Raw genomic sequence first — 72089 nt, forward strand, 5'->3', positions numbered from 1 at the left:
TGCCGTGGTTGTCCTTATTCAGCCGCGAAAATGAAAAACTGGCAGAGCCCATTCGAGAGGCGTCCGAGTGGCTCGGCCCCCTAGTGGCAGACCTAAAAAAAGTAGAAGACAACATATAACCTGACGTGGACAGGGACCGAACCTGCGACCTTCGAATAATGCGTCCGATGCTCGGCCAACTGAGTTATCATGGCGGCTATCCCCTTTACACTTTGTACGGTATATGTGTGCATTTTATTGGGGGAGAGTCAGTACGCCCCGCCTGTTACCATTATGGAGAGTGTGGGACACCTGTATTTTTTTGGCCTTCTGGTGTCACGCAGCACGGAATATTTCTACGAGCTAACAGCTGACCAATTATCCCTTGTATAATACCTCACGACACCAAGCTTGCCAGAACAAGTTCCTCACTACGAATGAAAGAAAGAAGTGCAGGTTTAAGGGCTCGCTTTTCTTTGTTAGAAACAATAATAAAGAAAACTGACAATGCTGCCAGAAAAAGTTAAAGGGATATTATTGGAAGTAATTGTAAAGTAATTGAGAAAAAAATAACGTGGAAGAAAAGGTAACTTGCTGTGCACAACCCCGCATCTGTTACCTTTGAATAATGCTGCTGATGCTCTACCAACTGCCTTACCACGACAGTTATCTCCCCGTTCATTTTATAGGGTACATATGTGCATTAAAAGCAGGAGCGTCAGTCAGGCTGCCAGCTTGTAATAAGATCACATGCTTCGAGAAGCCAATAGAAAATAAAAAGTGTCCCACACTTGCCATGATGGCAACAAGTGGGGCTGACTCACTCCTCGAGGATTAGGTGCACATATATACCGTACAAAGCGGAAGGCGCAATAGCTGCTGCATAGCACAGTTGGAAGAGCCCCGCACGCTTTATTTGTAGGCCGTAGGTTCAGTCCCTTGCCACGGCAAGTCATCTTTTTATCCACTTTTCTTTCTTGATAATTACATTACAATTACTTCAAATAATATACCCTATACTCCCTTGGCAGCGTAATGCGTCTGTTATTTCTCAGGAAATCTGCAAGTCACATGACGTGGGAATGGTGTACCCTCCCACATAAATACATGTAAACAAACACACGCACAACTGATTTAAAGAAATCCCACACTGTTCAGAAGAATGGGACTCAGTGTTTCAGATTATTCAGTACAAGGAAGAACTCTAAATTTAAGGGCTCTTTGTCTTTGCTGAACATATTATATTGAGAACTAACAGACAATGATGCCAAACAAACTACAGGTGATGCTGTCAAAAGTAATTGTAACAAAATTGTGAAAAAAGCGAACGAAAAGATAACTTGGCAAGAAGTAACTAATATATTCATGTTTTTAGAAAATTGCCCTAAATTTACTTTTCATAACATACCTATATATTCCTGGGTAAAGTCGTCCGTTAACTCACATTATTAAAGAGGTGACTAGGCCAACAAAGGAAGGATATGGCATTGATACTTTTTTTGAACACCAAATATTGTGAGTACCTTAAAACAGCGGAATCTGCTTTGAGAATGGCCAGAATATTTAGGTCGAGTGAAAAAAAAAGTACACGCATTTTTACTAGGCTTGCAAACACATTTTGAGACATGAAAGTGTATGCAGCCAGCAATGTGAAGTACTACTATTTTTACACTATGCTCTGTAGCAGGTGTAGTTAAAATGGTGATAGTGATGCATTATTCTAGCGTGTAACCAAGTGTGTTCACATCTACAGTGGCATATTTTAAATATAAACCTGCTGTATAGAAAACAATTTTAGCATTTAATATACCGACTGGGTAAGCGCACCATTTGCATAAGACAAAAACTTATAAAGCCATCCATGCATTATATCTATGTCAAGCAGCTTTTTAGGGCAAAGTGACAAGAGTTTGATTGAAAACCCCTCTCATTACAACATGCAATAAAGCACGATAGTAGAATATTTTATAGTGCATGTAATGTCAAGACTACTAGACTGTCTATTGACCTTTTAGAAGCAGGGTATCTCTTTCACGTTCAAAGGGCAACCACTTAGCCTTTTCTTGGGCTTTTCTGTGAATCTTTCCTGAATTTATATTGCATAGATTTTGCTTACACACTAAAACCTAGTTCTGTATGTAACTGCACTAAAGGGTGCCAAACCACCACCAAATATGTGTTACTGTTTCAAGCAAATGTGTGTAACGAGTTCAGAATAGTGTCCTAATCAACAGTGACAGAGGCAGCACAACTAGCCACAGGTGAATAAAAAGTTGCTAGAAACAACCCTTTCTCCTCTTTGAGCCTTTTGGAAGTGTTCAGCCCCTCAGTGCTCACCTTACGTGAACATTGTTTAAAGTACGTGTTTGTGTGCCCACTGCTCTTTCTCCTTTTTTTAATAAAATGTATGCAAGGAGAGGTTGGTGCCAATGCATGGCGCCGGCAACTCCTCTTCTCTTGCACAAAGGCAACATCGCACATTTTGTAGGAAACACAAGGCTATACATGTGTACATAGCACAACACTTACACAATGAGTTCACATTTTTCAACAATGAGAGCACACACCACACAGAAATGGGTGCGCACTGCATAGAAATGTGTCCGCACCACACTGAGTTTGTAAAAAAACACATGTAATCACGCCAATTTAAGTGTTCAAACGAAAACGTGAAGATCCAAAAAAGTGTCTAAGGTGATCTTGTCGCTTAAATACTGAACTGTTTTCAGAGAGGTTTTCCCAAAAGTATCATAGTGAAACACGAAAATACTGTTTTGAAACATACCGCGGTTAACAGTGAAGTACATTTGGTTTTTGTTTAGTACTTTTGAGCTATTTCTGATTCCTCCAGAAAGTGAACGACTGCACGCGCTGCAGTGGCTTGTAGCTTTCCTTTTGGCCATGCACCCAAGATTTCTGCAATTGATAGAGGTCGCTTATCCGAAGAATTGAGTTTTTGAAAAAGGGTCTTTCAAGGTACGTCATGATTTTTACAATGCAGAAGAATGTGCTCCACGTCTTCTTGAGCTTCTCCACATGAGCAGGTAGGACTGCCAGCTTTCCTTATTCTATACAGGATGGCCTTTGTGTAGGCTCTACCAAGTCGAAGCCTATGGATGACTGTTTCTACCGATCGGCTAACCTTTAACGCAATACTAAATTCTATACCGGGATCAATGTTATAAAATAGAGAGTTTTGCGCACCATTTTCGAGCCAGGTTTTCTTACACAGCTGACAGCTCAGCTTATTTATTAGGCACCGTGCATCGTTCATCAATAGAGGTAGCAGTTATATATTATTTTCTTAATGTGCTGCATGTGCAATGTGATCAGCTATGTCGTTTCCTGTGATTCCACAGTGGCTTGGCACCCACTTGAACGTTAAGGTGTGGTTTAAATCTTTTGCTATAGCGTAGGTCCTCTGTATTTCATATGCGAGCTCACTAGCTTTGTTGCCCAAGCTGATTCCTTTTAATGAAACTAATGAGGACTGTGAGTCACTGATAACTACCCATCGAAGTGGACCTAGCAGTGAACATATGAAGCATAACGCACAGAGTATTCCATAGAGTTCTGCCGTTGTAATGTTGTGAAACGGCTGAGTTTAAAAGCTTTTATCGTTTGGTATGCAGGTACAAAGAATACCGACGAAGAGCTTTGATTCAGACATGATCCGTCGGTGTACACGTTAATATAGTCTTCATAATTGGTATAGAGGTGTGTTTAGGGAAATTGCTTTACTACAATTATGGGCACATCATTCTTACAAATTATTCCTGGAATCGAAGCTGTAATATCTAGGATCGAGAGTCGCCATGGTGGGTGGGATGCACATGGAGGCCAGTATTCGTGCGTAGGCAGTAAACTCTTGAATTCTACTATAGTTTTATGTATTCTTGCAGCTGATCTCTCCTGAATGGCTCGGTATAGGGGATGATTATCGTGTTGAGTTGCCAACCAAAGATATTGCAGGCAAGTTTCCGTAAATATCATAGCATTGAAAGTCGGCTGACGAGACTCCGCAATTACTAAAGCACTGGCAGACGCTAGCGGTACACCAAGGCATATACGAAAGCTTCTGGCCAACAATCTTTGAATCCTCTCTAAATTACGTGATATCCCATGTAAAACCGGGGCCGAGTAAGCTATTCTCGTGGAATTATTGCTTAATGTACACGCAATAAAGAACATGAACTGCCCCATCTCACTCTGGTCAGTCGACGTAATATATTGAGTAGGGAGTTGACTTTATCCTCTAATGATTTTATCTGTAGTGCCCAAGACAGACGTCTGTCCAATATAACCCTTAAAATTTGTGTTGTCGCACAAGTTGTAAGCGCTGAGCGTCTATCTGAAATTTGAATTTATTAAGGCATTTCCTTGTGAATGGAAGTACAGTTGTTTTCTCGTGAGAAAGAATCATGACTCTGCTCTTAAAAAAGTCATTGATTATTGTCAGCCCATCTTGAAGGTTTCGCTGAACTGCTTGAATGCTCGTGTCTGATGCCCAAATGTGCAGATCGTCTGCATATATGAAATATTTCAAACTAGTAGGTAAAATATGGGATAATTCAGCCATAACGCAATTAAATAAAAATGGGCTTAGTACACCACCCTGTGAGACTCCTTGACTGACTTCATGCTCTTTACTTTTACCGTCAGCCGAGTCAATGAAGATTTTCCTGCCTCTTAAGAATTCTGCAATCCATCTTAGTGTTCTGCCTACTATTCCCAACCGAATTAAACCGTGTAGTACAGTACATGAGCGTGGCTGGTTGTGTCAAATGCTCGCTTTATATCTAGAAATACTGCAACGAAGATTCTTCCACAGCTCCTCTAATGATGTACATAAGTTACAATGTCTGGAATGGCGTCCATGGTACAGCAGCGTTTACGAAAGCCTGCTATAATTTCTGGAAGCACGTTCGTACATTCCACCCACCACTGAAGTCTAGCGTCTATCATCTTTTTTATAAGTTTACAAAGACAGCTAGTCAGGCTGACAGGACGGAAAGAATCTATGGATAAGGGTGTTTTTCCGGGTTTGAGAATTGGGACCACTCTTGCAACTTTCCAGGAGGGTGGAAAACACTCTGTTGTACATGCATCATTAAATATCTTCAACAAAGTATATGTGGCCACAGGACCCATATTATTTAATGCTGCATATGTTATCAGGACCAGCTGCTGTCCTCTGTCGGCACGCTGAAAGAGCATTATTGCTCCTTGCACAGTGAAGAGGAGGACACGGCAAAGAGAACAGACAAGCCAATGAGTGAAGCATAGCGAAAAAAAGCAAAATAAACGATGACCTCTTTTGTATCATCCATTGTGTGTAACATTACTATTGCACCAGCATATACAAAAATTATCGCGGCTATAGATCTATTGTACACTCATACACAGCTACAACAACACCACGACTAAATTTCAACCTTATGTTGGTTTAGGATCCCTTTATAGTGGCAAGCTAGAGATGTCTGCATTTTTTGGACACATGATAAGACGCAGTGATAAGTGATATGGTAAACTCATTTAAAATGCACGTCATATCGCTTTATTGTATATGTGGCCACAACGAACTCTGGTTCCAAAGTTGCATGGCACAGCCTAAAGAGACGTCAACAATCGCTCCAATCTGAACTTGCATTTGCCACTTGCCCATTAAAACTACAGCCACAAATAAACAGTTGAATCAGCTATAGAGATGTGCCAGCTTATGCTAAGGACAAAGTATGAAGGGTGTCTTATTCATTATTGAATCGGTTATTTGTTCAAGAAAACTTGCTGCCAAACACAGATACATTGCTCTCAAAGCATCAAGACGCAAATATAAAGAAAAAGAAGTGTCACTTTAAATGTTACAGGCCACACAGTGCAAAATAATTATCTGATATACTTGGTATGTAAGGCACGCAAAAGAGGTGCTGCCAAACTATGGTCCCTGTGTGTCAACCTGCTTGCTTTACTAACCCAACACATCTGCAATGATGCCATGGAAACCCCAAGCAGCTGATGCAGCATGGACGAACACATGTTCAGGGATTCCACCATTCATATTGACTAAGCAGCACTGCAGCATCTACAGTACTGCACAAATTTTTAAGAGAAATAGAGTTTCATGCAACAATTTTGGTTTGCAGATATACATTAGGACGCGTAACCACTCTATAGCAAGCTTGCATGATATTGTGCTGGGTAGCAATACGAATGGCAATATCAAGTAAGGCTCCCAGCCTGCCACTTCTTTCTCTACGTTCATAAAAATTAATCAATCCATAAATAATGTTGCCCCTAACAAGAAGTGCTACTGACAGCACAGTGAGGAATCGTAATGTATTTCAAACACATTCCAATAAGTGGCAGGTAAGCATTCAATAGCCTTTTGTTAGCTGTTCAAGAAAACAGCATGAAGTTTTGCTAAAACCCATTTTTTATGAACACCATTCATTTCAATATTTAAAGTTGAGAGCATTATCGGAAAGAACCCGGATTCATGTTTAATCATTGATTACTTGCAATGCACTGATATGAATGCAACTAACTGAATAAGAAACGATAATTTTTTGCTTGAGCATATAGTGTTATGAACACTATTGAACTTGCCAGCTGCATCTTGTCCGAAACAGCGGCAAGCAGGGCTAGTTTCTATGGGTGAGCACTAATGAACAGTGTAAAGTAACAACTAGAGACACCAGTAAGAACAATATGGGAAACGCACAGACTGCCAACTGTATAATTCATTTCACAAAAGTTTTCCTGAATATCAGTCGGACAACTCCTGTAAATGAAGGCACAGTTGGAAATGAACGAGTTACAAAACAATGCCTGCTTTTTCAAACTGGACCCTCATTCAAATGAGGTATGCAGCAACAGGCCTCTACCGGGGTACGTCACAGCATGATGTCACTGGTGCACGTGAAACGTGTGGCTGGCAAAACACTACGCCTGGTGACTCAGCGCGGTGCAGTCGTGTGGTGTTTGGGGCAAGTTTTTCTTTTTTTCTTTTTCAAAGCTTAAACTTCACGTTACAATAGCGACATTAGCTGTAGTATGTGTCAGCAAACATCTAGCTGGGTGGTAAACTGCGTGATAGAATATTTGCCAAGCTGGCTGTTTATCTTGAAGAAGTGAACACACGTGCGGCCTGTGCGAGGAACAGCGGCATCATCTTCAAAATGTGCACTGTTGATTGTGGCATGCAGTGTGCATTGAAAGGCATCGAGAATATTGGTTCACCAACTGAGAATACTGTGAATGGTGTGTGCAGTGTGAATAACAATACGCCTCCTCTCCGAAGACCTTAGCACTCGTGGCAGCGACCGGTTGTTGAAAAAACTTGATTTGACAATTTAGTCAAAGTAAATATGTGCTTGACACGATCATCTGCCAGTGGGTACATTTAGGTGTTTGCGCTGTATGCAGAAAAAAAAATTGCATGGTCACCAGGCTGGAAGATACCATTTGCTGAAGCTGCATGTACGCATCGCCTCGACGAGAACGCAAGACCAATAAAGGTATAACTCGTTTTATTGAAGGCCTCATATGTCTTCATGTAATAAGCAGAGATTCTTGTTTCACATATACTAAGTACCTTTACCGCTCGATATTCATGAAGTGACAATGCACACTGCAAGTTTGTGTGTTAAGTCTTAAGGGAGCAATGTAAATATGCAAATAAGTTGTAGGTGTCAGATGCAGTGATGTAACTGCACAAACGATTACGCGTATAATTAGGCTACATATTTAGAATCGCATACATCTCAGTGGGATATCAGGAACGTCATTAACAACTTCCTTCCCAACCAGCCCTTGCACCGAGGGAGAGAATGGCTGGCGCGGTGCTCGAAGTGACGTCACACTGTTTTCAAACCTAGAGAGGTTTCTTACTTAGGCAACATTTTGCACAATACATTTTTACATGACAGACTACTCGTCCCACATTGATCATACTGATGTCTCTTGTTCTTACATTGTGCTCTGAATTACTAGGCATTTAGTCACCATGATCTTTAAAAGCTAATTTCAGTGTTCTCTCTCATATTGCTGACCACTGTGTTGTTGCATAAATTGGGCAAAAAAGCACAACAGAAAGGCTGTCACAATAAATACACAAACATAGGTATTCTCCTGCAAACAAAATTCAGCACTGGTCTTGTAATTACCCGTCTTCCTTCTCTCTTTGCCTTGTTTGTGCTGAAACAGGCAAACATCTGTTGAGTTCGATGAGAAATATTAATGTATCAAAACTATAAGTGCTCGCATCAGCAACTACACAATAGCGTTATAACCGCACCCCTGCCACACAGCAGCATAAAATATTTTGAACATGCTGGCAGTATATTATTTTATAAAAAGCAACTCTGGCAGATTGCAAAATCTCACATTGTGCATGCAAGTTTTCTTCAAAGTCAGGCGCACAATGTAGGTGCTGGTCGGTACATTATTAGTTACAAGCAAAGGCGTATTCAGGTACACATACAGATTGCACGAACACCTCTCTCTCTCTCTCTTACACTAGGCACACACATTATATCTTTTAACAAGCATACGCCACTGTTTAGGGACAAAAGAACGCTCCACCGTGAACGTGTGCTTATCAAACCACTTAGGCGGTTGGCTAGCTGAATCGAGCCTAGTTACAAATTGTATCGCCCGCGAACGTGAACAAAATGCTGCTTTGCATCAAATGGCACTGCAGGCTTGGTTTAATCAACAACGTAGCAAGCGCCGTGTGCGTCCTCCTCACTACATTGAACATATAAAAAATCGATCACCATAGACATGCATGTTTCCGCAATTGTCGCGAATTAGCTCCAGTAAGGCCGCGCCGATGCGCCATGGCTCCGCTGGTGTTAGCGTTGTCAAAGCGAATCGGTAACCGCACTCGCAAAGGCGCGTGAGGCTGCCGTTTCACGACACCTCGTTCGAGTGCGGCAACACACACCAGCAATTGGTTGCATACTTAGTCTACATGATAAAGTGTCCCCTTACCTTTATTTTCTTTCACACTGTCCTGAGGGAAGCGACCACAGGCGTCAGCCTTCACCTCGGAGTCCTTCGAGCGCCCGCACAACCACCCGATGCCTTGGACGACTCGCACTTGATCCACACTCGAAAAACCGCGGGAATAGCGCGCAATGTTTGCACATCGCACGAACGAGTAATGGCGCTTCCCTGCATAAATTTAATACTTCGTGCTCTCGTTTGTAGCAGCGCGAACACACGAGAGACGCACAAAAACGACATGCCAACGGAAACAAAAAAGACGAGCAACATGTGGCTTTAGCTGTGGATGTATTGAACTTGAGTATCTGTGTGAGAAAAATAAAAAAACATCTGTCGCTGCAATAAACTGAAAAATTTTATGTTATCTGGCAAAATAATTTTAAAAGTGATAAATGGTTATCAAAAAAAAACAAGTTACAAATTATGAATATTTTCGCAGGTTTTTGTTTTGTTTTGTTTTTTGTTCTAGCAGACGACAGCCTCCTACTGCTTCTGCCACAGAGGTAGTGCGGTTTTACGTTCGGTGTCTGTCGCCGACGCAAAGCTCTAAAATAGTCGAATCAGAGTTATCAATTCTGAATTAATCATAGGATGACTGCAAAGCAGTAACATTTTGACATAGTGCAGTACGCGATCTTTAAAGGCATCACATTTCTTTGCTCTGAAACAAATCGAAGCATGCCGGCCGGCGCAATCAGCTGATGTCGCTGCTAAGCAAGGCATGGTCGTGCGCATTAACGTCACGCCCCATGCTCGATTTGTCATCGAGCGAGAGAGCTAATAAGTGGAACACAGCTAGATGCAGGGATTAAGTGCGTATCACTCTAATTTCTTGTGGTGGCCGACTCAGCCGCAAGAGAGCCCCAAGAAATAACCTTCAACTTCTCAAGCTTGTGTGGGGGCGTAAACATACTTGTTTTATTCCGCGAGGGAGCGGCAATCTATATTTGGAGTACATGCGAAGAGCATGTGGCGTAGATACAATCACAAAACATATGCACACAATATTAGGTACGATCGCATATTGTACATTAATATGCCAACACAAAGTGTATAAACAGCAAATTTGTATATATATCTTATATTAGATTGCCTTCGGCGCGCACGGCTTAGCAAGTTAACGCACCAAGTTCGCGCACGATAGCACGGCTCAGGGACGCAGGTTCAAATCCCGCTACGTATTGATATTTTCTAGGTTTTTCAATGTTTTTTATGTATTTCTATCTTTTCTAATGCGTTAGGTACTAAAACAAAATAAAAGCAATATTGCGTTCGAGTACGTATGTGGGACTGTGTTTTTTGCACAACTGTTATTAGTATTTTTATTTTAGTTATTACATTTTTACTTTATTTCATAATATAACAAAATTAAGGACTAAGGGGAACATTGGGTCTGCTTGATTGTGAAGGGACTCGAGAAGTGAGAAAACTCTAACCAAAAATTTCTTTGAGAGAAAACTGAGCATTTCACAGCCGGACCAGCTTCTTCTTCAAGGGTAGACCCTAGGTATGAGTGAGACTTGCTATGACTCATCAGAGCTGTGGCAGTTGAGGGAAGGCAATATCACCGAAAAGTTCTAAAATATATTTTGGTTGACGTTTTTTCATTCCTCCAAAATAAGGGCTGCACAATTGAGATCGAGCCAAAACAAGAATTGCGGGCACGAAGTCAAGAGACAGAAAATGAACAATGTTCATTGTTTAAAAATTACCTTAATAAAATGAAGAGTCATGGCGCACTACGTAATTACACTCGCAGTAGGAATTCTAGGTATACATATAGATAGTTTAAAATAGCCAATGTTGCACACACAGACATTGGTTAAATTTCTTTGCAGCACAGTTGAACCATCCATTGAGAAATGAAGCGTCAAGAAAAGCTCATGCGTCCTCACTTTATTGCGCTTTACATTGCTTGTATGTGTCCATGCAGCCATGATATATTTTAAAGCATTTTTTTCATCTATAACCTTATATTCATTAAAGCAGGCCCATACGTTGTTTCTTATATAGCACTACAATTGAAGCGTAATCTGCGCGGTGGGCCGAAACAATGCTTTTGAAAATCTCATAACAACACAGCTCTATACACGACCATCCGTGCATCAATGATAAGCACCATTATGTGTCCGTACTTATCAGTTGTGCTCTCATACTTAATTATTTTTCTGACCACTCCCTCTACACCTATCTACGCTGTAGGGCAGCAAATCATCAACCTGGCTGACCTACCTGCCTTTCTTTTGTCTGAGTGCCAAGTACAAATTAAGACGTCTTATATTGCTGGAAAGGCAAGCTCTGCGGCTGTGTCTTGGGCTACTTAGGTGTAACGCGAATAGCGTGCTTTATTTGGAAGCTCGAATCATTCCACTTGATGCTAGAGTTCGACACATTACCGTGCAAACATTTTTAAAACTCTATGATGCACCCCTCTCCTGTTCACAGACAGTTTTCATCAAATATCCAGTTTCATTCTTTAAGCGCCCGTGTTGTCATCAAAGACCCCAAGTAATTTTCGTCCTGTCTCTGTTATCAAATATTAACGTTTACCTACAGCATTTAAATCCCCAAACCATATGCTCGGTGCCAGTTGACTTAATTTTGATTACAATTTCCCTAAAAATTCCAAGTAACTTCTAAAGCATGTTCTGAAGGACCTCCTTCAAGACCATCCTAATCATTTTCTCAATTACATAGTAATTTTGACGGATGCAACGCAAAATATTCAGAAGGCTGGAGTTGCTATTTTTTCTCATTACCTTATTGGTCTTTTGCAGTCCGATTGCCTAACTTCACATCAAATTATCTCGAAGAATTCCTGGCTATTCAATAGCAGTGGTTCTTCGAAGACAAAGTTCTCAGCCATCAAAAGCCATTACTATTTCGGACGCTTTGTCTGTTTGTACACGTCTAGCGTCCGCAAAGCAGTCTCCTCTTCTCAGGATATTTTGGTCTCTCGTACCACGTAGCCTATCAGAAGTTCGGTTTATTTCGGTCCCTGGGCACGCTGGAATTGCACTAAATGAAATTGCTGATTCGCTCGCTTCGGCATCTTTAAATTTCCCGGTGGTACTAGTAGCTCCACAGTTTCCTTTTATTACTGCCGAACTATTCAAACACCTGTTAATCTTAAAAATCAACGAAACATCGCTCCCACAATCTAAAACATTTCGGCACTTGCGATTCACATGGAACACCGCAAACTGCCTTTCCTGTCAAAGTGAGGTGACCATCACAAGCTTACGCTGTAGATCCCCTCGGTTAATTTTTTGTCTCAACAAATCGTCATTTTCATTAAATAACCTATGTGCAGTTCGCAATGAACCGGAAACAATAAATCACTTTCTTCTCACAATGCCACCACTTCGCCTCACTGCGCCGAATAATTCTTGAGACCGATTGGTATGCTCGGATTGCCAGTTAATACATCCACCCTTTTATCGTTTGGAGCCAGTCAGTTGGGTGCGGGCCGCATCGCTAATCTGTCAGCACTACATAAATTCATTCAAGCAACCGGAAAGATACGCTGCTAATGGTACAGTGAAACCTCGTTAAACCATAGTTGGCCGGAGCTCGGAAAAAGTACGTACTAAACGGTAGTACTGCTTAACCGAAATAGCGTCACGTCACTCACTTACCTGTAAAAAAGAAACCTTCAAGGAGTGCGTTGAAACAACAAAGAACGTGCAGTAATTTATTAACTTCGCGTGACAAAGTCTGTAATCTTCATTTGACGACGCGGCGGCCTAGCAGCAACGACAGCGGCCTCAAACTCACTTATGCTGTCAGCCAGCTTTTCCGCCAGCCCCATATTTTCGGCAAACACCCTGAGCTTCGGCCACATCTAGGCTTCGCCGACTTTCCAATTACGAGGAGCGGAGTTTTGTTGGTTCCAGTCATATTTACGCAAAACGCCACTGATATTGTCTTTTGCATGCTTGCCGCCGGTGCACGTCTCGCCTTTGAACGCGAGCGTTTTGTCTGGTAGCAGCTTAAAGAATAACGCCTATTCACCCATATTAAAAATGTCATCAGGTGCGTAGCCTTCCAAGATGTTCTTAAGCTGACCATTTCAGTGCCACCGCTGCGCGCCATCCACGTCAGCAGCAGCACCTTCTCCCGAAACAGTCCTCGTGGTAATGCCGTGCCTCGCACTAAATCTCGCCAGCCAGCCATTGCTGCACACGAAGTTGTCATGGTTGAGATGCGAGGCAAAAACCATGGCCTTCTTCACGAGCAGGGGTCCGCTGATAGGCAGATTTTTTGACCGTGCAGCTTTTAGCCACTTCACCAGCGCCTCCTCTACATCCGAAAACGCCGAACCGCATAGCCAGCACCTTTTCGCAGTTGCAGCAGCACTGCCGAGCAACTTCTCTCTGGAATTTCAAATTCCTTACACCGTGGTTAACGGCAGGTCCTTTTCGCGTGGCAGCGCCAATTTTTTTCTGTCACATTCAATAGTACGAACTATGTCCAATTTCTCCTCTATTTCCAGCTTTCGATGTTTGTCCCAGCTTCGGCATGACGCAAGTGCGAAGCAGACAAGCACACATACACAACACGTGAAAAACGACGTGAGAGCTGTACGGCGCGGATCAACCACAGAACACCTATGCATGGTGCCAAAGGAACAAAGCAAGCAAAGCAAACACACACCGTGTTTGGATGGATGGTTGGATGGATATGCCTGTATCCTTTAGATCGGACGGTGGCTAGCACCACCAAGCAGTAATATCTATTGAACCAAAAATTTGATTTATTTATTTTGTCCTTAAATAGTGAGGTTGAGGATTCGTACTTTGCAGTGAAGGGTTTAATTTTCACTCGTGCCTTGACTTTAGCCACCAGTCAGATAACCTCCTTCTAGTTAATTCTACCCACTTAAAATCTATTTTGCCCTCCCTGTCCCTAAACCCCAGTGCTTTGAAAAACTCTGCGCCATCATTCTGAACTATAGGGTGAAGCCCTTTACAAAACATTATCAAGTGTTCGGCAGTTTCTTCTTCCTCTCCACACACACTGCTTACCGTGTCTACCCCTTCGTATTCGGCCCAATATGTCTTGGTTCGCAATACTCCCGTCCTGGCCTCAAACAGTAAAGAACTACCCCGAGTATTATCATAGATCATTTCCTTGGCAATTTCCTGCTTAAAAGTTCGATAGATCTCTAGTGCCGACTTCTTAATCATGCCGATTCTCCACATATAGGTCTCAGCTTCCTCCACCTTCTTCTTAACCGATAATTCTTTTTGGTTTGGCCCCGTGCTGTTTTCTAAGTATTTACCAGTCAATTTTCTGGTTCGCTTCCTCCATTTTGTATTGACATTCTTCATGTACAAGTAGCTGAATACCTTCCCAGCCCAACACTTCTCCCACATTTCTCTTAATCGCTTCTCAAATTTTATCTTGCTGCTAGCTTCCCTGCCCTCAAATGATGTCCATACCATGTCACCTTGTACTCCCTGATTTGGTGTATTACCGTGAACTCCTAAGGCAAGCCTACCTATTCCACGTTGCTTAATTTCTAATCTTGCTTGAACTTCTGATTTCATGCACAAGACCGCATTGCCGAACGTCAGACCAGGAACCATGACACCTTTCCATATTCCTCTCACAACATCATACCTATTGTAATTCCACAGTGCCTCGTTTTTCATTACCGCTGCATTCCTGTTACCTTTAGTCGTCACGTATGTTTCTTGTTCCCTTAGGTACTCGGCCCCATTGCTTATCCATACGCCCAGATATTTGTATTTATCTGTTTTATTTGCATGTTATTTGCATATTTGTGCGAAGCGCCATCGCGTGGACAACACCAGAAGCATAGCCAGCCGAGTGCTTCTTGTTGCAGAAAAACCAAGAGACGGCGCTTACCAACACGCTTACCCACCAACACAATTGCCAAAGAAAGTATCTATGATAATACTCAGGGTAGTTATCTACTGTTTGAGGCCAGGACGGGAGTATTGCGAACCAAGACATATCGGGCCAAATACGAAGGGGTAGACACGGTATGCACTGCGTGTTGAGAGGAAGAAGAAACTGCCGAACCCTTGATAATTTTCTGTAAAGGACTTCACGATATAGTTCAGGATGATGGCGCAGAGTTTTTCAAAGCACTGGGGTTTAAGGACAGGGAGGGCAAAATAGACTTTAAGCGGGTAGAATTACCTAGAAGGAGGTTATCTGATTGGTGGCTAAAGTCAAGGTACGAGTGAAAATTAAACCGTTCACTGCAAAGTACGAATCCTCAACCTCAGTATTTAAGGGAAAAAAAAGATAAATCAAATTTGTGGTTCAATAAGTATTACTGCTTGGTGGCGCTAGCCACCGCCCAATCTAAAGACTAAAACCTTATTCATCTATCCATTTAGCCATCATCATCAACACAAACAAGCGAAGCGTGTTCGATCTCTGGGGCTTGCTGTTCTGTCAGGACGCCCAGTGGGGGACGACATGCCGCGGCGAGTGCGCAACGAAAATTGGAAAAACTACTCATTAACCGATACATACGCGATAAGCTGGTCCGGCCTCATCATCATCATCAGCCTGACTACGTCCACTGCAGGACAAAGGCCTCTCCCATGTTCCGCCAGATAACCCGGTCCTGTGCTTGCTGCTGCCAATTTATACCCGCAAACTTCTTAATCTCATCTGCCCACCTAACCTTCTGTCTCCCCCTAACCCGCTTCCCTTCTCTGGGAATCCAGTTAGTTACCCTTAATGACCAGCGGTTATCCTGTCTACGCACTACATGCCCGGCCCATGTCCATTTCCTCTTCTTTATTTCAACTATGATATCCTTAACCCCTGTTTGTCCCCTAATCCACTCTGCTCTCTTCTTGTCTCTTAAGGTTACACCTACTATTTTTCTTTCCATTGCTCGCTGCGTCGTCCTCAATTTAAGCTGAACCCTTTTTGTAAGTCTCCAGGTTTCTGCTCCGGAGCTAAGTACCGGCAAGATACAGCTGTTATACCCCTGTCACATGGCCACCACCAAACTTCGTTGAACACCGTCAACGTAAATCTCCTCTAGGGGGTTCGACGGAGAAGGAGTTGTGGCAGTGTCACACGGCAATGACAATGTTGTAACAGTTGCCGCGAGGGGGCTCAGCTGGCGCTGTTTGATTTTGGGAAAGTATTCTAATTTGATCCCTATTGATTTTTTGTGAATCCTTGTTATGCGGTTTTTACAAAGAAGCACTATAAAGTAGGTATGCGACTAACAAACCATCAAAAATAATTTCAAATAAAAACGCATTTGCTAAATGTAGCAATGCTGCTAGTGACGATGGCCACATTGTGCTTTTAGTTGTTTTGTTGCCTGTGTACATGCCCGGTACGAAAGTTCTTATGCTTCCTTGCCTCGTGAGCGCACATTTTGTGTTCTTCAGCCATGAGTGGCACAGCGGACGACGTGAGGAAGTGGTGCGATATTGCGCTGGTAATGACGTTGATCGGCTGGCGCCAGCCGGCCCGACTCGCGAGGCACGGTGTGTAGGGCATCGGTGTTGAGAGTAAGTGAACTCTGGCAGGCGTAAATATTGTAAACACGCGTTGTGAATGAGTACAGCAACGAAAGAACGTTTAATATTGCTAAAATGTATTATTCTTTCACTGCGGCCTCTTAGTGCTCGAAATTTTTCTCTGACCTCTATATTGCTGAGGACGAGAGTATCTCGTTTTGCTGCGAAGAGAGATCGTTGAACGTCCTTTGCGAAATGCTCCGTTCACCTTCGTTTGCGTAAGGGTGGCCGTGTGACACCAATCGCATCTTCGTTGTTGTAAAGACGAGGGAGTCAAACGGTCTTCACGGGTGCCCGTGTGACAGGGGTATTATATACCTTCCTCTTGAGGGATAGTGGCAATCTACCTGTCATAATTTGAGAGTGCTTGCCGAATGTGCTCCACCCCATTCTTATTCTTCTAGTTACTTCAATCTCGTGGTTAGGCTCTGCGGTTATTACCTGCCCTAAGTAGACATAGTCTTTTACAACTTCAAGTGCACTATTACCTATCTCGAAGCGCTGCTCCTTTCCGAGGTTGTTGTACATTACCTTCGTTTTCTGCAGATTAATTTTAAGACCCACCTTTCTGCTTTCCTTGTCTAACTCCGTAATCATGAGTTGCAATTCGTCCCCTGAGTTACTCAGCAATGCAATGTCATCGGCGAAGCGCCGGTTACTAAGGTATTCTCCATTAACTCTCATCCCTAACTGTTCCCATTCTAAGCTTCTGAAAACCTCCTGTAAGCACGCGGTAAATAGCATTGGGGAGATTGTGTCCCCCTGCCTTACACCCTTCTTGATTGGTATTCTGTTGCTTTCTTTATGACGCACTATGGTAGCAGTTGATCCCCTGTAGATTCCTTCCAGAATGTTTATATATACTTCATCTACGCCCTGATTCCGCAGTGTCTGCATGACGGCTGATATTTCTACTGAATCAAACGCCTTCTCGTAATCTATGAAGGCTATGTATAGCGGTTGGTTATACTCTGAGCATTTCTTTATTACCTGATTCATAGTATGAATGTGGTCAATTGTGGAGTAGCCTGTTCGAAATCCTGCTTGTTTCTTTGGTTGATTCTAATGTTTTCTTTACTCTGTTAGCAATTACCTTTGTAAATAGCTTGTACACTACAGAGAGCAAGCTGATCGGCCTGTAATTCTTCAAGTCCTTGTCATCTCCTTTCTTATGTATTAAGATGATGTTAGTGTTCTTCTAAGGCTCTGGTACCCTTCCCGTCAAGAGACACCTCGTAAACAGGGTCGCTAGTTTTTCTAACACAATCTGTCCTCCATCTTTCAGCGGCAGACATGTCGGGACATGAGAACGGCCAAAAAGGCGGCAAAGCCCGCGCAAAGGCAACGGGCTAGCCTCAATAAAAAATTCCCACAAACTCGCATGGTATAAACACCACATGTTAATGTTATCAGTATCACTTTTTTTTATTGGCGCACTGAGACCAATGAATGAATGAATGGAAATTTTTGTTCGAAGAAAAGGATGGCGCTATAGGCCGCAGTTTGGGAGTATGGGAGGAAGGAATTATAAAATTCTGCCACATTTCTTATCTCATTGAACCAGGTTAAGCGTGATATGATTATACCACCTTTACGTCGTCAAGGCTACCATGTTGGTGAACCACCTCGTTATAAAGCTGTGAAAATGACGATACATGCGAGCCCACGTCAAACGTGAAAATTGACAGGCGTTGGCGTCGACAACATGAGTAATGGTGACGTCATAACGTCGTTGCGTATGACGTCACCATATTATGTAATAATGATGTCACAGACCACCAAACTTCGTGACGTCAACGTGATGTCACTGTGACGTCACATAAAGCGGCCCGATCCGGGAGGCAATGCAAAACAAGATGAGGTGCAGAGAAATCTTACAGTGCCGCCGATCACAGATGCATTGCTAAACACCATTAGTTGCAGAGAGCTTTTGGAGGAGGGCTCACAAGATCCAATACGTCGACTTAAAAAAAGGGTGAATTTCACCCTGTAGTCGGCTGAGGAGGACGCATATGGGGCTCGGTGCATTTTTTTAAACGATGAGTTTCAGTGTCACTGTATTCGGCTGTAGCCTTGCCGTTTTTTTTTTAAGTTTAAGTAGTAACACTAGTAAACGAACACTGCAGTTGGTGCGTAATATACTATAAAAAATTGTCCTCCTTTACGCGAAAATGTGCTGATAAATTATGACCCCACGAAACCCACGAACTTAAAACACTAATGACACTCAACGCAAAAAAGGGACGTGAGTCATGTTCCAACTAGCCCGATTAGCTGCAAAGTAGTCTTTCCGTAGAACAGACAGATCGTAAAATGATAACCGTCCAACAGAATACGAGTGCCGTCGTATTCATAGTACCAAAGTATACATAGAATAGGGGGCTGTCTGGATGTTTTATAACTGAATGTATTGTATTTTAAAACTGAACATTTGCCCTGTACGGACCAACCATTGAAGTACAGGTTTGGATTTTTTTTAGTTTGGAAATAAAAGATCCTTTTTTTTCATCCCCCTACACTGTACGGGTCAACAGTTAAAATACGGGTGCTTGTTGTACTTCAAAAATGGGAAACCCAATGTGCTGAGTCTGCAGAATATGGGCCAACCACTAAAATACAGGTGAGTCCCGTAATGAGTAAACAGGTATGATGCCCTTCACTGAATCTTGGCGATATGGTCTGACCCTGAGAACACGGGGCTTCGCGCGTTAGGCGTATTGGCGATTTTGTATTGGGATGGCCCTAGCGAGAGAGAGAGAGAGAGAAAGGAAAGACAGGAAGGTTAACCACCAGATGCAGTCTCGTGTTTCCTGCCCTGTGATAGAAAGTGCAAAGCGGTTGTAAAAGAACGAAAGAGAAGGAGAGTCTGTGACGACCAGTTCTTGGCCGATCCCCTGAGTGGGTATGAGCAATATTTAGGGCATCATCATTATCATCATCGTTCTCATCGTGGAAGTTTTGCTACAGCAATTAAATTGCCTCGTATCGAGATCATTCAGGTGTACTCAGAGCGGGCATCGCTGGGTGCAAGAGCAAGCGTAACTGTACGGGACGTTGATTGTGGTTGGAACTATAAAGGATATATACGTACATTGCGGTTGCCGCAGCGGCGGGGATGAGAGCAAATTAATGGGGCTTAATGGCTCCGATGTGTTTGGAGACGGCGGCCGGAGTGGATTACTCGCTTTGGAGATACCCTGAAAAAGAAAGAAAAAAAATAAATAAATAAATGAAGAAAGACAGAAAGAAAGAAAGAAAGAAAGAAAGAAAGAAACAGTTGCATGTGGTAGTTAAAGGGACCCTAAATATTTTTGCAAGCACTCGTAAAATGCCTTCACTGAAAGAGTTCCGCGCAAAACATTCTTAGAATCCGCAAAGTACAAGAGCTGTTACAAGGACTTTTACAGCGCTTTGGGCGTTTTCTCTCTCTTCTCGTACGAGTGAGCATGCTCAAAGCTATACAGGGTGGAGATGACAAAAGGGAAAGAAGAGAGAGAGATACTAAAACGCTTATTAGATTTTCTGCTCGAGTATAGATCGGTGAGTGGGGCGGCTGTCCTCGCACGTTTCACGAGAACTTTTGGGTCTTCGGATACGAGCTGGACAAGGCTGCCTCCCACTCTTCCATGTCGTGTTGTGTCCTGGGTTGCAAATGGAGATTGTGTCGACACTCCCATACCATGTGGTACAGGGTAGCTGTTTAATTGGCGCAGAACCTGCACCGTGTGTGTGTTTGTGGGGGGGGGGGATCTTTCTTTGACAGTATGTACGGATTGGGGTAGGACAGGGCACGGGACAGGGTCTGTAGACGACGCAGCCACGCTACCTGAGAGTGGAAGTTTATCTCGTGGAAGTCTTTGGAGTTCAGAATTTCTGTATACGTGAAAAGCGGATCGATATGCAGAGCGGGTTGATGCGATATACCAGGGTCGGAAGTTAGGAATCAGGCCGATGCATGAAAGGCTTCATTGCCTCTAACTCCTCAGTGACCGGGTATCCTTATTAGCTTTTCCTAGTCTCCCTCTGAACGCGGGGCCGATATCAGTGTAAGGATTTGGTGCGCAAAGGGTGTAGCCTTTACACACATTTCGGTAGGCTGCTTGTGAATCTTTGAGAATGAAGGTGAACTCAGGGCTTCGTAGGGCGAAGGCAATTCCTGTTTCTTCCATCCTAGTTTTCTCTGTGTCCTGTGCTGATGTACAGTCGATCTGCTTTCCTTGATGCTAGTGCGGCGGGGGGCTGCCGTGTATTTCCCGTTCACTGGTCCAGCTGCATTGGCAAAGAAGGCACTCTCAGTGTCTGAGTAATTGTCATGAGCTTTGGACCATGCCCGGCGCCGATGTTTGTTGAACTGTGGATGTATATTGCGTGGCGGTGGTTTTATGATAAAGTCCTGCCTCCATTAACGTGGGATACGTTGTATACCCCTTCTTTGAATGGGGGCGTTGATGTCAATTAAGTTCCGATTATGTTTTCGGTTCTGTTTTACTGATGGCGACGTGCATGACTTGATTCGTGTGGTGTGCTTGGAATAGTTCAGAAGGCTCTGTACCTTCCCCTGTGGGCACTCACGGAACATCTGCTTCAAATGGAGCAAGAAGATGCGTTCGTTTGGCAGAACGTGTCATCACGTTCTTGTTCACCTTTTCTTGAGCCTCCCACTGACTGTGGGGGAGCGCCCAAGAATTAAGTGGTCTCACCTTGAGTGCTTTCTCTTTTTTTCTTTCAATGCGCGGCTTCTTTCAGTGTGATCGTGAACGCGCGCGTAGGCACTTGGCGACATTCCGCGGCGGCCACGGTTACTGTGCGGTTCACGTTGCTCAGATCGTCCAATGGCTGGGGACAGAGGCGTAGGCAGAGTTTTTGTGGGGGAGGGGGGCACCTTTTCGAAATGGCCATTTTTCACTTTGTATGTCTTGGTTAATGTTGATTTATTGATTGAGAAATACATTTATTGAGGTCCTGGGGGGACGCGCTCTAGCACGCAGTAGGCAACTGCCACTTGAGAAAAAACGAGTTCGGGGATGGGGACATGGGCTCGGTATGCCACCCCCTGTATATCCCGCTGACCGGGGTCTTTAGGTTTACAGCGTGGCCATTTGTGTTTAATGCATCATTTCTCGATAAAAGCGGAGTGATTTTTCGGTGATATTGAGAATCGATGGTAACTTTCAGGCTGCTTGCTACGCTGTAATGTTAGCCTGACTTGTTCTCAAAGATGCTGAGTGCAGGGTTCCTGTAACGTTACGCGAACATCGCAGCTTAAAATATGACATAATGAAAACTGTGTGCGTGAAAAGCTAAAAATGATGACTTATCAATTTAGCGTTTCTTCGCGACATATTTGACATTGACCGTTTAAAGCACACGCGCCAGGTATGCATGTGGCCAGCTCAATTTGAATGGCATATGAACACAAAGTGATGTTGTTGTTTTTTCCAAGCATATGCGGTTGAGCACTTGCTTCTGGTTTTCAGGGGCGTAGCTGAAACTCTTTTTCAGCCAAGATTCACCCGCTCTTTATGTATACTCGTGCCAAGGGCGTAAGAAGAAAATTTACGGGGGAGGGGGGCACCCCCTTCATTTAAAGCGGATGCAAGGTTGGCAGGCGATGTCGATTGTCTTCTTGTGCTCCGTATGCCAATGACAATTTTTTCTTAATTCGGGAGGGGCGTGGGCCCGATTTGCCACCCCCTGTCTACGCCACCGACTCGTGCGGGTATTTTTCTTTATGTGTGCGTGAACGTATATATCACATGCAAAACCGACAATATCCGGGGGTTGGGTCGCGCTCCCTCTTTGACTTCGCTATAGTGTCCGCTTTTAAAAAAATATTCACGATGTTTACAAAAAATATAAAGCCGTGGTTCCAGTCACAGTATGTAGGGTACATAAGATTTCGGAGCATAAGCTTACGAGCCAACTATATCTGGCAGGATGCAGTATAATCAATAAAAATTTAAAGAGGAAGCTCATTGAAAGATTGCGAGCAGATCTCAACCACGCGCTCCTTTTCACGTAGCCTCCGAGACTCGCTTCGGCAGCGCATGAAACTACATTAACCCAATGAATACACATGGGCCGCACACTAAAGCGCTGACATGCCACCACTAGGATCATTGTCAATGATTGGGGTCACCTAGCTCTAGTACTTTTTTTTCCAACAGAAATATCAGCATACTTAGGCACAGTATGCGAACGTACTTTTCGTGCATCTAATCGAATCGGTACACTCGTGTAGCCCCTGTGCACTTTGCGTATTTGCTTCACCTACAAACTTTAATAAAATTCTTTGCGTGTTTGTGTTTCAGCGTCAGCTACAACTATATTGCGCCAGTACAACTTATCTATGAGCGACTCAAAGGCTGACGTTTCGAGAGCCTGCAGAGTGACAGCTGGCCAGCATTTTAATCTGTTACGAATTATCCGTCTTATTATCGCCCTCAAGCCTTCATGTGCTAGTAATCTCTGAATAGTAGCCTACACCATCACGGCGTAAGTGCGTACAACTTGACTGGCCCTAATGGAAAGATTAAGCAGCACACAAAAAAGACGAAACACACAAAAAGATGCACCGATACAGCTGACTAATGCGTTGGTTCAAATGTGTACCATCTATGCACCGTTTGTGCGGACCCAATCATTAACCCACAATGGGAGAGAGAGCCAGGCGCACCTTCAGTGGCGTCAAGTAAGCTGGGAATTCGCGTATGGGACACGACTCGTATTCATTATATGTTCATCGTTCTCGCGCGCGCTATGGCTGACGACTCAAGCTACAAAAATAACGACTCGATTGTTCGTCGCTGGCAGAAATAGTTGGACGGCGCGCAACTTTCGACAGCCGTTATACGCGAGGATGCTATCAGTCACGGCGAACTGTGCTGAAGATTCCCGGTCACCAAAAAACCCAAAAGACGTAAGGCATCCACATGAACCAGAACCAAATGGCCGAAGTTTTTTTTTCCTGGCAAAATTACAACGACGGTCAGAAAATCTCGACTGTTGCGTATACTTGCGCAGTGCCGACTGTTGCGCAGTGCCGACTGTTGCGCAGTGCCGGGGCTGCCTGGTGGGCTCCTATTGGATGCTGTTCGCGTCACGTGATGGCGTCGGCAGCGGGGAGGTGAGTATGCTTTCAACTATTTCGATTCGTTGAAGCTGCTAACAGGCGTTGAATTCAATGCAATAAAACTAATTATAATGCTGGGTGTCACGGGTCCCGTTAATTCGGGAGGCGATCGCCGGGCTAATTCCAAGTGCCGAAGTATCGGCCCCCCGAACCGCACCACGAAGGCGTGGACAATTTAGAAGTGGTCCTTTTTGGCGCGCCAGCGGACGCCGGCTGTGGTCTAAAGAACAAGTCAGAGCCGAGAGTTGATAACCAAAACAAAATTATAATCTCACTAGTGGCAGATCAAAAACAATACACAAGTATGCACACTCCACAATAGTCGAGTACAATATGTCACCAATCAAACCACGTACTACACAGTACAATCAGCCGCACTCGAAACAACAGACTCAGACAACAATACGCACTACAATGCAGTCGCGTGCATTGAACAACCAAGACACTTAAAAACTAAACAGATAGAAAACATATTCAGTCCAAAGTTCTTGGAACAAAAGTCTGGATGATACTCTTCCGAGAATCACTCACTCAAAGTCCAGCGTTGTTGTCGTTCCGCTGCCCCCGAAGTTTCTCTTCCAGGAAACCTCACGTCTTCACTTGGCCTCTCTCCAAGCTTCAAACTTCTTCGCCGGAAACACGTCGGCTTCACACCCGCAGCTGTTGCCACGCGTCTTCGCTCGATAGCGGTAGACACACGCTCTTGCTGTAGCTCGAGCCTTCACCCCTCAGGTAGAAATCCTCTTCTTCTCCTGCTTTGTCCCTACGGACAAAATTTTCGCCGACTACACGGCGGAATCCCTACGCGCTCTGGCGCTAACTTCCGTCTTCTCCTCACCTCTCACCTCGGCTGCTCCATTAAATACCTTCCGCGCGAGATTCCAGAAAATTCTCGTCATTTCGTCGGCGCGATACGCAGCAAAGGCTGGGGAGAGGGCGAAACGGTTCGAAGGCAGTCCGCGACGAATGACGCAACCCGGCATCACCCCGCCCCTTTCCATCTAGAACATTCGAGGGCTTGCTCGGGCGCCGATGAGAGGAGGTTCGTCGGCGAACCCACGCTTCCGAGGGGAGAAGGACGCGTGCCCGGGTAGTCTTTGGATGCTTGTTTTCTTTCTTCTTCTTTTTTAATCGTTGACCTCGCGGCGTCACTCCGGCGTTTCGTCGCGAGAATTTGGCGGCGCGCCCTTTTTTGAGCGCTCGTTTTGTAACACTGGGATAGGCCCTCTTGTTCACACTGCCACGACGGCAAAGCACCTGCACTTACTGTGCCCTTGTGCTATTGCGGAAATAATTTGCATTTTGTACGCCTGAATGAGATAATATATCGATGTCAGGAGGCAGTGAGAAGAGAGAGAGAGAGAACATATGACGGAATAAAGGATTGCACATGCAGCCTTTGCTGTGCTTATTCACATGCAGTGGTGCTGCCAGGGATGGCACATCGGCCCGCTGCCCCACACCATTTTCTTTTTTCTATAGCATACAGAGCACAACATGACACTGGACCACATATGTTCGAATACCATGCCGCGTCACTAAAGCTATGTAGTGAAACTGGGAATGTTGTTGCTTACTAATAAAGCAATCAAACCAAGCCAATCAAGTCCATGCAAGCATGAGAAGCACAGGCTGGCCCACTTGTTTTATAGGTGCCAGTCTCAGTATGAAACAAGGAGAATTTTCACTGAGGAACTCGTTTACGTCAGCTAACATTATTAGAGATACATGCACAGAAACATCCAACGAAGTGGATGGGAGGCACCTTTGTCCTAGCTCAATAGAGCCTTTTCAAAACTGTAAAGCCAGCTTTTCTGCAATGCAATTTGCCATACTAATTGTGGCTAGTCACATTCAGCAAACGCTATGTTCAAGCGCAATTTACTTGCCCTATGGTGTGGGGAAATTTAACGGGCATCTTTGATACAAACACGCATGATATACAAGCCATAGCATGTGCAACTAGGAAATGGTGCTGAGGAACGAGGGGTGCCGCTATTAGTTGGGCAAATATGTAGCACAAGGAAGCGTAGGTGCGGATTATGAAAAAAGTCTGTTGGTAGAGAATCGGAAGGAAACCTTGAAGGTGGTCAGTTCATAATAAACTGGCCTAAAGAGTGACTTTTGTCCCCTTTATTTCACTTAAACTTGCATCTCTATGATTAAAGACAACAGTCAACGTCATCTATGTTTTCCCTGGCCTAAGTGTTCAATTCATTTGCTTGTGTTTAACAAAACACACAAAACAGACAAGCACCTATGGCAACAACTCTATTGAACAATATGAAACATCTGAAAGGTTCACCTTTATTTTTACACCTTATGTCACAAAGTAAGAGACAATATAAGTCAATAGATAAAAAGAGACATGCACATTGTTGGAACCTTACAATCTTGAGCACTTTGAAAATTCATTCTGTAAGAAAAGGAGCGAAAAAAGCTTCTGAGGGAAAAAGAACTGCACATTGTAGAAATCTGTACAGATCTGAAATTATTGTAAAGGAAAGAAAATCTATATACGTCGTGAGCCTATGACAACACCCACTGTAGAAAAAAAAAACGCAACAATAGCGATCTCGGCGTTGTATGTAGGGGTTAGAATACTCGAATGCTCCGGCCTGCAAAATATCAGTCTTGCCTCCTCGTCCCTTCGATTCACAATTTGGCACACGCAGATGAGAATAGCCAAGGAGTGTGTTTTAACAAGCACACCAAAGGCATGAACAGTCGCCAGCAACGCCGCTATCACGAATAAACTGAGTACCAACAGAAGGGGAAAAAAAACTAACAAGATGGGACGTGGTTCCACACCCACCTGCTTCTGCGTCAATCGATGTCAATTCATTCATGGTAAAGTACGTCAGGTTGCAACGGGAGCATAGAAAAATACGGTGTGTATAACCACTTCACAACCAAAGAAGCACAGTGGGCAGTGTCCAACATTTCCGTCAAGACACGCTCCTAACTTTACCTGTTAGCCAAGCTTGCAAACTGTGCCGAAGAACAGGCATAACAAGCAATCCCTTCAAGACTCGCGCATTCTCGAGCGTCATGCGTGGATCAATATAAGTACTAATTGCACAAGTGCTTCGTTTGCCACCATTGCACACATGGCACCAAGCTAACCTGTTCGCTACAATTCGGCGAAGCGGGACATCACAACAAACAGAACCTGTCAATCAATTTCATCGAAAAGCATTACCAAGTGGCTTCATTTCACATAGACTGCCAACAGTGCTGGAGAACATGTGTGGCAGAGAAGCCAGTGAACACAGAAACCTTAGAAACATACATGTTTTCCAACACAGTTTGCAGTCTAACTTTTAGTTACTTTATAACTGATTTGTTAGTAGTGTTAACACTGATTATGGGTACTATGTGTTCAGTTACATATCGCACAGTGTCAATTCATATAAGATACGTTTATGCATAATAATACCAGTTTTGTCTGAAATTACATCACAGATAAAGACCATTGTCAATGTGGGCCTGTGTGCTAAAAGCACTAGCTTTCAGGTAAACTGCAGCAATCTTTTCATATCCCAAACTGTACATTAAACAATAATGAGGTGAACCTGAAAAAAAATTTTTCGCCTGCTTGCCACTGAGTATGCTTATGAACTTCATCTATTCTATCTCTCCTCTTTAATTTTTGGCACCGAGGTCTGCCAGAATGTTGAAATATATACTCGTGCCTGCTCAACGTACAATTCCGCACAGTGTTGATTCCTGCTAACCAATAAAGCCATTTATTTGAAATGCCAAAGCATATGGAATTTCGACTAAATGCTCTTTGTTCCGATTCCAAATGCACTTATGTGGGTTAGCACCAATTTACTTCCGTTCACTTAATAAGAACTCTTGTCAAACTTTAAAAACATGAGCAATGAATATTTCAAGCAATGCGCTTGTTGACATAATTTACTCCACAATGTACTTGCCATAATTTAGCTCATTAATCGTGGCTTTGTGTTCAGTAGCAAAACTGACACCTATTCACACTCATTTTGTACTAACATGGCAAGCATATAATGAGCCAATCAATGTTCCCCATTGCATAAACAAATCACTAGCTAGTTCTCCAACAACGATTATGGAGTGATAAATGCTTATTAATATTGAGCTGAGTTTTTTACAACTCACCGAAGAACAGTCCGCTAGCTTGACTATCCGCTCACGTGCCATTCAGGAAAGGCGTGGGCAGTGTTCTCAAACTGTAAACACGCGCAATTGTTGATTGATTTTCACAGTCTGATAAAGCAATGCTTTGCAAGAACGTAATGTGGGCAAAGTTTACGGTCTAGGAGGTAGAGCTAAACTGGCACGAAATGATGGAGAGATGATGTGAATCAGGTATGCTTTGCATCTTTGTTTAGTTATTCGTTACTTAAGCGCTACCACTCCCAAGACTGAACATTTAACTACCGATTTTCCAGCTCGTAAAGAAGTTAGACAGTGCCGTTTCAGTTACAGCGCTACCCTGACATCATAGACAACGTTCATGTACCGACATTGATGCTAAAAGCACCCACATGCCAATAAAAAATATATTGGTGACAGAGCTGTAGAACTGCCAGTACGAAAAAAAACGTGCACGACTGAAATGAAATGAAAGGAATGAAATTATATAACAATGAATATAAACAGAAAGAATATAACAACGAAAAAGAAAACAAATAAAAATAACAACAAGGACAACAAGCAAGCAGGGTTGTGGAACCAGATTCCCTCCCCTTACGATGTGACATTCCCCCCCCCCCAAAAAAAATGCAAGGCACAACTAACCGTGGCAACTACACACAATTCATTCCACCCCCCCCCCCACCACCCCCCGTCTTCCCAAGGCACGATGTGACGACGTCAAGGTCGTCGAGGCTAGTCGGGCACTCGATAAGAGCGCCATTATTTCTCTTCGTCTTTTCTTTATGTCTTCTTACTCCTTGCGTATAGAGTCTCGTCACGGAACGGAACGCACGCCGTGTTCTGTTGTCTGCGTAGCCACATCACGAACCGAGCTCTTGGCCAATCGCTCCTGATGCTGCAGCGCGTGAAGTTCTTCGGCCATCATCCTGGCAACACGACGAAGCACACTTCCCTAAAATAAAGAAATATATAGGTATAGAGCAACATGCGGTAACACAAGCCGATATCAACCACCAGTTCACCAACACAAGCTGATATGAGTCGTTCAATCCAACATTAGCAAGTTTGTTTTAAAAAAAGATCGATTATAATAACTCGCTTACGATGGGTTTGTATGCCACGAACATGACGTTTATTTACTCTATTTACAACTACTTCAGAGAGCAGAGCATCTATGTACGCTGTCGAAAGGTCTCGGACTTTGGCGATTTAGTTCTCCCGCACAGACCTCTCTAGCTCCGGCTATTTTAGCTGCGCCGCCTAGCCTAGAAACGGTCATTCTGGTTCAGCAAGGGGGAAGTCAGCGGTCCCAGTCACTCAGCCTTCTTTATGGGAATCGCGAAGCGTCGGTCAGAGATCCCGCGACGTTCAGGAATGGAAAGATCTTTTAACAAGGTTTTACCATGGTGTACATGAGGTCCATAAGAGCGTGACATACGCAAGAACGCCTTGTTCAGCACAAGGTGCACACTAAAAAAGTACCAAAGTGGGCACTCTGTGCAAAAGGTCTATGTCAACCACCTGGTGCTCTCCAACTCACATTCACATAACACGGAACACGGGCCGCCGACAGCAAGTTGCCATCACCAAAATGCAGCCACCTTGACCAGGACTGGGCCCGCAACTTTCATGTCTGCAGCCGAGAACCGTAACCACTGCACCAACGCGATGGACCACCAATGCCAGCGGTTTCACACATGACAGGACGGTTTGAAAATTTTCCACGCGCTCTCTTCCTACAGGGCCAGCTTGGCACAAGCGTGCCAATGCAAAACAACCATGCACCAGACGACTATAGATGCGAAGCGCGAAAAAAAAGAAGAAAAAGTACGAAAAAAATTTTTTTCATTTTATTTCGGCACAGTTGAAAATATTGGCCAAAATTTCCAAGGGCGAAAAGGCACAGAAATAAAGCTTAGGCATTGAAAGTGAAACCAAAACATCGCACATCATACCAAAACACCAAATGACGGTGGATCACTCATCAATCAATCAATCGATTCAATCAATCATCAATATATGAATCAAGAGTCGTAACACTACAAACAACGAAACTAGAGAAACATATGACTGCTATATACACAATTTACCGTATTTACTCGATTTTGCCGCGCCCTCAATTGTAACACACACCCGGTTTACACGACGAAAAAGAAAAAGTAAGACATCGATTGCAACGCGCACCCATTTTTCTCGTTGGCTTGTACGATCACACTACTCCTTTAAGGAGCGTCTTCCATTTAAATATGAGGTACGGCAACGCTCAGCAGGTGACACTTTTGATGTGTTGCCATCTTTTACACGCGCTTCTACGAACGCTACACATAAAAATCATAATAGCGCCTCATGCACAGCAAAACTTTCCCCATTTTTGTGCGTAACATGAATGACTAGATGCAACAGATATTTCAGCATCAGTTACTAATTGATACTGCTAGAATTACGAGCCGCAAAGCGATCAAAACGAGCTGCTAGTAATGGCTCAGGAGTAGACAACGTCCGCAGCATGTTTCTTGCTCCTCGCTCCCATGTCGTGAGTGCGCATGCGCGGGTTACATCGGGAGAAAAAGTTCCCCACAAGCTGCCGCAAATCCCTTCGCAATACGCAGGCTTTCTGTTTCTCTAATGCTCTCCCTTCCTCTGTGGTGCTCTCAGTGCCTTCAATGCGTTGTGCCAGCTGTGCCGACTGATTGTGCACCCCTTTCACGTCGCGACAAGGGAGATCGCTTTGCGGAATTCGAGCAAGATTCATCTTCAGGATGAGGCGGAAACATGGGCTGCCAAAATGCAACAGCAATTACACATCCTGCAAGGAGAATGTAGTTAGTGACCCAATGACATTGGAAATGTGGGCTCGCACCATACCTAAGAAAGATCGCCAGCTGAAGCCTCATGACTACGTTTGTGGAAAGCACTTCTCGGATGGCGACTCTGCCCATCCACTTTACATGACACTGCATGACATTCATAGTTCTTTTTTTTTCAAAGTAGCTTCCAGCAGTGTTGTAGCTCTGAAGCCGAACAGCTGCGTGTAATGAAGAATGTGTGAATGCGATTTCTATCTAAAACATGCCTAGAACCGCAAACATTTGCATCTTTCTTAATTTCACAGTCATGGAGAACACTGATTTTTCCTTCCCTACTAACGACGCTGACGTCAGCCTTCCTGGGAAACGAGCTTTTATGTTGTCGCGTTAAAATTTGGAGCCGGATAGAAACACCCAGTCGGACGTGAAGCCCGAACAGCAAATCGGAGCACAGTGGCCTTGAATTAGAGTGTGATGAGAGCGGCGTGCAGGTTTTACCTTCTTCGTTAGCGGAGTTTCAGGACAGCGGGCTCATAAGTGCTGTGCCCGATTTCGTGACTTTTTCAGGGCGCTTGAGCGAGTGCAGTTTCGCCTGCTCGAAAATTCTTGCTCTGTGGCTTGGGCTAATTGAAGAAGCATGGATGTACTTCATGGTCAAGAAGACCGGTGGCAGGAAACAGGTCTGTAAGCACTGGCACAGCAGCTGTGCTTTTCCAAGTGCATCTTGAGATGATGAAAGCTACAGATGAAGCCAGAGATGCTAACTCTGAATAAGAGTTTGGACTTCATCTTTTTACTATCTTGATCCTTAGTCGAAGCCATGACCAAATTCTGGGTTTTTTGTTCTAACCGCCATAGCAATTTTAGGAAGCACCCATTCAATGAGAGCTAAATGAGATCGCGGTGATGCTTCTGGCTGGCTTCGATCTGTTGAATGCCGCATTCGTTTGTAAAAAAAGGAAAAAAAACATTTAATTTCGGTTATTTACACTACAAAAGCCATTGCTTTTGACACTTGGCAAAACTATTGCCATATGCTAAAGAAACCTATTTTTTATTTTTCTCAAGATTACGAAAAAAACGTGAAAAGAAAAGGTTTTCTTCTAATTCCTCAAAATTGCCAGAAATTTTGCATCTTTACAGACAACACAGCACGCAGACGTGGATGTCATTAAAACACTTCCTATGCACATATTTTATGTCTGTGCAAGGTAGATTTTGTTTTCACCTTGAAAAACGTGTGAAAATTAGAAAACTGTTCCACAGCTTGCACCGTGTCGGCATTGTGCCAACCATTTCTAGTACCCGCACCACACCACCGAACTGGAAACGCACAATTTCTGAGCATCCCGTGCCTCATCACGAACGAGTACCTCGCGTAACGAAACTACAGTAATACCTCGTTAACTCAAACACATATCTCGAAAAATTTGCTAAGGAGAAATTTTCACCAGCACCAAACACGTTTCTGTACGTCCCATGTACATTTTTTCCTTAATCTCAAAGTATTTTTGGGTCGGATAGGGGACAACTCAAAACCTTGACTGGGAGTGGAACGAAAATTCCGCCGCCGCAACATTTCACAAGGTTTGCGCAATGCTGCCATGCCTGAAATCAGTAGATTTTTTTTTCTTATTTAGCTGCGCCTGCGACTACATCAATGCTTTTCGCGAATGCAAAGTGCGCGAAGTCTCAGCCCTGCAACATATCAACTTTGTGAAGCAACCCTGTGGCACATCATGTGACACATGGGCTGAGCAGGGATGCCCTCTGGCCATGCTTCGCGTAGTTTGCCTTGTTCACTTTGTGCAGGGCACATAATTTTCCTCGATGTGTGACTTCCATTCATCTGCACAAACCACGTGGTAATTCTTTTTTGCTCACTGCAAGTGCAGTGCTTGTGATTTTCCCTGAGGTGTGATTTTCGTTCATCTGTGCAAACAGAGCAGTACAGATTTTTCACCGACTGTGAGGAACGGCAGCTTAGCGTGAGTGCAGCAAGCACGGTGTCGAAGCAGTGCAAGTTTCTAACGCTAAAAAAGAGGTTGCCCTCATTAAGAAGATGGAGAAAGACCGAATGAAATTGAGCATCGAGCAGGAATTCGGAATTCCTTTGCCTATGCTTTCCACGATGCTGAAAAACAAGCAGAAGGTGCTGGATGAATTTTAGCAGAGACTGTGAGAAACTTTGTCAAGAGATTATCAAGCTTAAAGGTAAGGGTGCCGCCGAAAATTACGCTGTTTGAGCAGAATGTGGCGGTGACTGGAGAAATGACGGACGGCAAAATCATTCTAACGGCCACTAACGTAGAGGACGGTGGAGACGACGATGCAAACATCTTCAGAGACGAGAAATTAGCTGCGCTTGCTTTGGAATAACGTCGAGTGCAACGACAAAGAAGATAGACTGATGCGATGCGTCAAGCAGCTAGAGGACGCCTGTCTAGGCCCGAGTACGACCGGAAAGCAGAGGAGCATTAGGCAGTTTTTCTAGGCTAAATAAAACGGCAGCGCAGCGAAATCCAGCCAGTTAAAGCCTCTTTACGCCTATTTTTTTCTCTTTTATACCTGCAGGAGAAAAAAAGAGTACAAACTGCCATTAAAGAGCCGGCAAGTAATAATGACTTTTCTGAAAAGTGCTTTTTCCCGGCAATGTGCAACTTTGCTTACCTCGAAAATCCATTTATCTTAAAATGTTCCCTGGTTTTTACAACTTTGAGTTAACGAGGTATTACTGTAAAGTTGAAACCTGCTACAATAAGATTGATGGGGCACGGAAAAATTTTCATTGAAGCGAAATCCAAAAAAATATAGTTGACCTAAACTAGCAAGACAAAGGAAGTTTTATTCACAAAATTCAAATAGTGTCGGCTGCTTTGTTTTCTTTCCCAGCAGCATCGTGACGCAATGCTCGCACATGCATAGTGACGGCAAGTTGAAATGCACACTGAAACAATGGCTTCCGTGAACTAACCAAAAAGTTGCACGTTTAGCAGTTGTCCGCCGTCAAAAGGTATCTGACAACACCGAGAAGCAGGCGTGGTATTACGAAGTGGTAACTTGCGCATTACTCTATGATAGTCTTGTCATCCACTTGCCGTGGCAGGCTGATTTTGTTAATAACGCGGATGAGCAGTCATTCTGACCAGTGACTACACTGGCGAAGTGTATAAAGAACAGAAAGGATTTGCATCTAAAAAGGCATCGTTTCGAGATTGCGCCCGGCAGTATGGGCAACCGAGCAACTGAACTTCAGCTTTGGATTGTCTGTGGCTAAGAATCAAGCCAGTGGTAAAAGCAGGGCAATCTCATTGCCATCTCTATGTAATGGTGCCCCCCCCCCCCCAAGCACACGATTTATATTTCTTACACCTACTTTCGTGTTCAAACCATGCATAAAAATGTTCAAGATTGTGTTTACTGCCCCGCATTACATATATGGGCCTGAAATTGCATTGCCGAATTTTGTTTAAGCAAATGGCAAAAAAAAGTGTTCATTATGACGATATTTATGCATTTACTCCCAAGGCGTGCTGAGGGGGAATAGAGAATTTTTCATTGTACCGAAAATTTCCCTGAAGCAGCAGTCATTGAAGCAGGCTTTGACTGCAACAGTAGTTGGTGCTTTCCAGTTATTGCAGGACCAGACGGAACAGCAACAGATTGACCACTGTTGAACAAAAATATCAGACCCATTTACGCAATATCCTTAAGCAATGCACAGGCAATCATGATGTAAGCTATGAGCTACAGGCAAATTTCAAATATCTCACACACTTGCACAAGCCAAACACAATTACTTCAACCCTGTCGCAAAGCAGGCAAAATGACTGGGAATCGAACCTGTGACCTTGAATTTGACAGCAAAGCACAACAGACAATGAGTAGATCACTTTATGAATCCACTAGCGTGTCAAAAGTTAGACAAGTTTCAAGTTTGCACCAATATTTGCATTAAAGAGAGAATGTTGGTGCATCTGGTGTTGCAAATATCATGTGATACAAGTGATGGTGTTTTGGTGCATCTTGGAGAAAACATTTTTACTGAAATGCACCAAAAATCGAACGCAGTGAAGCACAAGCTGATGGGTTCGACATCAAGAGTGCAGTACTTACGCTTATGTCGTTGGAAAAGAGAGCACTAGTTGCGAGAGAATTTCCAACTGAAAAAAAAAACACGACCGGGTATTTATAACTGAGCCCCGTGAGTCTGCCAAATGCAAATTAATAGGGACACAGCGACAGCAAAGCCAACATTTAAAAACTAAACAGGACATGCTAAACTAGATGTGGGAGGGGTAGTACGCAAATAATAGTGAAAAAACAAGAACAAGAAAAGATGTAGTAGTACATGTGCCAACTTTCAATGCATTTTAGTAATGAAAAAGGCCAGCCATTTCTCTACCCTTATAAGTTAAGCTTCTGAAATTCAGAAAATAAGAATTAGACCCATGGAGAGTAAGACTAGTTATAACATTATCTACACTGCAAATAATGGCCAAGAAACGATAACTCCTCTTCACTAAGGCAAAGTAATGAATGGCATGCTGATGCACCAATCTGCTGTCTTCCTGACGAAGGATGCTTCTGATGTTTCCGTACGACTATGCAACAAGTAAAAGGCACGGACAACAGAGCAGATTTCCGTGCTGTCCATGCCCCTTTTTTTTTTGTTCCGCAGTCTTACCGAGTTTGTACCAACTTGCCCTAAATGCTGCTTTTATTCTGATGTTTTGTTTTTATTTGCTTCAGCACTTTTTTTTTAAGAAATCTAATTTACTCAAAAAGAAGGGTGCACTGACCACTCCTCATAATGACATGCCAGAGTGTTGTCAAATGCACTCTTCACATTGTCAGCAAACACGTGTGTTGTTCTTCAAGAGGACAGCCCTGTCTGTCAAATGTAGATTTTTGTGCAGCTGCGTGCTATTTCGTAGACAAAATTACACTTGCAGTCAGCAGCTGAACCATTGTAATTTGACTGGGACACAAGCTTTAAAGTGTTTACAATGGGCAGAAAAGTTTATATTATGTCCAGTTACCATATTTTTCAGGTTACATGAAAGCTTGTATACGCAAAGATTAGTGCACAGTGCTTTTTTCTCTTTTGAGGCTAAAGCCTTAAGTGCCTCATCAAAGAAGAAAAACTGAGTGTCAGCATTGGTTGGCATCCCATGGCATCCGTGTCAACACAACTGATGCAAAAAAATAATCGCCACGCTATCACCATATGATGTCAGCGTGATATAACCAGATAGCCAAATTTCAAAACATATCCTCGACGTCACATTATGTGAACGACACATGATGTCATCACATGATGTCACTTGGTCATAGACTGGCTTATCACGGAGGCAGTGCAAAACGTCCATCAATGATGCACCGCAACACGGTGATGCATCTTTGCATACGATCATCAAACGCCTAGACTCGTCGTCCACCAAACAGACTTATTGCTCGTTCGTCCTCCGAAATGGTACGCTCTAACCCCACAACTTTCACCCTGACAGACCAATCCTGCTACTTGCTGCTCCGAAACAGCTCCGCTCGAATGTTCTTCACACACTTCATGATCTTCCAACCGCCCGTCATCTTCGTGTATCGCGCACTTGCAACCAGATCCACCGACGCTTCTGTCAGCCAGGCTTTCACGCTCCATATGTGGATACACTGCAGTGTGTGGTCAGTGCCACATAATGCCATCGACCCTCCTCGGGGGTTGCCTTCGATCCCTCGACATTTCAGCAGAACCGTTATTTCGCGTTGGCTTAGACCTATTTGGCCAGTTTCCCCTGTCTTCCTCTGTCAACAGGTGCATAGCTGTGGCTATCACTCTGGCTGACTATGTACACGAAACCATCTGCATTCACCTTCTGACCTCTCAATAGAACCACGGCATTCTGGGAATGACAGGTCTTGGGGGGGAAAGCATTCTTACGGAAAACATAGGTACGCTAGGGGGTTGCTCAGTATTATGTAGCGTCGCTATGGCGGCAAAGCTATCAGCAAAGTAGTCTATAGAGTGACATGTTTTAATAGTACTCGGTTGGTTGAGGGCTGCATTGTTGTTAACTCACCGCAGATGCCATTTGGAATGGCACGATCCCCGTGAATGTTCCCCGATGGTGAAGACAGCGAAGCTTCGCTGGACGTTAGCGGGAAAGATGGCGGACTGTGGTGGCTCCTTCTCCTGTGTAGGTTGATGCTGTTCGATATACTTGTGCGCGCGGACATGCAGTGGCCCGCCTCCTCCCTGTTACGACAAAAAAAAGGGCGCTGTAGTCATTTGAACAGTTTCACGTGTACAGTGAAGCCGCACGAGTCAAGTTCTAGGGTGTAGTGTACGTAAGCAATGACAACTACGAAGCCCACTGCGTTACAGGGGCGGGGCCGGACTCCAGATTATTTTTGACTATCTGGGCTTTTTTCAAACCACATTTACACCAATGTGCGCAGGTTTTATTATTTTTTTAATCACTTCACCTCCTAGGTAAATGTGTCACAGCCGAGAAATAAAACCACAGCTCCATGCCCAGCATTCGTCCTCGTCAACCTATAATATGAACACTACAGGGTGTCGCATCTACTCTCTCTTACTCGAAGTGTAATATACTTCGCAACCGCTCCACTATATATGTGCCACCTAAAGCTGTCTTGTTCTCAATCTGCAATTTCAGTACAACTGCCTTGTAATTTAAAGAAGCTAATGTTGACACATGGGTGTGGGCAGCCAGCCACTGCGAATTTGCATGGAACACAAGTACAGCAAAAAGAGGGTCAAGGAAGTACTAACGCCCCTCGTAGTCTAGTACTGGTGAGCAATACTGCCTCAATGGTCAATTGTACTTTATTAATATATCCAGCACTTAGAACCCGCTAAGCTACTGCTTGCATCATTTGTTTAAACTAAATAAGGTGAACACCAAGGCCTGGAGGATCTTGTACACATTACCTTTTCTTCGAGCCATTGGTCGATTGTCCTGCATACGTCACACACAAGAGACATTCATGCAAGCTTCAACCAATTACATGCAGCGACACCATTTCTTTCTTTTTTTTCTTTTTTGGAGTGGGTACAAGATCTCGGCCCATGCTACTGCGAGTGAACAACACTTCCCAGGCCGCCTGCAAAATTAATTTTTTTTTTCCATGACAAGCAGCTTTCAACTGCTAAGCATGAGAGTTGACTGAAAAAGTATAAGTGGGGCTCACAGTACGAACATAAGTCCAAACTGCACAAGCCTTATTTTATTGATTCACACAGCCCAGGGCGCAGCAACCTGGGGCTCGGGAGGCAGTATTATGTAGCCCTGGGCACATTTCAAGAACCTTCCCTTTGAGACTCACTATCTGAAGGCTGGCATGAATGGAAGTTTGGACCTCAAGTGGGGTTTTAGTGCCTATGCTTGTAAATTACAACTTAGTGACATGCATACTGACAACCAAACATGACTTTTCTTCTAGTTTTTTGCATAATAGTCCATTCGTTTACTTTTTCTTCTATTTCTACGTTAGCAAAGCACTCCACCCCTTTTTAATTAGCCATTCAGCCTCCATGGTCTACTTCATTCAATGGGGCCCTCCCTCTTAAAATGTTGCCAAACCCTGAAATAGCCTATCACCCAATAGCCAGCTGACAAATTCAACATATATGCCTTTCTAGTGTAGGGAATTAACCCTCACATGAAACATCAGCAGAAGACTCGCCAATATCAAAAACATTTGAAACGATCGTGAAATTTCTACCTCAAAATAAATCCACTTTCGATGTCCTAAAAGGTGTACTTTACAACAGTGCAAATGCTATGGGAGAAATTCCGCCTTGTTGGCCAGATATGAAGAGATATCTAGGACAAAGTAACACAAGAACTAGAAGGGAGGGAATGACATGCACACCACGTCAGCGCAGCGAAATTCATACATACTCTTGCACTGATTAAAACTTTCCAGAGAGAGCAAGTAAAATACGCAGGTGACCAGCGCACCTTCAAGCATCACACTGTTGTACCCTCCCTGGCACCAGTTTTCCCAAAGCAACCTTGGCACTGAAATATGTGAGTTGCAAAAGTTTTGTTTAAAGTAACACCAGCAGCCTTGCCTACCACCAAGCACCATGAACACAGAGCCATTCAGCCAAATGCTCTTAGCACTGTAACGTTGTTAATGATGCTAAAATAAGTGACGGTGTTGAGACTACGGACAAAAGCAGGAAAGGTGCACAAAGACAAATCCGACTCACAATTCCAGCTGGAAGTCTTCGTACGAGGGTCCCCCATGACGTGTGGGGACCTTGATCTGCAGCAGACGGCAAAAATCCTCGGGGCTCATCTGAATTACACCCTGGAGTCGCGCCCCCTGCCACACCAGGTCGCACCGCACCTCCTCATGTCCTCCATTGCTTCCAACCATGAAGTCCAGCGACACCACGTCTCCGCAGCCGAGCACCTCACACAGGCGCTTCGTACACAGCACCCCATCGCTGTAAAAAACGCCACTGAGGAAGTTCACCTTTACCGAGCCCACTGAACACGCTTGGTCTTGGACCTCAATTGTGCCACCGAAGTCAGTGATGTCAGTGACAAGCCCTGTTGTGCCCTGAAAGATTACTATGGATGGCTCGACCGACTGGGGCACCGGGCTAAAGGAATCGTCCTTGTCAAAGTCGAACAAACTTCTCGTGTCCTTCGGGAGAGGCAACAAATCGGGGCTGACGGGTCGCAAGTACTGCTTCAGTCCATCCACTATCGTATTTGCGGAGGCGGCCGGTAGCCTCGATCCCGCTCCCAAAATGTCGTCGCCCATGTCGTCACCAGTGTCGGCAGCCAGTGGCTCCTGTATCAGGTCCCTAATGTCCGATTCGTCGTCTGAAAGGAGTATCTCATTACCGCTCTCATCAGCAGAATCAAGTCCGTCACCTTTGGGCCCTAACTCACTGAGCCATACCGTCGCCTGCCATTTGACCTTCTCAGAAGGCTTCTGGCTAGGCTTGGCTTCAAAGTGCACGCGATCGTTGATGGTGAACACGTCCGGTAGGCTCTTGATAGTGTCGCGCAGCGGCATCACAACATTGTTAAGGTGAAAAAAGGCGCGGTCACGGTAATTTGTACCAAACTTGATGAAACCAAACTCCGGTTGGACCATCTGTATGAGTCCATCTCGCTTGACGATAGTACCCGGAGCTATTATCTCACTGCCTTCCGTCTCGCTACCCGAATGGCACGGAGGAACATTTTGTATGCTGTGTATGGTCGTCACGACCCACTTGGCCCGTGCAGTCGTGTTCTTGTTGAGGTCGGCGTCAAAGCGAATCTTGTCCCCGACGGCCAACACCTCTGGCAGAGCGGGCACAGCTGTCCCGAGGTGCCTCTCGATTTCGGCTGCGTGAAAAAACGCACACTCCTGCTCTTTTTCCAATTTGATAAAACCGAACTCATCCTTCAGAGTCTCTATGGAACCAGTTCGATTCACGAGTGGTGCAAACACCGGAGTCTTCGACGCCGGCGACGACGAATCGGACGGAGTAGCGGCATTCCCGCCCTTAATACGTGCCACCCTGCTGGCGCGAAATTTGGCCTCGCACTCATTCGGGCCCACCTCCGCGTCTAGAACGACACCGTCTCCGAGCTGAAGGCCAGATGAGAGGAGACTCGAATGCTGTCCGTTTTCAAACGAGCGCAGGCTAAAGTAAACGCTCGTGCTAATCGGGTGCTGCACCGAAATGAAGCCGTATGTCTTCAACAAACGATAAACTTTTCCCTTGGCACCTGTCAGGGTGGTGGTCTCGTCATCACTGCCACCCGCAGACGACGATGCTCCTGTCGTCTTGCCGGAACTCTTCGACGTGGTCACGTGAACCTGATCATGGTTGCGAATAACAAAGATGTCTGGAAACTGCTCGAGCACCCGGCGAATGGAGTCGACGTTGCCCCCATACTTCATGCGGATTTCAGCGGGAAGCTGGGACAGGTGACCAGTCAACTTCTGGATGGAGATGCCCGGGTGAGATTCGACTCGCTTGCGGAGGAACTCCTTGAGCGTCTCGTGCGACTTGCTACTTCCATTCATCATGGTCCACAAGGGTATATGAAGCACACTCTAATGTGCTGCAAAGGAAGACGACACAGTGTCAAACAATGCAAAAGAGTGTTTCTCGGTCAACTCGTCATTCACATCATGAAACAATGCAAAAATGCTTCTCTCTGCCAGATGAAAAATTCTTGAACATGGGTTGACGCTGGAACCGACATTTTTACAAGCGTACTTTCCGTCAAAGCAGCCCTGAACTTTCAAGTTGCAGCCCAGAAGAAAAGCTCGCTTGTCGAAACAATGGCTCCAGTGACAACTCGTGTTGATGAATTTTTCGTCTTTTCAAGCTTCCACCTTTTTCCTGAACTTATGCCTTTTCTTTTCCACTAAGTTATCAAGTCATCAAACAATGCAAAAAATAAGGAAAAACATAACTCAACAGCTGAACCCCACATGAACAAGAAATCAAAATAAAGAAACGTCCCTTATTTTAAAATTAGCAGACGAAATAATGCGCGACGCCAACAAGACTGCTACAAGACAGCTTTAATACTACTCATTCAGAAGTTACACATGCAAACATACTAAAAGAAGGGCAAAAACGCAGCCACAGGAGCCATGTATATGTGATGCAGACGCGTCTCGTGTTAAACTACTGAAAGCGGGTCTATCTCTCACGAAGAAAAATAGCGCTGCTTGGAAACACGGTGAAGTACACACGACGATGGGCCCTACTGAGGCTGCTGTAGTTAGCTTCAAAGTACTCTGACCAATTTAACTAGCGCGACTTTCACACTCAGTACTACTTGACGGTGCGGCCAGTTGTTTCAGTCGAGCAGTCGCCGCGATGGCCCAAGCGTGGCTAAAAATCACGTGCGCCCACCACTGGCGCCCACACGTGGCAACCGGTGCCAGATTTCCAAAGGCACAGACGCATTCGGCGGAGATCAATTCGTTATGCAAATCGAACAAATGCGGGCGTCGGTCACACAGCGGTGCCATACGTGGCGGGAGAAGGGTCGTTTTGTTCGAGCACATTTCGCATCGCAGTGCAATATACGCACTGTTTCTCTCGTTTACGCCTTCTAGTGCATCCGTAAGAAAGTTACTAGCGACAAGCGTAGTATTTACGGCTAGTATGAAGTATGCGCCACCCTTGTTTAGCGGAGAAGCGACTTACCAAAGTTACAACGCCGGGCCGGGTGACTAGGAACACCGGCATATAATTTTCCAAGTTGGAAGTTCGGATACGCGAATTGAACTTGACCGTGCGGGACGCATGCTAGATGTGCAGCCTAAAAAAAAGAGAAGAATAACGTCATTGAGCGAAGATAAAAACAAAACACGGCGTTCGCTAGGATACGTAAGGTCGAAACACCGCTGCTTGCGATCAGTGCCGCGGTAGAATTGATCGGTGCGAAGCGCTTCTCGCGGGTTGAACGATGTGCCACAAACCATAGCGAACATAAGGCTCACTTCGCAAAGAAGAAAAAAATCAAGGACAAACGACGCCAGCGGTTTGAATTTGCGCGGCTCGCTCAAGCACGTAGGCCTGAAATGAACGCAACAAGTGGCCGCTCGTTTGAGGTGACTACCACGGTATATCCTTCGGTCCGTGGTCGGCACAAACGGCACCCCGTCGAAAAAGTTGAAGGCTAGTGTAGATCGGCACAGCACCCATAGCCCGCGGGACGCGATTCGATAACGTTAGAAAAGGCGCTACGCATGATTCGATTCGAAGAAGTGCGTGCTTACCTGCGCGATGGGTGCCAACCGTCATGGGCTTGGACCACCGCACGTGTTAGCGATACTCCGTCTTTTCTCGCACACGCGTAGCGCCAGCGAGTCGTAAATCCCTACAGACAGGCCCGAAACGCTACAAGCGCTCGGTACAACTTTTTACAACTGCAAGATAATGCAGATTATCTTGCGGGGCTCCGAACCCATCGCCATAGCGTTCAAGAATGACTTTACCAACGCCTCCTCTAAACAATGCCTGGGGAATGGCTCGCGCTCCCCGCGGAGTTGGCCTGCCTTCAGTTTTAAACAAGCTCCGCACGGTGACGCTCGCTACCAAGACTATTATTTCACTCGTCAAGGCACGAGTGAAACTTAAACTGTTCACTGCAAAGTACGAATTCTCAAACTCACTTTTTAAGGGAAAAAAAATAAATATAGTTTTGGATTCATTAAGTATTACGGCTTGATGGCGCTAGCCACCGCCTAATCTAAAGAGGACAGCCATATCCATTCATCCACTCATTATCACGGCAGCGGGCGGTACCAGCTAAGCGTTTTTCCATGACCTACTACACTCCTGACCTGTTCAGATAGCGGGGTTCCTATGGGAGCGCGTGTCCCCGCTCTCGTTCAATCGCTCGCCGTAGGTGGCGCTACCTATAACCTGTTCGTCTGCTTCTTTACGGTTGTTTTGTAGGCGCTGGTATAAGAATGCCTGCTTTCTGTGGTGAACTGTCGGCATATATGTGACTATTTCTTCCCATACATTGCTGGTCAAGTAAGCTGTTCAGTGCGCTTAAGAATTTATAGCACACTGGTTGACAAACGTGGAAACCCGTGGATTTACATGATTTTGGACAGCCTATGCGTTGTCGCGTGCATTTTATTGCAAAAAAAATTCTGAATGTCTTTTAGTATTATTATTTCTGGATATTTCTAAATTGTGGATCATAAATTCGCACTACGAGTGCTTTGTTGGTTAAAATTTGACTACAAAGAGTGAAGGTGACGTCAGCGAACAGGTGCTGCCTAGCGCCACGCCGCTCGTAGGTGACGGCCCTAGCGGCAGAAGGTATGAACTAGAACGTGGGCGCTGGAAGAGGTGCTCTCTGGGCAGGTCAGGAGTGTAGTAGGTCATGCGTTTTTCATCTGCGAGAACATTTTCAGAATAAAGGCAGGAAAGGGTGTGGCAGCTGTTTTTCTTCTCATGCGGCAGGCATCTTCCTCGAGGAGGCGTTGGTCGGTCCAACGCCTCCTCTATAAGATGCCTGCCGCATGAGAAGAAAAACGGCTGCAACACCTGTTCCCTCCTTTATTTTAGAATGTTCTCGATCGCTAGCGTCACTTGTGGCGAACGGTGCAACAACGCAACACTTTGCATAGCCTCCGAAGTAGCGGTGTACAGTTGCAGGTCTCGAACAACTCTCGACTGACGCGCCCCTATAGGCCGCAGATGAAAGACGCTTACCTGGTACCATGGAGTTTCTCAAAATTAACCTGAGGGCACTCTAGCGCTGCGATCGTTCAGCGACCATGGAAATTATGGGTACTGTAGTTAAAGTGTTCTAGAAAGGGGTAGTGGGCTGACTGAAGGCCGTGCACTGACGCACTTTATGTCTCACCTGGTAGATGGCGCCACCACCACCTGCAATGAAAGCGACGCGTTGCTGCTCTCGGCCAACGCAGCGCGAAGGTTAGTTTGCCAGCGCTTCAAGCACAAACTACTCTTGTGCAACCCCTGTTCATAGCCATTTTCGTTGCTTTTCTTTTTTGCCTGAGCATATTCTTGCTTTGGCCGTCGTTCTGGCGCATGAAGTATTGCTAAACATGAGCGCGTCATCAGCGGGATGCACTATACGCTGTAAACAGCCAGTTTTGTATTGCGCTCTCGCAGTTCTATTGCCTTTAGATAATTGATTTATGAAACCACTTTCTGCTTATGAAGCGCGCCGTAGTGGAGGACTCCGGAAATTTTAACGTGCACTGACATCGATTGCCTTTAGATAAAAGAGACTAATGTTTTCATGACCACTAATTTAATAAATCGCAGAGTGGCATCTAAGCTGCTCACATTTCTCCACCAATATGCTAGCGTTTGTACTCAACAGTAACTTTAGTGAAGTCGTACTCTCACTAAATAAAACAATATTACTACAAACTTAAGCACCTTACGTGCTTTCAGCTGATATATTCTCCTGAAAAGTGCAAGAAAATGTGTGGTAGTGCACAGAAGGAAAGACCTATCCTAATCATGCCCAAGAAATAAAAGTGAATTTGTAATGAAGGTGTGAAAAAAATATAGACAACAATCGTTCACGGGAATAAGTTAAAAGTTTATTTGGTGGGGTAGCACAATGACCGTACTCCACAAAAGCCATGCATATCAATCACTTTCATTTTTTTTCTCAAAGTGAAAGCAGATGGAAAAAGCTGAAATGGCTTGAAGAGGGCCTTGCCCCATTATGTACTTATCAGCGTGTGCGACAAAGCGCATGTCTCCTAAAACAGCCCAATAGATGCTAGAAAAATATTCACAACTACAAATAATCACAAAGAGATGCTAAATATATTCAATAGCACACTTGGCATAAAAAAGTTCACAAAAACACATGAACACTCAACACATATTGTTCACACAATAAGTAAAGACACTCAATCAGAAGAAATACTGAAAATGACAAATAATAGACACATTTCCGTTCAAATAACATGCATTTTTATAGAGATCTACACATGTTTCGTAGATCATATTGTAACGATGTTGAAAGACTCGGGTTGTAATAAAACGTATTTAGTAAAGGGCGAACCTGTGCCCCCAACTCAAAGGGACTATGGTCGTAGCACGTTACAGCAGAACACCAACGATGTCTTCTTCTTCTGCCTCTTCAAGAAGAGTTCCAAGCGCGTGGCGCACATCAGCAGGGGCCAGCTGGGTTCTCGTGCTATCATCATCGTCTCTGCGCAACACTAGACGGCGCGCATGTATGTCCCTGTGTGCGTGGTGATGGGCGCGTTGTTTGAATGCAGGCACTATGTCGCGGCATAATCCCCCTCATCATACGCATCGTCCCGATGCGTCAGGCAATGAATAGATTCGTGGTAGGCGTCACTGGTCTTCCGGTGATCTTTCATAGTGACGCTTCATCCGGACTACATGTACAACCTCTGTAGGGTTGCGGCGTTTTGAGCTCCCGTGTATAGCGGAGGTTACTTGCTAAGTTACATCGCTTACACGATGGAGTACTTCGTAAGGCCCGAAGTAGCGGCTAAAAAGTTTTTCAGAAAGTCCACGGCGACGCACTGGAGTCCATATCTATACTTTGTCACCTGGTTGGAAACGCGCTTCGGTACGACGCTGATTGTACCGATAGGAGTCGATACGCTGTTGGCGGCATATTCTGTATCTCGCCATCTGTCGTGCTTCCTCGGCTCTTTGCAGGAAGTCGTCTAGGCCAGGTGGATTGCTGCTTTCATCATTCAGTGGTAACATGGCATCCAGTGGAGTGGTGACTCTTCGGCCGAATACAAGTTCAAATGGTGTCACTCGCGTTGTTTCTTGAACGGCTGTATTATATGCGAACGTGATGTAGGGCAATATTTCATTCCACAGTTTATGTTCGACGTCGATATACATTGAAAGCATATCAGTCAGAGTTCTGTTCAAGCGCTCCGTTAGGCCATTTGTTTGAGAATGGTATGCTGTAGTTCTTCTCAGGTCTGTATGGGTCATTCGCATCAGACATTTCATTAGGTCTGCAGTAAAAGCTGGGCCACGATCAGTAATTACGACACTGGGTGCACCATGTCTCAGGACTATGTTGTTGATGAAGAACTTCGCAACTTCAAGAGCTGTTGCGGTGTACAGCGAGTCAGTCTCAGCGTAGCGAGTGAGATAGTCCGTGGCTACGACTATCCACTTCTTGTGTGCAGTCGATGTCGGAAACGGGCCTAGGAGATCCATACCGACTTGTTAGAATGGGGCATGCGGTGGTTCTATTGGCTGGACGAGGCCTGCAGGTTTTACGGATGGAGTTTTGCGTCTTTGACACTCACGGCAAGTTTTCACATAGCGCTGAACTGATGATAACAGTTTTGGCCAGTAGTATTTTAGTTGAATTCTGGCGAATGTACGGCTGACACCCATGTGTCAGATGTTGGCTCATCATGACATGCGTGCAGAATCTCGTTTCGTAAAGGTGCAGGTACAACGAGTAAAAACTTGTCACCATGAGGCTTGAAGTTCCTCTTGTAAAGGACCCCTTCTCAAAGACAGAACGAAGGGAGCCCTCTGGATAAAGTGCGTGGGACTTTGACGTTGAGTCCTTGGAGACGCTGTATCAGCGGCAGCAAATCGGGGTCATTTTGTTGTTGTTGAGCGATTTCTGATGCCTGGACGACGCCTAGAAACGGGAAGTCTTCTTCCTCCGGCTCACTCGTCTCCACTGGTGCGCGTGACAGGCAGTCGGCATCGCTGTGCTTTTTCCCAGATTTATATACCTCAGTAACATCGTACTCTTGTAGCCTAAGACTCCATCTTGCTAGTCGGCCAGAGGGATCCTTAAGATTCGCCAGCCAACACAGGCAATGGTGGTCACTGACTGCTCGGAATGGTCTACCGTAGAGGTACGGCCGAAATTTACTTATGGCCCAGATGACCGCGAGACACTCTTTTTCGGTTGCAGAGTAATTTGTCTCAGCTATCGAAAGCTTGCGGCTGGCATACGCTATCACTTTGCCGCTGGACTAGAATAGCTCCGAGGCCGACGTTACTCGCATCAGTGTGAACTTCAGTTTCGGCAGTATCATCGAAGTGGGCGAGGATTGGAGAGGCTTGCAGGCGTGTTCTTAACTCATCAAATGCTTCCTGTTGTTCACTTTCCCACATAAAGGGCACCTCGTCTTTTGTCAGATTAGTAAGTGGTTCAGCAATGTTCGCAAAATTTTCCACAAATCGCCGATAGTACGCGCATAAACCCAGGAAGCGACGTACTGACTTCTTGTCTTTGGGTGTCCGGAACTTTGCGATGGCAGCTGTCTTTTCGGGATCTGGCCGAACGTCGTCGGAGCTGACGACGTGTCCGAGGAATCGAAGCTCTTCAAAAGCGAAGTGGCATTTTTCTGGCTTGATGGTCACGTCTGCTGAACGAATGGCTTCTAATACTGTGCGGAGTCGCTCTAGATGTTGGTCGAATGTAGCGGAAAATACGACAACGTCATCCAAGTACACCAAGCAGGACTGCCATTTCAGCCCCGCGAGGACAGCGTCCATCATTCTCTGAAACGTAGCTGGCGCTGTGCACAGGCCAAATGGAAGCGCTTTAATTTCGTAGAGGCCGTCTGGGGTAATGAATGCCGTCTTTTCACGGTCGTGCTCATCCACCTCAATTTGCCAATATCCGCTCTTGAGATCAAGGGAGGAGAAGTATTTCGCACTCCGTAGTCGATCGAGTGTATCATCGATACGCGGCAGAGGGTATACATCCTGTTTCGTTACGCTGTTCAGTTTCCGATAGCCGACGCAGAATCGAAGACTGTTATCTTTCTTTTTAACAAGCACTACGGGAGACGCCCATGGACTGCTGGAAGGCTGGATCACGTCATCTGAAAGCATCTTCTCCACTTGTTTCTTGATGACGTCTCTTTCCTTTTGCGATACTCGATATGGGTGTTGGTAAATCGGTCTCGTGGCTTCTTCTGTTATAATCCTGTGTTTTGCAATAGCCGTGCGTCGCACCTTAGAGGACGATGAGAAGCAGTCCGAAAACTTTTTTATAAGGGCGAACAATCGTTTCTTTTGATATTCTGGGAGCCTATGGTTGACGTTAACTGATGCATCGACGTTGCAGGTCTCTTGTGGAGTGGTTGGCGTTGTCGCTAAACTGCATAGTTCAGTCGCCATGCAGAACTCGAGGAAATAGGCGATAGCCATACCTTGTGCGATGTGCTGACATTCATTCCCAAAATTCGTAAGGAGGACAACTGAGCGGCCATTCCTTAAGTGAAGAACACCCCTCGCCACGCAAATTCCTTTGTTTAAAAAGAGCTCTACGTTTCCATCCGCTATTCCTTCGTGGTCACAAAATGCCTTATTTTCAACAAGCACCATTACACTACAGCGTGGTGGCGCTGTGACGTCATCATCAACAACGCGCAGAGCAGTAAGACGTCGCTTTTCCGATTCCTCCACCGACATAGTTTGTTCGGTCGAAAACGTTACACTGGATCTGCGCAGATCAATTATGGCTCCATTGGCTTGCAGAAAATCCATTCCCAGTATAAGCTCCCTTGAACATTCCGGCAGCACGATGAAGTCAGCAACGTAAGTAAAGCCTCTTATTTCGAGCCTTGAGGTGCATCTGCCGAGCGGTGTAATAGTGTTGCCACCTGCCATGCGTATCTGTGCCCCACTCCATTTTGTCACAACCTTTTTCAGTTTCTTTGCCAATTTGTGACACATTACCGAATAATCAGCACCGGTGTCAACTAAAGCATTTAGCTCGCATCCGTCTATTTTCAACCGCAAATCTGAAGTAATCTTCGCACTGCTGCGCTTATCCTCTGTAAACATAGCATTGTCACCTTGAAACCGTAATGGAGGATCTTCGCAACTGTAGTTATCAGCGGCCTCACCTCCACAGGTCGCTTGCTTCAGTTTTCCTGGTGTGGGCCTGTAGAACAGTGCCCAGACCGTGCGGAAGAAGCACGTGGGCTGGGTGATCGGTAACGCCTGGGCGACGGCGATCTTGGCTGATGTTGGCGTGAAGTGAGTGGGCTCTGGCGCGCGGACAAGTACTCTTCGATCTCCGTTGGCCGTTCACCGTTTCGAGGGCATGATGCGTACAACGGAAAGCCCCTTAATCCTGCCTGTCGGTAAGGGCAGAACCTATACAGGTGACCTGATTCCCCACAATGGAAACACAAAGGCCTGCGCTCATGGTCACGCCAGATGTCACTTTTCCGGGGCCTTTGATCCACGTAGCGAGCTACACCACGGGCTCGTGGCAGGTAGGTAGCCGTCGGTTCCAGTGGACGAGGTGCACTGCGTATTGTTTGTGGGCAAGGAGAGGTCATCGCAACTGCTGCATTGGTGTGCGCCACGGGTTGTCTGAGTACTTCAGAGTACGTTGGGATGCGTTGGATCGGCTGTGGCGCACGCTCCGGCTCACGTATCATCTGCCTCAGTTCATCTCGTACTACGTCGACGACAGACAGTGTTGCTGTAGTGTGAGGTGCTTGCAACTTCTTGAGCTCTTCCCTGATCACCGACCTGATGAGTTCTCGCAGGGCGTCCATGTCACTTCGCTGGCATCCAGAGAAGACATTGGCAGGTGCATAGTTTATGTCTCGATTGTACTGTCGAGCCCGCTGTTCTAGCGTTTTTTCGATGGCTGTCGCTTCCGTATGAAACTCCGCAACTGTTCGCGGTGGGTTGCGGACGAGAACAGCGAATAGCTCTTGCTTCACACCACGGATGAGGTGGCGTAGCTTCTTGTCTTCAGTCATGTGGGAATCTGCGCGCTTGAACAGGCGGATCATGTCCTCGATACACATTGCGACACTTTCGTTGGTGAGTTGGTTCCTGGATTCGAGCGCAGCCTGCGCCTTTTCTTTGCGATCTGCGCTGGCATAAGTCGCCAGAGCTTGTCGCCGAAATTCATCCCAGGTCGTAAAGGAGGTTTCATGGTTCTCATAGCACGTCTTTGCGAAGTCCTCCAAAGCAAGGTATACGCGACGGAGCTTCTCTCTCTCGTCCCAACCGTTCAAACGTGCCACTCTCTCAAAGAGGTTCAGCCAATCTTCTACGTCTTCATACGAGTCGCCATGAAATACTGGTGGCTGGTGAGGCTGATTTATCACCACTTGGGCTGGTGTTACATGACTTGTCATGGTGGCGGCGTCCATTGACTGAGTTCCCGTTGGCGTGAAGTGGAGTGGACTGAATTCTGGTGAATCACCTCGAAGACGGCGACTGGTCCTCTGATGCACAGGTGTCGGCTCCGCAGGATCAACTCGCTGGTGGTCGCGGCTACGCTGCCTTGAGTTCGTAGGGCTTTGATTCATGACCCAGCACGTCCACCAGAAATGTAACGATGTTGAAGGACTCGGGTTGTAATAAAACGTATTTATTAAAGGGCGAACCTGTGCCCGCAACTCAAAGGGACTATGTTCGTAGCACGTTGATGCTGATGCTGATGACCTCTAATGGATGGCGCTTACCCACAAAGGGGGATGGGCCAAGAACCGGGCGGCAGGATACTTAAATGAAACTAAACTGAAAGTGCAGCCAATCTGAAAAAGTAGCTTAAAATAATACTACCAAAAAACAAAAATGTTTGCTGAGCAAGCGGTCAAACCATCTTTTGTTTTTGAAAGACATAACTACGAATTATAAACTAAAGATCTGAAAAGGTAGTGGTTCACTAGCATGGTAATCTTTTAGTTGCGTTGATGTAATTAAACACAGCGGAGCATACATCCCTGTGGCAGTAACCAAATGAAGTTCCGCCAAGTGATAAAATTACTGGTAGATTTACTTGTATTCCTAGCTTTTGTAATGGGGCTACTAAAAATCTTTTTCTCTGATAAGAATAACGATGACAGAATAAAAAGAAATGTTCAATTGTTTCAATTTCGTTGCACCAAATGCATAGCGGTGACGCCTTGAGCTGAGCTTTATTAAGGTAATAATTTAGTTGTGGAACGGCACAGCGCAATCTGGTATAAGTGACCTCTAACTGGCGAGATACACGTTACAGCAGAACACCAACGATGTCTTCTTCTGCCTCTTCAAGAAGAGTTCCAAGCGCGTATCGCACATCAGCAGGGGCCAGCTGGGTTCTTGTGCTATCATCTTCGTCTCTGCGCAACACTAGACGGCGCGCATGTATGTCCCTGTGCGCGTGGTGATGGGCGCGTTGTTTGAATGCAGGCACTATGTCGCGGCAATATTAATCGCACTGTTGATGGTACGCCAAGGACCAAAGTCACCATTCACAATTTAATTAAGCAGAGTTGCCACTTAGTCAAGGGTTTATTGCTATAGTATGCGTGGCGAGTGGCAACATACTATTTTGCTTGTTTTTCAAATCTGGCATTCTCTTGTATTTGGGTCAGTGAAACAGAAAAAGAATATTCAGAAAGGATTCATACATCAAGTTTAACCTACACTTGTAAAATCCACACAGGAACAATATTAAAATTTTAAAAATCTTCTAAAGTAAGGAAAAAATATTTAACAGCAGCGGCTTATCTTTAAGTGCTTTGCTTTCTGGCGTTTGCCTGCTCTGTCTGTATTTAGCCCCTTAATGTAAAAATGAAGTAGTGTAACAACATAGAATTGTATTATTTTTTGAGAGAGCATTGAGACATGGCTTGGGCACCCAACCTCTTGCCAAAGTATTGCTTTCACAATGGTCAGCACATCTAAAATGCTGTCTGCATGGAGTTGTTCACAAGAAAAGCAGCCCGTGAACAAGTCTTCAAGCTTCTTTATGAACCGAAATAGGCAAGCACTTGGGTAGAGGAGTCCACCGTTGTCACGAAATAGTGTCAACCTTGCAAGCTAAAAGCTTTCGTCTGGGGCAGGCGCGGTAAGTAGTATCAAACAATCTTTACAATTGCTTTTCAAACTGCACTTTCGTGCCACGTAGCCAGCAATGTAAAATATAATTCTCGAGTCGCTCCTCGCAACATGCTGGCTGTGGTCCCGGGAAGGTATAACCAACGCCTGCGCATTCGGAGAAGAGCTCGGTGCCAAATCCATGCCTGCTGCATTTTGCGATGTGTCTCGTGGGCTACTAATTCCAAAAGGGAACCCAGCATGCCCTCTTCGCAGTTTCCTTGACTGACACCTTTAACTAAACCATAGAATGACATACAGTTTACTGTAATCAAAAACTGAGTTGGTGTTGGATGATCATTACTGCCAGAAGATTGCCTGATAATACCGAAAAAGTTTTCCAAAGGATCCTGGCTAGTTTTTGCAGTCATTAGGTATTTAAAGCCAATATTTTCAGTGAGATAGTCAAGCAACTCTAGTGTACTCGAAATGGTCACACGTAGGCCAGCAGCAGTGGAATTGCTCAGAAAGCCTCCTCTACCTTCCGTATGCTGCTCCCATGTTTGAGGTAGGACAGAAAATCCTGCAGCACTGCTGTTCCTGATGAACACGCTCTGAGGGCTTCAGCAGGGAACCGCAATGTCATCACTCTTATGAGCTGGTGGATTTTGCTGAAATATGCAAAACAGCTGTTTTCATAATTTTGTAGTTTACAATGCATGATGCATTCTTCATAGTTATGAACGGCGCAAAACACACGAGACACAAAATGACGAAAAACACAAGGACGTCATTTTGTGTCCGGTGTGTTTTGCGCCGTTCTTAACTATGAACCAAAACCAACTCGCCCAAATGTCGGTGCTAATGATGCATTCTATTAGGATATAATTTTCATTTACAAGTTGGTTATATCAGACATTTCACTGCCTAATTTTAACCAGCTTATGACAAGAGACGACTCACCTGAAGAACTCTTGTGTTACATCCATCCTTCCAAGTGTTGCTTCCAACTTGTCTTTGTATAGGTGGAAAGCTTGGAGGACTTTTGTCCCAAAAAGCTGGAAGGCATAGGTGACCCTCATCTTCTCAAATCCATTAGGATCCAGGTGACACCGTGTTATGCCCGGCATCACTTTAGGGGCACGTTGGAGAAGTTTATTTTGTGAGCTTCCCTTACATGTTGCATATCAACCTGCAATGAAATTAAGTCGACCATATTGAAATGCACTTGGTTAAGCTTGGAAATAATGTAAGCATATATGAAATCCAATGTGTGATATGCGTAAAAAAACATCAGACTTACATGGCCTGCAGGGGTGTTGAATCCAGACTTCAGCAGCGAGTTCCGTAGGCATTTGATGAGATGTGGGAAGTCAGATATAAAATATAGGTGCCGTGATGCATCACTGGGGTGTTCAATTTTCGAAGTAGTAGAGTCAGCTGTCACTCGGATCCCAAGTACTTTCCACATATTTCTATTCCAACTTGCACCATCGCAAGTAATAAAATCCACAAAGAGCCCACTCTTTTCAGCTTGTATGGTTGCTTCAATGACAACTTTGGCGAGTGTGTCCCCTTTCATGTTTTCATGTGTAGCAAAGTAACCGATACCTTGACTCCATTTGCCTTGAAATGGGACGAAAAGGATAACCATACCGTGGTCACATGGTATACCTTTGTCTTTGGAAGTTGTAAATGGACCTAAATCCACAAAACCCTCAATTGCACCTGACTTGTTCACTGAAAAATGTTCTGACAGTTTCAGCTCGTCGATGACCAATCCACCGTGTTTCTTCCAAACATCAAGCTCCGCTGTCTTTTCCTTTAGCTGCTTTTGAACTCTCTCACTAAAGCCAAACACAGTGCGGTATGCATGTACATAGCGCTTCAGGGTTGATTTACATGGAAGGGCTAGGATGTTATTGCGACGAAGGTGTTCATACAGGCGAGGGCTCTTCATCTTCATGATTAACCAATCTAAAACTCAGCTTTTCGTATAGCGCAACCCATTGGGTTTTACTCTTGAAGCTGCAAAGCACTGTCGTACAGCTTCCTGCTGTCTTGGTGGAAACCTTGCAATCTGTGCTTCCAAAGTTTCTGTTTTTATAGCAGCATTCCTAATTTGCATTTGTTCAAGCTTCTTTTTCACACTTTTCAAGCGAGAAAACAATCTAGTGTTTCTTCTGGCCACAACACGCAACTTCCGCGCTGCATATTGGCAATTCCTTGTTGCTGTTCGCTTCACCCGGGCTCGTCGGATTTGCAGTGCTCGTTTCAAATAGCGGCAAGACACACATTGTGCACCTGAAAGAAAGGTGCAGTGAATTAGGTTGCGATAACTGGCAAGAAATCTTTCGTAGCGACAAGAGTTATAGCTGTCGTACTAGTAAAAATGCACATTATAAATACCTTTTTTATCAACCTGGCCAAGACACTTAATGCTGAAGTACATTTCGTTGCATGTAACCACATGGTTCTTGTGCTTCTTCATAAAAAATCCTTCTTCATAGCCTTCGTGAGATATTGCTCCAACGCAAATGCACATACGATCACTTGTTTTCAGCACTTCTTCTGCTGCTGCCTCTGTTTCCATGGTGCATTCTTTCAACAGGGTACCTCTGATGAACACTTTGCAGTAGCTCGCAATGCGTGACTCAAAAAACATGACCACTTTTTCCGATCGTACTTCATTCTTCGGTGTCAACACGGACGTGCAGTACACAATGTCTTTGTGATCTGGAAAGATGTGCTTAGTCCAGTGCGGCGATGGTACTTCAAGACAGCTAAATAACGACATAGACTTGCGGTCTTCCTGCGGATATTCTGAAGAAGAAACTTCTACATCGATGGCCAGCTGTTCGTCTTCTGGCCTCGATGCTGCAGCGTCTGGATCCGGAGTATTTACGGCGTTTGTGTGCAACACCGTCGAGTTGCCACTCGTGCACAGCCGGCACTTCACTGGCGAAGCATGACTCTCAGACTTCCTTTTTTGAGGCGGCCTTTCTTTCACTGGTTTTTTGGGGAGATACGATGGCAAATTTGGCAAAATAGTGGGAACAGCGTCACTGCTCAACATAGGCATCCCGCGTGCGATCCGCACTTCTTTACCGCCGATGGTGTGTACATAATCGCGAATTACGTACCGAGGCTCGAAGTGGAGTTCACAAACCGCACTTGTGTCTTCGAGTTGCTTGTCCGCACGGTGTAAATTATTCTCCCACAGTTTTCCGAGTCTCTCATCCCTGGGGACGACGAACAGTGACGGTTTTGGAGCACCTTTCACGTGAACGTAGCCCGTCTGGCATCCGGGCGCATAACAATGGTTCTGGCGACGTGGTGCCATTCCGCACTAAGTGTCGATGACCGCGAGGTGTTCACTACCAATCTACATTATTCACAACTATAGGAACTGAAAAATGTAACGTATTGACAAAGCACTGCTCGGCCGTAAACCTGCAGCGACGACGACACACAGCCAACACAGAAGCGGAGTGAAAAGGTGAAAACTCCCATTGCTGACGATGGTAGCGCTGCCACGCGGGCACTCAAGAAAACGAAAACTCGTTGACATTTTTTGCGCCACGGCAACGTACCCTCTCCCCGTAGAGTGGGCTCACTACCCATTATTCTAGAACACTATACTGTAGTACACACATTTGCCTAGTCTTTGTACTTGCGGGTGGCGAATCGTACTTGCGGCTTCGTTTATTGCTGTGTTTCGATTTTGTTTTGAAAGAAAGATTCAACCCTTTTAAACTTCGTGACCCAATTTGAAAAAGTAATTAAAAAAATAGGGTGGTGAAGCGGAATCGCTGAACATTTGCTGATTTTTGTTTCATGAGAAAACAGCATCAAGTCACATGAACACACACGGAGTCAAAAGCAGGCCAGAAGTACGAAGTTTAGACAAATGTGTGTACTACCCATCATTCCCATGCTCGGTGAAGCGCTGTGTGATGCAGCTCCCATAGACACTAGCGCCAGAGTTCCCTCTAGTAAGTATTGTGATAAACTCTATGGCTGGTTGGTACCGTCCGCTGCCGTGATAATGGATGGATGGATGGCTGGATATGGCTGTACCCTTTAGATCGGGCGGTGGCTAGCACCACCAAGCCGTAATACTTAATGAACCCAAAACTATATTTATTTTTTCTTTCTTAAAAAGTGAGTTTGAGAATTCGTACTTTGCAGTGGAGAGTTTAATTTTCACTTGTGCCTTGACTTTAGCCACCAATCAGATAACCTCCTTCTAGTTAAGTCTACTTGCTTAAAGTCTATTTTGCCCTCCCGGTCCCTAAACCCCAGTGCTTTGAAAAACTCTGCGCCACCATCCTGAACTATAGGGTAAAGCCCTTTACAGAACATTATCAAGTGTTCGGCAGTTTCTTCTTCCTCTCCACACGAACTACATACTGTGTCTACACCTTCGTATTTGGCCCGATATGTCTTGGTTCGCAGTACTCCCGTCCTTGCCTCAAACAGTAGAGAACTACCCCGAGTATTATCATAGATCCTTTCCTTGGCAATTTCCTGCTTAAAAGTTCGATAGATCTCTAGTGCGGACTTCTTAATCATGCCCATTTTCCACATGTCAGTCTCCGTTTCCTTCACTTTCTTCTTAACCGATAGTTCTTTTTGGTTTGGCCACCTGCTGTTTTCTAAGTATTTACCAGTCAACTTCCTGGTTCACTTCCTCCATTTTGTATCGACATTCTTCATGTACAAGTAGCTAAAAACCTTCCTATATATTATAGCCCAACGCTCCTCCTACATTTCTCTCAATCGCGTCTCAAATTTTATCTTGCTGCTAGCTTCCCTGCCCTCAAATGATGTCCATCCCATATCACCTTGTATTCCCTGATTTGGTGTATTCCCGTGAGCTCCTAAAGCAAGCCTAACTATTCCACGTTGCTTAATTTCTAATCTTGCTTGAACTTCTAATCTCATGCACAAGACCACATTGCCGAACGTCAGCCCAGGAACCATGACCCCTTTCCATATTCCTGTCACAACATCATACCTATTGTAATTCCACAGTGCCCTATTTTTCATCACTGCGGCATTCCTGTTACCTTTAGTCGTCACGTATATTTCGTGTTCCCTCAGGTACTCGGTCCAATTGCTTATCCATGCGCCCAGATATTTGTATTTATCTGTTATCTCTAGCGTGACCTCCTGTATCCTAAGCTCACTACCTTCGTTGTCATTGAAAATCATGACTGCTGATTTTTCCTTACTGAATCTAAAATCTAACCTATCTCCCTCATTACCGCAGATGTCCATCAATCTCTACAAATCTTCCTTGTTGTTGGCCATTAGCACTATATCATCTGCGTACATTAATGCTGGTAGTGCCTGATCAATAAGTTTTCCTTGTTTGACTAAAGAGAGGTTGAAGCCCAGCCCACTTCCTTCTAATTTTGCCTCTAATCCTTGTAGGTACATCATGAATGGGTTCGCTTCCTCCATTTGGTATCGACATTCTTCATGTACAAGTAGCTGAATACCTTCCTAGCCCAACGCTCCTCCTACATTTCTCTCAATCGCTTCTCAAATTTTATCTTGCTGCTAGCTTCCCTGCCCTCAAATGATGTCCATCCCATATCACCTTGTATTCTCTAATTTGGTGTATTCCCGTGAGCTCCTAAAGCAAGCCTACCTATTCCACGTTGCTTAATTTCTAATCTTGCTTAAACTTCTGATCTCATGCACAAGACCGCATTGCCGAACGTCAGCCCAGGAACCATGACCCCTTTCCATATTCCTGTCACAACATCATACCTATTGGAATTCTACAGTGCCCTATTTTAGGAGCGAAGCTCCTTAAGGCGTGGGCTGTGCGTCCCCTGTATGTAGCCACCTGTCGTTCAGTTCTAAGTATTACGCTAGCCACCGCCCGATCTAAAGGGTACAGCCATATCCATCCGTCTATCCGTCCATCCGTCCGTCCATCCATCCATCCATCCATCCGTCCGTCCGTCCGTCCGTCCATCCGTCTGTCCGTCCGTCCAAAAGATGCAAGATGTTATAAACTAGACGGCGGTACGTGTAGTTGATTATGAAAGATGCGAGGTGTTATAAAATAGGAATGATGCCACATATGGCGCGTGTCATCGTTCGATATAGTGCGGCGACGTACGCTAGGGGGAGCGTTGCAATAAAATCGAGTGGACAAAATGTACGGAGGATTCATGGTTTACCAGGTTTACCTCCGGAGCTTCGCCCACTCATCATCATTCACTTCGTGGATATGGCGGCATTTTTTTTTTCATCACTGCTGCATTCCTGTTACATTTAGTCGTCACGTATATTTCGTGTTCCCTCAGGTACTCGGCCCCATTGCTTATCCATACGCCCAGATATTTGTATTTATCTGTTATTTCTAGCGTGACCTGCTGTATTTTAAGCTCACTACCTTCATTGTCATTAAAAATCATGATTGCTGATTTTTCTTACTGAATCTGAAATCTAACCTATCTCCCTCATTACCGCAGATGTCCACCAATCTCTGCAAATATTCCTTGTTGTCGGCCATTAGCACTATATCATCTGCGTACATCAATGCTGGTAGTGCCTGTTCAATGAGTTTTCTTCGTTTGACGAAAGAGAGATTGAAGCCCAGTCCACTTCCCTCTAATTTGGTCTCTAATCCTTGTAGGTATATCATAAATGATAAGGGTGACAGAGGACACCCCTGCCTAAGCCCGCGTTTTACCTCTCCTGGCTCGGATACCTGTTTTCCCACTTTATAACTACCTTGTTACCTTTATAGATACCCTTTAAAAGATTAGTGACTACATGTTCCACGCCTAGTGTGTCCAGTATTTCCCACAATTACTGTTGAACCACGCTATCGTACGCTCCCTTGATATCCAAGAATGCCAGCCACAGGGGCCTGTGTTCCTTTTCTGCTATTTCGATGCACTGCGTGACTGAGAACAGATTGTCTTCCAACCTCCTGTGTTTCCGAAACCCATTCTGCAGTTCCCCCAGCACCCCCTCATCTTCTATCCATGCCTGCAGTCTTTCCTTTATAATCTGCATCGCCAGCCTGTAGACCACTGATGTCACTGTTATAGGACGGTAGTTGTTTATGTCAGCTTTGTCCCCCTTTCCTTTATAGATCATGCTCATCCTGCTAAGTTTCCATTCATCAGGAACTTCACCATCGATTATTATTTTGCTCACTGCCTCTCCCAAAGCCTGCTTAGACGTCGGACCAAATGTCTTTATCAGCCTAATTATAATGCCATCTGGGCCTGTTGATGTACTACTAGGAACCCTTTTCTCAGCCCTTTCCCACTCTCGTTGTGAAAATGAAGCCATTGCACTACTTGATTCGTCCTTGTCTATTGTGGTGCATAAAGTACTTCTTTCTCGAAATTTTTGTGTCACCCTTGTTCTTATATATTGAATAGCTTCGTCCCCTTCTAGCCTGGCACCTTAGGTTGTAGTTATAAAACTCTGCTCTAGGCTCGTCTCAATTCTTAGGGAGTTTAGATGGTTCCAAAATTTCGCAGCTGCCTTTCTACCTTTTTTATGTACTTCTGCCAGCAACTGAGCTCCCTTTCTTCTAATCTTTTCATTGATCAGAAGGGATGCAGCCGTTCTACAGCTTAGAAAGTTTTCCCAATTTCTTTCAACATCATCTGTCGGTTCACCCCGCTGCTTAGCATGTCTGTGTTCCCTAGAGGCTTCCTGACGTTTTGCTATGGCTCTCTTAACTTCCTCAACCCACCAACTTTTGGGTTTGTGTCTTCTTTTCCGGGGTGACTTGTTACGCCTCTTAGCAAGCTCTAGCTCAAAGAGCCTAATTAGATTCGTGTATGTCCACACTGTCTTATTATCCTCCGTGATTACTTTCTCAATTTGTTTATGGCTATTTCAATTTGCCTTTCTGAATAAAAATTTTCCTGTAGTTGCTCATCTTGTCTCCTTCCCACTTTCACTGCTCTTCCAAAACTTAGCTTGATACGTTTGTGATCACTACCCAGACTTCTGGAGCCACCTTCATCTATGTGCATTCCCCTGAGCTTATCATACATCCTATGTGACATCAGTGCATAATCTATCGTCGACTGCAGCCTTCCTACCTCCCATGTTATTTGCCCTTCACACTTCTCGGTACTGTTGCAAATGATCAAATCAAGCCTTTCACACATATCCATGATCATTTTGCCTGTCGGGTCGGTATACCCATCTATATCTTCTATGTGCGCATTCATGTCTCTTAGTATAATTATCTCGCACTCTCTTCCTAACTCCTGAATGTCCTTTGATATACACTCTACCATTGCCTGGTTTTCCTCTCTGGCCTTTGCTCCCGTCCACAAGTACACGAAACCAAAGAGTGTCATTTGACCTGCCACTTTCCCTTTTAGCCATAAATGTTCCTTGCACTCCTGCTTGACCCTTTGCCAGTCTGTACTTTTTTGAATGAATGCCCCAATACCACCCCCCTTTCTGCTGCCTTCTGTTCTATTACAATATTCCCACGCGTAGTCCGGATTGTGCGGAGGTTCTTCCATGTCCCTGAGATGTGTTTCTACAAAACTGTATACCTTCAGCCTCTCTTCCCTTAGCTGTTCGTCTATCTCTTCCCACTTCAGCCTGTTCCTACCACCCTGCATGTTAATATACCCTATGTCTGAATGTTCTCGGCGCTCGTGGCTACGTCTATTTATGCCCCGGACTCTACCTATTTTAGACATTGGTGCCACTTTGGAATTGTATCTGTCCATAACACCTGTCGAAGAGTCTCCCTGGTTGTTTTCCTCGTTACTAGCTATCCTGCACCCCGAAGGGCTCGCTTACCCCCCAAAACAGCTACTGCGCGTCCTGCAAGTCGCCAGCCCACCTCATGACCTAGCCGCCCATCGAAGTGAATTCTGTCTCGTTGAAAACCCCCCCACCTATGCACCTCTCTCTTTATTTCCACCACCTCAAAGCCTTTCTCTCGACTCATCCGCCATATCTCTTGGTTTGCGTTGACAACCGCTCTTTGCAGGTTGCTATCACGCACCGGCCCCTCCGGTATCGTGCATATCACTTACCTGTACCTTAGGAGAAGTGGCGCACATGTCATCGACGCCTTTCCAGTGTGGCTGCTAGTCCTGCTGTATCTTCATTTAAGACATCATTTAAACCACCTGAAATTATGACGAGGTTTCGTCTATCAGCTGTAGTTTTGAGTTTTGCGCTCGCTTGCCTCATGACTGCTTCCAGCTTTCGTCCTGGGAACGCCCCTACTGCAACCCTCTTGTCACCTCTTACCCTCTCTTTGATGGCTTCTGTGCATCGATTTAAATTCGAGTCCCCGGCGATTATCACATGCTGTGACTTTTCAGCTGGAGCGTCCTGCACCTGGGGGCTACTTGCACCTGCGACGCCTGATGCTTTCCCCCTCCCAGCCCCATCACTACCTCGCTGAAGCTGGGCCTTGCGACAGTTGAACCGGCTAAACCTGTTTTTTCCAAACTTGCTTGCTCTTCCTTCTCCACCGTTCTGGTTGCCGGTTCTCTACTGTTCTCTCCGTAGGCCGCTTCTTTGTTCAGCTTCGCTAGTGCTTCCTCGGTGGACTTCAGTCTTTCTCCCATTGCCCTCGTTTTCTCTTGCTCTGTCGCCAACGCAGTCTCGAGCTCACCAGTAGTTCACGATCGATTCTCACCAGCAGTTCACTTTGGGCAACCATCATTTTCTCCATTTTTTCCTTGACCTCACATTGCCTACACTTCGCGTCAGCCTCTTGTCCATCCGCTTCTACGCTTGGGTCCACTTTCAAACCCACTCCACATCCTGAACACTTTACAGTCTTTTTAGCCATGTCTTTCTGACACCAATTGTCCCTATACTCGATAATTACTAAACTCGAGCCCTGCACTACGAAAAAAAAGAAAGTCTAAACTCTACCACAAAAATTTGCGTGTTCAATGTAGGCGCGCCTCCCCCACGGGGTGGCAAAAGAAAAAAAAACGAAATTTCAAACAGACACACCCGCACTAGCTAATAAATACCTGGTGACTGGCCCCCGAAAAAGCCGTACCATAAAATAAGTGCTACGAAGATTTCAACTGCTGCCTTATAATTAAAAAGAAAAGCTCAAAACATGCAAAAACACTTATCTGCGCAGTCGATCCGGAGCGCTCGAAAAACACGTCCATCCACCGTGACAGCCCGACACAGAAGTCTCGGTCGCGAGCGCCACCGCGCGGTGCTTGCTCAAAACTGAAGGCAGGCCAACTCCGCTGGGAGCACGAGCCATTCCCCAGTCATTGTTTAGAGGAGGCGTTGTTCAGGCGTTTGGGCGTTTGAGCGTGTCCGGTAAACGCCCGTAAGGCACGCGCATGCGCAGTTCAGACCCGGTAAACCGGTATCCGCAAACTTTTAGGGGCGAAGCTCCTTAGGGCGTGGGCTGTGCATCCCCTGTAGCCTGTATGTAGCCACCTCCAGTTTAGTTCTTGCAGTGTTCACTAGATGGCGGTACCGTCCCCTGTATGTAGCCACCTCTAGTTTAGTTCTTGCAGTGTTCACTAGATGGCGGTACCGTCTCCTGTATGTAGCCACCTCTCGTTTAGTTCTTGTAGTGTTTACTAGATGGTGGTACTTGTAGCTGATGATGAAAAGATGCAAGATGTTATAAACTAGAAAGCGGTACTTGTAGTTGATGAAAGACGCGAGATCTTATAAAATAGGAATGATGTCACATATGGCGCGTGTCATTGGTTGAAGGCAACCGTTCGATTTAGTGCGGCGACGTACGCTAGGGGGAGCGTTGTAATAAAATCCGTTCGCTGTTGGCGCGCGCTCGGAGCCGCCGGATGGATAAGGCTGCACAGCGGAGAGAGCGCAAGGCGGCAGCAGCGCGCGCTCGCAGACAGAATCCCGATGTGCGAGCGCGCGAGGCAAGGGACATCGCAAGCCATCCATCGTCTAAGAACAAATAAAAGTTGATTTGTGTATATACACACACAGCGTTTCTCACGTCTTTACATGATGATCGACTGGGCGAATTACACGGAAGATTCACAGTTTACCGATGAATCCCTCCGGAGCTTCGCCCATTCATCATCATTCACCCCGTGAATATGCCGTAATTTTTTTTCCGTATAGCGGTGCGCCGGACAGACTAAAATCCTCTAATGACTTCATCGAAGGGTAACTGCCGCGGTGTGGATCAAAACTGCGACATCCGGATCAGCAGCCGAGTACTGTAGCTACTGTATATCACCAGGGCGGACACAAATGACCAAGTAAAAAAAAGAGGCACAGCTTTGTCGCAAAGGCAAAGCAATGAGCGCGATAGCAACAAATTGGACAGTCACGTGCAGAATGGCATGCAGATCGAAACGCGCCCCGCGTTTCTCACGCACAAAGGACGCATGAAACGTACTCACAGGTACAGATTAACGCGAATAAGCGTCTCAGTTGTTACTTCGCTGTGTATGAAAAGCGCGCCCTTTTACAAATGGCGGCTGTGCAACGATTGGAGTGATCTTTGGGCTCCCGGTAGCTACAACAGAATCGTTCCAAGGAAACTGAAAGGCTAGCCAAGACGTACGATCCTCCCCGATGCAAGAAGGGCCAGCAATCGAACGTACATCCTCCTATTGTCTACGCAGGCCAAAGTACGCGTGAAAGACGAAAGCTGCCGCGCGTTCGCTGCGCCATTTTGCAGATAATTCCGAAAGCACGATAATTCCCCGCCCCCCCCAAGATGCCTGCCAAGAGCGGTAAGTGGTAGAAACAAATAGCTTGCCGTTTGAACGTTGAAGGAGGTGCCTTTTGGTGGCTCAGTGGTTGACGCCTCGTATTCACGACGTGGAGGTCCCACGTTTGATTCCGCGCGCCGGTGCCGTTTTTTTCTGGTATTTTTGCCCTTTCTTGCGTCTTCATATATACAGATACTTATACATATACGATACATGACATCGACGCCGACGTTCCCGTCGACGCCCGCGGCGAAATCCAGCCGAGAGTGTCTACATATATTGCTATCGCAATAAAAGAACAAACTATGGAATCAGCCAGAGAACACCGACTTCTACCGCTGTGTAGTAGACGCGTACTTCAAGCCAAACTATTGATTGAACAGCAGTGACCAGCGTTCCTACTTAGCAACAGCGAGTTTGACTGATACGGTGGTCTCCATGGAGAGCGTTGCTGTTCGGAAACAAATCAACACAGAGGAAAAAAACAAACAAAAAAAGAACGAACCTAAAATTTCGCGTGGTGGTAAACATACTTTGGTAAGTTTTATTTCATTTCGTGAGGGCAGGTGGAAGGCGGGGCTCGTTCTTGATCTGAAGTAGCGGCCACACAGGCGCAGGTGTAGTCGACTGCCATTGCTAGCCAACAGCGGAAGAGTGCTAACCAACAGATGAAGAAAAGAGGAAGAGTGTGATTTTTTTACGGCTGATGATCCGTTTCCACACTAGGCACTAAGTTTGGATAGCACTGGGGACTCCATTTTGAAGGTGTTTTCGCACGAAAAAAAGAAGGACCTGTGAATTACTCCTTAAAAATCGAAAGGTTTTTCGTCTTTCTAATTCACTACCAACTCTTCAAAACAACGAGAGAGTTGTTAGAAAACTTTTTTTTCTCGTAAATAATAATTTCAAGTCTAAAATTGCGCATTAGATTGTGTTAGTGAACACAGATGGTAAGCATAGTTGTGTAAACAACTTCTTACGCAGTATTCAAGAAGCTTCCCTTTCTTTTTTTCTGCTTACGCATGCTGTCACTCTTTCGATGCTGCCTTTTGTCCACCCTGGAAGTTTCTTCAGTTTCTGTAGTGTCTAATGTCAGGTATACGCAATATTTAGTTATTTCAATATTTACATCGTACTTTATTTGGTCCCTGCAGAGGCTAAAGTGTTTTTTTCTTCCGATCTTTACTTCCAGTACATTCGTTTCCCATTATGGAGATAATAATAAACATTAGTGTGCACACTCTTAAGTATACGAGTCATATATGTGGTGTTGCGATGATATGGAATTATGTAATACTACGTCCAAGAAACAAAACAGAAAGCATTGTTTCGACCCAAGCTCAAGCACCGCATTTGCAATGCAGCTCGAGCTTGGAGCTGCGGCGGCACCTCCACTGTCCGGGCAGTACAGCGCCTGTGCGATGCGCATTACGAAAGGGCTATTGGCGTATTCAAGGATTACACACTTCAATAAAAATTTTACTCCATCGCGCATATATATATATATATATGTGTGTGTGTGTGTGTGTGTGTGTGTGTGTGTGTGTGTGTGTGTGTGTGTGTGTGTGTGTGTGTGTGTGTGTGTGTGTGTGTGTGTGTGCAGCTGTGCGTATGCATAGTAATGTAGTCCCACAACATATGTAGTAGCAAGACAGGTGATAAGCTCAGCTGATAGCTATCATATTCGGTAGTCTTTTAGTGCTTAATTCTCCAGCGCTTCAATGCCGAGCTGCTCGATTCAACGCGAGAATATTTTCTGAATTCTGCATGTGTAGCCGTGTCTTTGGAATGGAATAGCGAACAGCAAGGGGTACTGATTAGGTGGCATTGCGGGGCACAGAAATTGGTCTTGTGTAACGACTACCGCGAACGTTATCAATCATCAGACGTTAATGGAGTGCGGACGCAAAATCTAAACTTTTTCGGCATGTTGGTATACATAAAATCACGGATGTGGAGAACCTAAGCAACAGTGTCAAAGTGCTTGGAAAAGCAGCGATTATGTGTTTAACACTTCTATCGTGAAAAAGCACCTTGTTTTCAGTATTCAAGAAGCAGCTTCTCAGTGATGCGTCAACACAAGTCTGACGTCACGAAAATACTGAAAGTCAAAGAATGCAGTACCAGCTTTATCATTTACTGTGAGTCGTTCACGTAAACGAAGATAAGTAATTTATCGTCCAGCGACTCTGACTTTGATTTTTGTTATTTAGGCTGCACGCAAGAAGATGCAGACTTTACAAATCAAGTGAACTGTGTGAATTTGTCGTGATAATATCTATTGTGGTGGAATGTGCTTGCAGATGCTAAGTGATGGAAACTTTAAAGTCAGAGTAAAATATTCCAACACGTGTTGTCTCACGCTTGTGTACTGAGACAACCGTACCCACGAACAGGTTGACAGCTTTAATGCAAGCGCATTTGATTGATATGTGGGGTTTAACGTCCCAATACCACCATATGATTATGAGAGACGCCATAGTGGAGGGCTCCGAAAATTTCGACCACCTGGGGTTCTTTAAAGTGCACCCAAATCTGAGCTCACGGGCCTACAATATTTTTGCCTTCTTCGGAAATGCAGCCGCTACAGCCTGGATTCACTCCCGCGACCTGCGTGTCAGCGGCCGAGAACCTTATCCACTAGACCACCGCGGCAGGACTTAATCCAAGCAGATCGACCCGCCACGGTGGTCCACTGGCGTTTGACTGCTGACCCGTGTTCGCGGGATCAAATCGCCCCCACGGCGGCCGCGTTTTCGATGGAGGCGACAATGCTCGATGCCCGCGTGCTGAAATTTTGGTGCATTGAGACCCCAGGTGGTCTGAATTTCCCGAGCCATCCACTTGGCGGTCTCTCAAATTCATATGGTGGTTTTGGGACATTAAACCCCAACAATTATTATTTTATTGTAAGTGGCCTGTCTCATGTGCTTCTTTTGAGTGCGTGCACAAGCGCTGCACTTTTCGTTAACGTCGGTTATATGGTGAGTGAAGCTTTGAATGCCTTCTTCACTGCCACTCTCCTAATCACTCGCTTTATCGGCGTGCGACAAGGTTTACCAACGCAATTCAAGTGATGTACAGTTCGGACGCGTCCGCGATGGCGCATCGGTTGCCTCTTTTGTGTGTGTGCATACAGTTCCGAATTTTATAATCTTTTGCAGTGTCAAGTTTGGTGTAAAGTCCGAACCGGTAGCATGCGAGCAAGAGAAAGCATGTGAGTGGGGGACGAGAAACAACCTAGCATGGAGGGCACGGAGGGCGCATATGATAGCATCATCCCACTTGCGAGAACTGCACATCGATTGGTTTTCATTTCAACACGAGAGCAAACGTGCCGCCCGTCTTTGCACTGCCGAATGACCACGGACGCCGGAGACGCCAGAGAAGGGGGGGGGGACGTAAGGGGTTGTCATCGTTCAAGCAGCAAGCGTGAACTTTAGAGGGACTGACATTCGGGCATGTTGAAATTAGTTATGCATATTGAAAGGGCTGGCGCGAAAACAAGGGCAGGAGTGCTTGCTTTTTGAGAGTTGGTTGAGCCTAAAAAAAGAGATATGCGGCTAAGGGTTAAGCTAAAGGACGAGGTTCTATTCCATAAAGTTCTGAACAAACAAAGTGGCCTGGTAACATAAATAACCGCCTCAAACTACGCGCGAAAGTGAAACATGAGGTAAATAATGTTGATACAAGAGGAAAAAAAACAATTATTCATAGGCACTTATGGGCGCTTTGACACGAACGCCCAAAATAGGCATTTACAGACAGAGAAAAAATGCTCTAAATGCTCTTCTTAACTTCTAACTTATGGTCATATATCAAAACGGCGCGATAGGAGAGCAAGGAACAAAATAGGCATTTCACCATTATCCAATATCTACCCATCATCGCGTTCATGAATACGTATTTGTAGTTGACTAACAGTGTGGTTGTCGATGACGGAGTAGTTGGGTGCATAGCCGTGCGCTGGGTCCCCCATCAGGGGAGGGGGTGAAAGTTCATCACAGCGCTCCCCGCTTTCGCCACCGTCCTCCTAAGTCTATATTTGGGACAGATTTAGCGTCTGCCCCCTTTTAGTTGACTAGGTGGGAAGAGAGTTCCCCGCGCGCACGTTAATCGTGTGCTGGTAAATGTACCCGCTGAATGAAGACTACCCTGGAGAGAGTTTTTGTGCAACTACCCTGGAAAGAGTAGTTGCACATCCTTACTCTGCACAAAACAATTAGGCGACTATTTAAAGTCTCTTTAGTATTTGAGTAAACCTTTTTTTTTCTTTTAAGCGACAGCTGGTATGAGATCATAACAAGGTGCCTTATTGTGCGCCGCGCCACCGGCGTCTTTAACTGCTATCGCACGAGATAAAAAAAAAACACGAAATAAGAAAGCATATATCCAAATTAGGAGAACGTTCAAATCGTGGTCCGCTCCATGCCCAGTGTTCTACCATCCAGCCATGCAGTTTTTTTTTCTAAGACACGCCGGTGCTAGAAATTGTCTTGCACAAAAACCTTATACAAGCGTTATGTCGTGAAGGAATGGCGTTGACTTAAGCAATGTAATGTGTAGAATAATGAAATAACAACCAGGCGTTACAGAATGCGAATTGTGTAAGTAGGCAATACATCTTGTCAATTGCATTATGAGTGGGTCGCTGAATGCTTCCAACTCAATACAAAGGGCTAGGAGATAATTCTTTATTTTCGGCAGCCACCGAATAAATAATTCAGTAGTGGGTACTTTGAAATCGCGCTTGCATTATAGTAACGCCAAGAAAGTTTGCAACCCGTTTTAAAAATGGTGCTCTTCCAGCTTTCGCTTTTACTGTGCGGTGCTTCCAGCGCAGGCCTGGCGTTTCTACCATAAAAAAATGTATTTAAAGATTGGTAAAATTCAATGTTTATACTTGATGGGCTTCCTTTGCGACGAGTATGCACTTGTTTTCTCGGTAGGATCTGGAGACACTAGAACAGGGGAATTCTCTCAAACAAAGCACCCGCAGCCTGTGATAACTTCTGATGTTTTATAGGGCTACTCTCAATACTACATTTATCTCGTATTCGTTTCATTAAAAGAATAATTTGGAGCCGATTGATACATTTGATAATGTTTTAATGAACAAATTACAAATTAAGCAAATGCGTAAAAGTATTTAAAATCAACAACATAACTTGATTCACCATGGCGGTTTATGTAGATGACGGGTGGACCAAGTTTGATGTTCCGGGACAGCGTCGTGCACACGTTTTATTTTCCACTGTGTTTGTTAGGCGACCAAATAATCGCATTTTGAGATGGCACTGGACTTTTCCGTACACAATTTCTTTACAGGTCAGGCACTGTCCCTTAGCTTACCTGTTGCCGGGGTGACCGTGGTCAAGATGGCGGGGCTTCTTGAGTAATTGTAAACGCTTTTTCGCAAGCAAGATAACGCTGCTTAGCGAGCGTCTGCCACCTCTAGGTCGCGGGCCTTCCAGCCCGGAGCCCCCCACCCCTATGCCAGGAGGAGCACGGTTGCCGGTCCACGCTACCTTCCCAGAGCCCGCCTGCAGCCCACCCGACTCCACCTGATCCCGAGCGGCGTCTCCCCAGGCTTAGCCGCAGATTTACCAGAGTGCAGCTCGACTGCACGCTACTAGTTTTCTACAAGTCACGCCCCCTTCTGCTGGCGACAGCCCCTCCAGAATGGCGGCCCCTACCGACCTACCAGTGCGGGAGAACTGCCTCCTCTTCACAGCGCCGGACGGCGACGTATCCCTTGATGATCTTATAGACGCTATTGAATTAGAAGCTGGTGATGATAGTGTTTTTGTTATGCAGCATATGGGCGCGGCCAAGTTTCTCGTCTGTACACGTAACGCCAGCCAGGCAACAAAGTTAATGGTGGCGGAAGGTTTCAAGGTTAATGGAGTAAGCGTACCGGTTGAGGCCGTCGGGCCGCCGGTCACGTTCGTCAACGTCTACCGATACCCCGCCTACCTGTCTGACGAGATACTTGGCAACGCCCTAGCACAGTACGGTAAGGTGCGGGGCATCTCGTTTGCTACTGTGGCCACCCGCCAAAATAAGTTGAACGGCGTCAGAGTCGTAAACATTGAAATGAGTAAGCCGGTGCCCAACTTTGCGACGATTGCGGGGCACCGGGTCATGTTCGAATATAGAGGCATGAGGCGGGTGTGCGTGCGATGTAGTGAGGTGGGCCACATGGCGACCGCATGCTCCGCACCATACTGCAAACGATGCGGAACTTTCGGTCATGAAACTGAGGGCTGTTCAGCCGAATGTAAGCGTTGCGGGGGTCACCACGGAACGAAAGAATGTTTTAGGAGGCGCTCTTGTGCGTCAGCCGCTCGTGGGTTCCCCTCGGTATCGGACCTCGCGTCGAACTCGGTCCAGCCGAGTGGCTCCCCGTCGCAGAAGCCAGGCGAACCCCCCTCTCGTTTACAAGTGCTCGTACCCAGGACCACGGCCCGCGCCCCCCAAGGCCTCCCTCCCCCCAAGGCCACTAAACGGATGCCAGCTTGCTCACAGGAAGCACCACGGCAGATTCATCCGCCAACGAGGAAGACAAGCCCGAGAAGACTGACAATGCCGCCACCATGTCATCAGAAACGGAATCGAGCGACCTCGAAACCGTCTCGGCCCAATCGTCCCCGTCTATGCCATCCGTCCCCCCGTCAGTTCAAGATGAAGGCCACAACTTCCCGGCGCTTGCCGAAACTTTAAAGAGAAATGAGCCCCCCCCCCAACCGCCTCCCAAACACCCGTTAACGTGTTGGCCCGAGTGTGCGCCCAGGACTTGGAGGACGCTACCAATGACCCCGCCAGAGACGAATTGCCCATCGTGAGCAGCGGGTATTACGCGCTCCTTGACGACCAAGACCGTGCTCAACTAAACCAGCCCCTCTCCTTTGAGCCCCCCTCCGGTAAAGCGTCGCCCTACACAGACAGCCAATTTGACCCACTCGCGTTCCAGCGGGTGCCAGGCCGCGAGCTGAGAGCTCGTTCGCACTCGTGCCGACGCCAGGGAGAGGAGAACAGGAAAGAAACGAGAGGGAGAGCCACAAGCAGAGAGGCGCGACAACGCCGAATTGGGCCAGAAGCGACGGCGAGCGACAGCGATGCCCCACCGAAGGCGAAGACGCAGAAGCTCGGCCAAAGCGCCGCAGGCAAAGGGGAACCGCCCCCTAAAGCCAGCGAGCCGATCTGATAACACCTTCGCTTCGTTACAGACGGCAGTGCCCGTGCGCGCCGGCGCCGCCGTTTACCCTTTCCTGTTTCACTCCCCCATGCGCTGCCCTCCTTGGCACCACCCCTCCCTTCCACACACTCACGTACCCCCCTCGTTTCCACTTCACCATAGTGCGACTGATGGCTGACCGAATCTGTTTCGCCACTTGGAATGTTCGCGGTTTCCGCGACACGACGAAACAAACCGCGGTCGTTTCCTTTGCAAAAGCCCGCAGCATCGACTTGTTGTTCATCCAAGAGACGAATTTCCGATCCCCCCTCGACGTCCCTCGTTTCCGCAGCCTCTGTCACGTCGATGCCTTCTTCTCATTGACGAGGACCAGGTCATGCGGGGTTGGGGTTGTGTTCGTCACCGGGAGGTTTAGGCAAAAAGCCGATTGCGTGTTAGGCGCTGACGGCCGCACATTATTGCTTGACATCTTCATCGATGGGCAGAAAGTCCGGTTTGTGAACGTGTACGTGCCAGTAACTAGATCGGAGACGAACCCCTTTTTCAGGGAGCTTGGCGAGTACCTGCTGGCCCCCCTCCCGCACGTAGTCCTTGGGGACTTTAACTGTGTGGTCGACACTGTGAGGGATATCCGGGGACCAGGTTGCGGAGGCTCAGCCTACCGTGCAAAAGAACTGATCAAAGTTCTCGAACGCCTCCGACTTTCAGACGCATGGGTCCGCCTCCACGACGACTACTTCGGCCCCACCCGCGTGTCGAGGGTCACCGCTAGCCGGCTAGACCGCGCGTACTTACCGGAGCTCCTACTTCCATCCCTAACAGCGTGCGAGGTGGTCCCGTTGCCACCCCCTCAGGCCACTCTGTCTGATCACGCGCCACTGCTAACAACCCTCCGTGCAAAGCCTGGCCCCAAACCAGCCGACGCATCGTGGCGCCTGGATTCTGCACTACTAAAGGATCCGGTGTCTGCACCACAGATCGAGACGCTCATAGAGGCCTCGATTAGAGCATCCCCCCACGTAACATCGACTACCTGGGACGACCTCAAGGAGGCCTGGAAGGTGCTCCTCCAAGACGATGGCCGTAAAAGGAAAAAGCGCTTGACGTCCCAGATGAACGAGTTACTGCGCAGAATGCGTATCATTCAGAGTGCTGACACCCTCACCTCCTGTACGCGAGATTACCTAACCTCGCTCAAGGTGCAGTACGAACGGCTTCTTCGGGCAGCTACTGGCGAAAAGCGCACGACTTGGGCCACCTCG

The 72089-nt window shown here is 45.7% G+C and overlaps 1 protein-coding gene across 4 annotated transcripts; it reads right to left on the bottom strand.

Moving 5' to 3' along the window:
- Positions 1 to 28482: 28482 nt before the first annotated feature.
- Positions 28483 to 42607, bottom strand: LOC142776365 (uncharacterized). Of its 4 annotated transcripts, XM_075879914.1 has the most exons (7): positions 42378 to 42607; positions 41803 to 41917; positions 38836 to 40699; positions 36674 to 36849; positions 34713 to 34759; positions 34161 to 34266; positions 28483 to 28741 (listed from the first exon to the last, which is right to left on the bottom strand). In XM_075879914.1, exons 3-7 carry the CDS (start codon positions 40662 to 40664, stop codon positions 28650 to 28652), a joined length of 2250 nt encoding a protein of 749 aa, XP_075736029.1. In that variant the 5' UTR covers positions 40665 to 40699; positions 41803 to 41917; positions 42378 to 42607; the 3' UTR covers positions 28483 to 28649. The 4 variants fall into 4 exon arrangements, with proteins under 4 accessions (XP_075736029.1, XP_075736030.1, XP_075736031.1 ...); XM_075879915.1 differs by lacking the exon at positions 41803 to 41917; XM_075879916.1 differs by lacking the exon at positions 34161 to 34266.
- Positions 42608 to 72089: the final 29482 nt, after the last annotated feature.

This window comes from Rhipicephalus microplus, chromosome X, assembly GCF_043290135.1.
Source record: "Rhipicephalus microplus isolate Deutch F79 chromosome X, USDA_Rmic, whole genome shotgun sequence".
Classification (NCBI taxonomy): domain Eukaryota; kingdom Metazoa; phylum Arthropoda; class Arachnida; order Ixodida; family Ixodidae; genus Rhipicephalus; species Rhipicephalus microplus.

Bases quoted from the DNA above. Each gene is read 5' to 3' on its own strand.
- LOC142776365 (XM_075879915.1), bottom strand. From the start codon at position 40,664: ATGATGAATGGAAGTAGCAAGTCGCACGAGACGCTCAAGGAGTTCCTC. The intron at 36,850-38,835 runs GTGAGTCGGATT...TTGTCGTAACAG, and splicing joins GAAGACTTCCAGCTGGAATT to GGAGGAGGCGGGCCACTGCA. The intron at 34,267-34,712 runs GTAAGTACTGCA...TTTGTTCAACAG, and splicing joins TCTTTTCCAACGACATAAGC to TGGTCAATCTGTTGCTGTTC.